The 72,089-nt window shown below is 44.6% G+C and overlaps 1 protein-coding gene across 1 annotated transcript; it reads left to right on the forward strand.

Annotated features, from left to right (window-relative positions):
- Positions 1-1,018: 1,018 nt before the first annotated feature.
- LOC147880585 (uncharacterized) lies at positions 1,019-60,656 on the forward strand. The gene is made up of 5 exons (XM_087370637.1): positions 1,019-1,252; positions 18,056-18,279; positions 58,382-58,492; positions 58,694-58,747; positions 60,303-60,656. The coding sequence occupies exons 1-5, from the start codon at positions 1,036-1,038 to the stop codon at positions 60,654-60,656; spliced, it is 960 nt and encodes a 319-aa protein (XP_087226763.1). The 5' UTR covers positions 1,019-1,035.
- The last annotated feature ends 11,433 nt before the right edge of the window (positions 60,657-72,089 follow it).

Here is a 72,089-nt window from a genome sequence, read left to right on the forward strand (position 1 = left end):
AAAGTCAAACGTGGACCGATACTTGTGGGACAACAATTACAATGAAAAGAATTTTGGAGAAAACAAGATGAATTTCATTCAAGTGGCCTTCCAAGAGAAAGAGAGAAGAAGAAGAAGAGAGAGAGAGAGAGAGAGAGAGAGAGAGAGAGAGAGAGAGAGAGAGGGGAGGAGGAGGAGGAGGAGGGGAGAGAGAGAGAGAGAGAGAGAGAGAGAGAGAGAGAGAGAGAGAGAGAGAGGGGGAGGGGGGGGGCGGGGGGAGAAAAAGGTGAATAGTATTCAATGGGCTTGTGCAAAGTGAGAGAGAGAGAGAGAGAGAGAGAGAGAGAGAGAGAGAGAGAGAGAGGAATATTTCAAGACAATTGGAATGAATGCACGTCGAGAAAAACACGCCCAAATTTGAAAGAGATGCTGTTAAGTCAACACACCAAGCAATTGTGGAATTTGCAAAAAAAACACATGGGGGAAAATGCTCGAAATTATTTTTGGCATAGAACCTTCACTAAGGCCTCCCTAGTTTGTTTGTTTTTTGTGGGGGAAATTCAAAATTGTATTAAAAGAAAAAAGAACTGTACATGAAAGGAAAAGCTGACTGCCTTGAAGAAAGGCAAGATCAACACAGGACATTTACATCCAAACAGTTCACTTACAGTTCTGAAGGTCTCGATCTTATGACCAAAATGTTGAAGAGTCCTCCTGACATCCTGAACTACTTGTAATTGCAGGCGCTATTTGTCGTGAGGTTTGCTTAGGGTGTTTACAGACTAGAGCCGCCCATGCCCGCACATCGTGCATTGAATGCATCTGGGCCGTGGGCTGGACGTGGGCAAGCAATCTTGTCCGTCCATGATCCGGGGCAGTGCCCATGGTGCCCGAGTATGTGAACACCCTTAGTGTTTGGAGGGTGACGTCCCAAAGATAAAAGCTCAAGAGTGCAAAGTTCACCTGGATGACGTGGACGCGTATTTCTCCACACGTGAAAACACGTACCATGAACGAAAGGAAATGGCAGGAGAGCTAGCCAGTGTGTAATCTATCATGGCCACCATGCAGGCTGCGCTACCCAGCCTCTCCTCATCGCATTGCCTCCATCGTTCAATCTGTCCCATTATACCACCTTCCACGCCTACCCACCACCTTCATCGACACCCGCTTCCTGTATTTGCACTGCAATTGGAGCCTGGCCTTCTGCAGAAGGATAGCCAGCCCCTTACTGCCCAGCAGGACGGGAACTTACTACGTACTCGATTTCGAGGTTCCCACTTTCTTTCTTCCCCGCTCTTTCACAGTTGCTAGTAATGCATTCATGACTTCCTTAGTGCTTTTATGGCAGCTGTGGGGGTTATCACGGCCTGTGGTATTGTCCTTCGAAATTTCACGCTTCGGAATCTTTGACGATTATTTTAAATTAGATACATTCGTCGTAACATATAAGGCAATATATACAAATCCCATACCCTGCATTCCCGAAATTTACACAGTAGATCGTTTCTGAATAATCTCATCAAGCTTCGTCCCAGTCTTTCCGACATGGCTGGTGTTTATTTTGCGTCTCAGTATTTGTCATGTAATGGATTGCGAACGTTTTCCCTTTTAGTTGGCCAAATAGTTGATTGATTGATACTTGTCCAGGCCCACAAGCCCATAAGGCCTTCATACATAATATTACACATTTACATGCACACTAATATTTTTGTTGCTACATTGATCCAACTTCTATGTTACCATTGTGTCTATGGTGTCACATCATGTCTTTCGGGAGTCTTGGAATTCCACCAAGTAATCACGCAACCTTCATGCTGGAAGTTGAAACAATACATGCAGGCTTAAGTCAGCGATTCCAGTTCTTTTGGGATTTCTTGGAATGTGATGCATTGGAGCTAGGCGTGGTCATCATCTTCCATTTCATCAGCCCGCACATTTGGCTTGACCTTTGGTTTTTTGCGATCCCATCATGGCATATAGTATTTGTGCTTTGATTCCAAGCTCAAATAACACAAATTGCCACATAACAGAAATTGCTTTTGTAGTCTCTCGACCATTTCCCACAACTTTTTGGAGAGCTCAGGTCCCCATACTGGACATGTATATAACTGTTTGCACCATTGTCTTATACACATAATAGTACAATTGTGTATGGGCACCTCGAACTAGATGAATGGTGCTATTTGCTTCTTGTTGCTCTAAATCAAGACGTGACATTTCACAAAAATATTCTCGTATGCAACTCCAAACTAGTAAGTGGAAGTCATGCAGCTCCAATCTAGAAAGTTTAAGTAACGAGGGAACACAATATTTCATCAGCTATTTCAGCGAGCATTTTTTTCTGCATGGAAATAGGTGGTGAACAATTGTAGATAATATTTTAGATTTTGTAAGGTGTTAATAAGATCTGTATAATTGGATTGCCCAGAGTGTATGTGAAGATCGGCCATTTTAAATGCTCAGTCTATTAGCAGCTCCCTGCTCTCAGCTTGTTATCTAGCGACTCAATGCTTTATTTATGGGGTTGAGCTTCCCTCATGCATCTGCCTTCATTACACAGTTTTGTTGTTCCTTAAGCTGCCACATGTGCAGGAAGGCATATCTTCACGTTCATTTTGTGCAATAATCAACGAGACCCTGATAACTAAAGCATCTAAGGGGCATTCTAGACTTGAACAAAGAGGAGGCTAGCGATGTGGAGACATTATTAGTTATCTTGGAGGGGGTGGGGCCAAGAGGGTCACGTAAGATTTTATGATGCCATTAAGAAGGACTGTGCCAAAACCCTAGTAAGTGTATGTGAAACCTTTTTAAAGGTAGAAAGACTCTTCTTTATTGTGTGAGTTGGGGTCTCGAAGAAAGCACGGCCTTAGGCTACTAGGGCTGGGAACCTTGGGCTTTCAGGTAATGGCTAGAGTTCCTTGACAAGACAAAACAAGGTCACACAAGGAGAGGCTAGAGCAAGGAACATAATATTGAGTGTCGAGTATTGTCTTTTGATGATATGTATGCAAAGAACATAATATTAAGTGTCAAGTATTGGCTTATGATAGGTGGGGCATGGCCAAAAAATTGGTATAGTGTCTTCTGTTTATATGATGAAATGAGAGAGGTCATTCAATCCCTTTTGGAAGAGGCACCCTCTAATCTTGTAGCAGTGGGGGCATTTGAAGATTCAATGGTCCGTAGTCTCCACCTCCTATATGTTAGAAATTAATGCTCAAGGTTAATTTAAAATCGGAGTCACTTAAGCTCAGCTACAGCAGCTTATGGACACAATGGATCAATAAATCGAGCCTACACTTCTGAAAAATGTGCCACTTGGCTAGAGCTTGCCCATGGTTTGTGAGCCGCCCTTCCCCTCAACCCTAGCAGAAGGGTGGGGGTGGGACCCACCCCCCTTGGGGAGTAGAGAGCCCTTGTCGGGCAGTCAATTGATATTCTCATGCTTCAAAACACATGTTTCAGCCTCAAATGTCTACAGATGGAGATGCCTTCTTCTAGGAAGGAGCACGGATATTTGGTCCCCAGTAGTGCGATAGAGGGGGGGCTATTTGCATTTCATTGGGGCAGAGACCTTGTCTCAAATGTGTTTGACCAAGGTGAGCTCATAAGAGGATGACCAGTGTGGATAGATTTAAGCCGACGGAGAGGTGTGGCATCATTGTGGTCGTCGTGTATATGGTGGGGGAGGAGTCAAGTCCACAAGAGGCTCTAGTGATGTACGGGGATGCAGCGGCATAAAGCCCATGATAGAGCGTTGGCTATGGGTAGTATGCATGGTCCATTGTGGTCTCCTAGTTGTGGCCATGCGTAAGACAATTGCCACTATCACATACATTGGCCGTGCCTTTGGTCTGGTAAACATTGATGGAAGATTTCCGAGCCCGATCTATGCATCAAGACATTGATGGTCTATCGCATCTCTTGCTTCGGGCCTTGGCTACACCATCTCCCTAGGGCCAGCTAATCCATGCTATTTTGACTAGAAAAGCTTAGTAGAATCTGGATGAGCACCTTGATCTCATCTATGTTGTCGTGAGAAGTTGGTCTCTATGTCGTACGGCCTCATGAATGAAAGTCACTCAATGTCCTTGGTCCGATTGAGACAAGAGGTTGGGGAGGGGTCCAATCCCATCTTAAAGAGCCACCAATGATCTCATAGTACACAGGGGATCTGAAAGCAAAATCCTCCTTCAGCTCAATCTCTTGTAAGTGCAAATGCGGCCTCTATACATATGCCCTTTGCCTATCTAGACTCGGTTGTGCGAGGAAACACGGGATTGCCCGATTGAAATTCTCAAAGAGTGGGAGAGGTAGATCTGTGTGTAGCCTGGTGGACCGGTAAAGCCCTTTTCGGATATCCGTAAGCAATGATCTCTGTAGAGGGTGAGTTTCATAGGAAGCTTGCTAGGGGCTAACTAGGTCTTGAATGTATGTATTTATAATCCTCTCGGATAACCAAGTCAGCCTCGTGGTAAGTGAGCAGAACTTGAGGGGCTCAAGGCTATACTAAAAGGGGGACAATTTGTCCATATGGAGTTCCAGACTCTCAAACCATTTGTGTGCACTGGTGTACCAGCAACTCTACTCACCCTCAATTGCTAAAGTCACAATCACTTGTAATGCTACCCCAACCTTAGCTAGAATGATCTGATGTGGGACTAACAGCTTACTGTAAATCATCTGTGACAATAAGAGAACTTTGACCCTCTCCACTCGGGCCTCGTCTACCACTGATCGATCAGGCCCCAGCAAGGACTGCCATACATGCTCATTGAGTGGACCAAGGAGTCAAAGAGAAGAGACTTGGTTTGGTGATCTTGGAAATGAGAGTGAAAGAATTGCCACTCAAGTCCAGCAAGTGGTGGTATCCCCAGCTCAATCAGGCCTACATTCTTGGTTGCAACAAGAAAATCAAACCAAGGAAAGAACCCCAAATACGTGTAGGATGCAATGACCTCCACTGGTAACCATCTAGTGTGAACTACTGTGTATGTATGGCTGCCCGGAATGTGTTGAAGGTCACGGCCTTGGTTTTATCAAGGTTGACCTTTAGATCATGTGTCTCGCAGAAGGTATGGAGTGCATCCAAGTGTCAGTAGAGGCCCTCAGCTAAAGAGGAGAGTAAGAACACATCGTCTGCATAGAGGAGAATCTGGATCAAGGATCCAGCAAGTGAGCAGCCTGCACCCCCCCTAATGCCCCAAGGAAGGTCTTAAGCTCATCGATCTATAGGCCAATCAAAGGTGATGATAGTAGGAAACTTGTTCGACCTTAGAGAGAGAGAGAGAGAGAGAGAGAGAGAGAGAGAGAGAGAGAGAGAGAGAGAGAGAGGGCACTCAGGGTGGTCCTAGCCTCTATCAAGAGGCTCAGGAGTAGTAGCCGGCCTCTTAGTGACTGATAGAGAGTGCTAGATTTGACTTGTAGGCAATAGAGATCTAGTGTGTAGAGTATCCCTATCACATCTAAAGCGGGTGAATACAGCAGCAAGATAGGATGCCATGGTAGCTCTTCTAGACCACAGGTCCCAAGTTAACAAGGTCTAAGCTATAGTGGTTGAGAGATGAGAGACTCAAATCCACATGACATCTTGGAGATGACTACCTCCTATCAGTAGCTCTTTCAAGTAGAGGAGAAGACCCTATATGTGGTGGCAGCCCCGAGAGGTGGTTTGGGCCCACATCCCCTCTGTGGTCACCTTGGGTATTATAGCAAAGATAGTGGCCCATTCGCAGATGAAGAAATTTCAGAAGCCCTCAAGGTGCTTCTAGTGTATCTGATGTTCTTTCGATGCTTTTGAGGCTGCTCCCCTAACTCCACCAACCTCCTCGCTATCACTTAGCTCCCCATGTTACCTCTCTTCCTCTACGACCTCAAGCTTACCGGGCATCTCCACCAAATATGAAAGCTGCAAATTTATATTACGTGTTGCACATGCATTATGCTCAGGATGCAAGCAAGGGTGGAGGAGGAAGGAGACCACACAAAACATACAAGAACACCACGTAGTATATATCAGCAAAACTGTACAATCCTTCTCCTTTTACAAAGCTGTGTATCTCTCCCTTTTGGTATCTTCCCTCTCTCCATACAGAGAAATTCGTTAACCTCCAACTCTTTGGAATCCTCCCCCTACTCTCTTCACACCAAGTCCCAAAAACTTTAAATCAAATCACTCTAGCCCCCCATGGGAATGTGACCCTGCACAATCACATTTAACTACATATCTTGGGCCCTTGTTACCCGATCAGCATGAAATGGGTCCCATTTGAAAGCTCACTCAACGCCCCACTCTCTGGACTCCAAAGCGGAGGTGGATATATATATATATATATAGAGAGAGAGAGAGAGAGACATACATACACACACACACACATTTTTTTTTTTTGGTGAAATCATTGATTGATTATATTATATCAGTAGCAACCTCAAAGAAAGGTGCTACAATTACATCAACTGAAAATTTCAGTATATGCCAAAAAGACCTCATGATCTATGCAGCGGGTCTGCAAGCAATCAAAGAAAGATTGCTGCAGTGAACGCCTAAAAAAGCCAAACAAAGAGAAAGTAGGATCACCAAAGACTTTACAATTCCTATATGTCCATAAAGTCCATAGTGCCCAGTAGCGAACCCAAATGAAGAAAAGATGAAACTCCGGTCTGGATGGATGAAACCCAAATAGCCAGAAGAACTTCCCAAACGGAACAGATGGGAATCTCGCTTGCAGGTGATGTCGAAGCAGATCAAAAAACTCACGAGAGCACGGACAATGCCAAAACAAGTGAGGCACAGTCTCCGAAGAAGCAAAACATCTATGGCAAAGTGCAGGAGCAATGTGTCGATAAGCACATACACACACACTTTTTTTTTTAGTAATATCCAGTGCAGTATATTTATATGCTCATAAATTTACATGATGGGAGGTCCCCGAAATGGAGAGTATCCCAAAGATCAGAAACATAAAAAGAAAAGCTCTATGGATGCTTCATGGCAGGCATCATATAAGGATTGCCGCAATGAGGCTCGGAAAGATTCATATGACTTGTGAATCTACCGACCCAAGTATGCCAAATTATGCTCACTCCAGATTGTCCAAAGAGCCCAATATCTCACCCAAGAGAGAAATAGTGAGTATTGAGACAAAGACCTCATAAATCTGCCAAAGAGCTAGAAATGTTTCCCAAATTTGTGACGCGGGAAACGGAGCCGAAGATGATCTAAAATTCTCCCGAGGAGGTTCCTAGAACACGGGCAGTGCCAAAGCAAATGAGGAATAGTCTCTGAAGGAGCCTGACATCTTAAACATGTGGATGGTGCAATGCGACGTTTGGCAAGTGTGACTCCCACTGACAATATGCCTGTCATACATCTCCAAAGAAAAAGTCTTTGTTTCAATGGCATTTTACACTTCCATAATATCCGGAGATTCTTCCGCCACCATGAGAAGGGCTTCCTTATATGCCACAGAGAATTAGCATATTGCTGAATCCATGGAGCAGGCTGAAGAAGCCTGTAGGCTTTGATGGAGGTTAAGGCAGGAAGAGGAACAGGACGAGTGCATGTAGCAGAGGGCTGCAATTGCCAATCCATAAGCCTGTCTGTGCCAGCCACAGGAGGAACAGGTAGAAAAGGATGTAACAAATCAGCAATTTTCTTTCATATAGACCTATGGTGCATTCCCAATGCATAGGAAGCAGTGGCCCGAGGAAAAGATAAGACATATCCCTGATCATCTACCACATCTTGTATGTATCTAATTCCCAATTTCATGAGATTGTATTCCTGTAAAGTGAGTGGAATGTCAAAGATGGCACTCCAATGAATACTTTCTTTCCTCATTGAGTTTGTCCCCGAGCAATTATCAGGAGCCCATTTGACCTTAGAAAGTACTTGTTTCCAGTCAAGTATCAGAGCAGTAGAGAAAGGACAGTCAGGTATCTTCCCTATAAATCTTCCAATGAGCACATACACACACACACACACTTTTTTTTTTTTTTGGTAAAATCCATTGTATTTATATGCTCATAAATTTACAATATGGGAGGTCTCCCACACACACACACACACACACACGCACACACACACACACACACACACACACACACACACACACACACGTAGCGCACCCAAACAAAAAATAAATCAAAACAGTGTAGCCGGATGAAAACCAAATAACCAGAAGAACCTGCTAAAAGTAACAGTAGGAAATCTCGCTCGAAGCCCCTGACGAATGAGAGTGAGGAAATCACAAGTATGTGGACAGTGCCAGAAAATGTGAGGCACAGATTCAACAGGATGTAGACATCTGTGGCAAGCAGCCGAGGCAATATGTCTATGCGCGAGTAACGACCCAGATGGAAAAATTCCAAGTAGGACTCGCCAGAGGAAAAGCTGTTGCCGAAGAGGGATTTTATAATGCCGAAGGAGACGCAGCCGCTTTCTCCACCACTTTGATGGGCTATCCATATGCCAAACATAATTTGCTCTGTCAGAAACCCAAGACGGAGGTAACAACACTTTATACAGAGGTGATATGTGACAGCTTCAAAGGACGGGTTGAAGAAGAGGAAGAATGGAGAGTCCAATCCTCAAGCCTATCTTGAAGTTCCAAACGAGGTACCGGCAAGAAAGGTTGAAGCATTTCTAAAATTTTGTGCCATAAAGGACGATAATGAGCTCCCAAACCATACTTGCTAGTAGCCGCAGAAAAAGATAAAAGAGTGCCATCATCCTGAAGTACATCTGCCACAGAAGCAATACCTTTGAAAGATATAAAACAAGAACGCATGGGTTCTTGTATAGCCAAAGGAGGGTGGAATACTTTGGACTAATAAATATTCTCAGCCCTCAAGGAATTTCCCAACAAAGAATCCCTACATTCCATTCCAAGTGGGATAAAATATGCTTCCAATCAAGAAGCAAAAGGACAGCCTCTGATCTTGCCTTGAATAGAGCCAAATAGAAAATCCCATTGTGTAGGCTGCCAATGCCCAAAAGTAGAAGTACCAATATGCAACAAAAGAGAGCGGATCATGAAAGCCCAGGGCTGATCCCCTTGCATAAACTGCAACATCATTTTTCCCCTGTGAGCAATTATATGCATTTGAATATTGAGTATGTTCAAACCCCCGTGCATCTTTGGAGAACAGAGACGATGCATAGAGAGTAATCTGAGACTTTTCTTGCCATTTTTTGTACGCTAGAAAATCTCCATGATAGCAGACATAAAGGAAACCAGATCTGCCTTAGTAAACATGATGAGGGGCAGATAGAATTGTATGTATGCTATCAAAATGGATTGCGTTATTCGCAAACGAACATGTAATGGCCAAGTTGCAAGCTTCCAATATTCAAGTTTTTTCCTTAGCTTTGTGAGCACCCAATCAGTTTGTTGAGAACGAGTGAGCCCCCAACCTAGAGGATAACCAAGACGACGAATCAATTGAGAAGGTGGAACAGTTTCCCCAGGCCAAAAAAGACTATGCCAGTCTTTAGCATGCAATAGCAATAGCTTGGATTTCTGAAAATTCACATGAAAACCAGCAGCTAAGTCATATGTGGAAAGGGCTTGCATAATCAATGAGAGATCGCTCTGAGTATTTTTCGGGGTAAAGAAAGAATCATCAGCATATGCTTGAGCGATCATGCTACGGCTGCCAGGAATTTCCAATCCATGCAACATGCCAGTGTCCAAAAGGTGGTCCATATATTGAAGCATTGGATGAGTGGCTATGGCAAAAAATAGTAAAGCACTGAGGGGACAGCCTTGCCGAACAGAACAACCTAGAGTCCAGGTTGTAGAAATATCCCCTGAAAGTATGCAGGCAGCTTTACTATCTTGATATAGCCAATTGATAACTTGCTGCATTTTTGTGCCAAATCCCAAGGCCTGCATTGTTTGTGAAATAAAGTCCTATTGAACAGTATCAAAAGCTTTGGCAATATCAACTTGCAATTCTATTCCAACATAGGCATTAGCAATGTTGTCTATGATATGCCTACGAGGAACAAAACCATATTGCGTAGGATGCAACCCATCATGCAAATAGCCTTTTATCCAATCAACAATCATTTTGGTAGTAAATTTGTAAATGACTGGCATAAGCATGATAGGTCTCCAATCAGCCAAAGATTCACAGATTTGCTTTTTTGGAAGGAGTTTAACAAGACCTCTCTTCCACGTGTCTGGCATTTTCTGATTTTGCCAAGCAGAATTCACCATATGCAACAAAGTATACTTCAAAAGAGGCCAATATTCTTTAAAAAAACTCAACTGTAAGACCATCCCATCCTGGAGATTTCCATCTACCACAGGATTTGATTGCATCTGACAATTCCCTTTCAGTTAAAGGTTCCTCAATTCCAAAGCTTGAGTAGTGGAGATAATAGGAGAAACATGCTGTAAAAGTAAATTTCTTGCAGACAAAACCTACTGTGAGGGAGGATTTGCATAACCAAACTACTGAGAGAAATGATGTACACAGACAGAAGCAAGCTGTGACCGCGATGTAGTCCATGAACCATTAGATATAAGCACCCTGCAAATGTTTGTTTTTAATCTCTTCTTATGCAAGCTTTTAAAAAATTGTTTGGAAGAACAGCCTTTATCTGAGAAAGCTCTTTGTCTTGCTCTGGTCTCCCATTTAGCAAGTTTCCTGTGATCATTGATTTGGAGACAATGTTTAGCTTGGCATAGTGTTGTTTGCTCATGCAAAGACAAAGGACGAAGGTGACTGAGTTCAGTGAGGTCTTGGCAAGTCAATTTAGCCTGAACAACAGTTTCCCTTAGAGTCTTTATGTAAGACTTGCCATAACCTCTAATTACAACTTGCATTTTGGAAACAAAAGAATCCCATGCATTATCAATATCAAAGTGGCTCTGAGAAGACAAAGATTGATAGACTTCAGTAACCATTGCCTTGAAAGCAACATGCTGCAGATAGCTATTGTTCACAATCAGATATCGCCTTTGAGGCAGTCTATCATCTGGCATATCATGAAAAGATAGCCTCAACCATTACGATGCATGATCTGAATGCACAAGGGCATAGTCAACCCACATTTTGCATGTAAAATCATCATTTTGTTGCGGAGCTACACTATACTAGCAGCGATCCAGACGTGCCTGATAAGAAGAAAGGGCATTATGTTGAAAAGTGTATCCAGGTGACCAAGGCTGCAATTCCTTCCAAAGATCAACCAAATCAAGATGAATCAGTAATTGAGACCATGCATGCCTTTCAGAGGTTAACATATGGGTATTTCTTGATGTATTGTCACCCTGTTGCGGAGCATTATTGAAATCCCCACATATAAAGGCATGATATCTCCATGGATATCATTGCATGGCATCCCAAATTGCACTTCTATCGCGTGAAGATTGAGGTGCATATACAGAAGCAAATTCAAACACCTCACCTTGAATGATGCATTGAAGAATAATCCATCTGCCTTGATTGTCATTTAAAGCAATAATTGGTTGAAGCTCATGCTTAATCAGAATGACTACACCTGAGAAAGAGTGCTCCCCAACATAAAAGATATCATAGCCGCAGTAATGACCTGTCTTTCCTGGATAGACACCTTCAGAATGTCAACCATGCATTTCTACCTCAGAGTCAGGGCCTCTTCCCTGAGAAGAAACATCCGCCTGAGGATTGGACAGCAATGCAGCAATCTCTTCTTCATGGAAGAGGGTTTTGCTAGCTGTCACTGCAGCCCATGTGATTCCAATTTCTGAGTGAACCTCTGGAGAGTTTCCACTAGAAGATGCACCATTCCAAGTGCGAGGGGGTGGAGGTCGTCGAACAAAAATAACTTTTCTTGGACTTTGCCATCCATCAATTGGAGTTTTTGGTCCTTTTGCTAAGGGTTAAATAGCAGGAAGCGAAGGGGAAGAAGCACTCCCATTTGAAACAACAGGGGCTTTGCCTTTATCCTGATTCACCAAAAACTGTCTATTACCTTTATTTTTATTCCCAATAGAGGCAGGAGCATCCTTATTGGGCATCTGAGCAGGCAAAGTAGCAGGAGGCATTTTATGCTGACTCATTGGACATTGCGAAGCCATGTGCCCAAATTTTTAACATTCAAAGCAAGCCCCTGCAAATAATCCCCATTTCAATTTATAAAATGCACTTCCCATGTCAACATTGTTAACCGTGACTGAATAAGACTCCGGTGTGGGATTATCAGTATCCCAGAGAATGCAGAATCGATTAGAGTTGCCATTAGGCCATGGTGGGCAAACCACTTTGCCTAAAGTTGCTGCAATTTTAGGCAAGAGTGAAGCCATGCATTGCGGGAAGTCTACAACTTCAACCCAGACTGGACATCAATGTCGAATCAGAGCCTGATAATCCCTTGTGGGGGACCATGGCAAAACGTGCACCATTTGCTGCCCAAAAAGAGTGGCGAATGTTCCAAAAGCATTTACCTGTGAATCTCATCTACCATAATGACCTCAAAAAAGCCTCTGGCTGCATAGTGTACCTTACGAACAAACGAGCCAGCCAGTGTGCGGGTCAACCAGTTGCCTACCTCTGTAGTAGGTGGCATCCGACCTGGGAAAAATGATGACTGCATTTTTGGCATATTCTCTAACTGGATCCACAATTTCATCCACTTCAACCATGAGACCAACCGATGGAACATAGTCTTTCCACTCTTTCCTTGTGTCTGCAAATCCTTCGTGCATGACATCATAAACTAGTTGTGCTTCAACAGAATCATGCCGGGGTCATGCTGACCCTCAGCCTGCTTTTGCTTTTTGCATTGAACCGATCGATCCTTTTGAAAAGTTTTTTCATAAGAGTACTCAGCCATGTCTTCTAAAGAAGATGGAACCAAAAAAGGGGGTGCCTTCGTTATCTGCAGTCCTTTTTGCTCTTGGTTTGCCAATTGCGAGCCGGTCAGCAGTTACCGTTCGCCTACCTCAAAACTAGTGTCCCAAATTTCGCATACCCACAATGCAACGTAGAGAGTACACACACACACACACTTCTTCTTTTTTTTTTGGGTGAAAATATTGTTGCTTTTATATTACAAGATGAGCATCCCAAAGCAGGATATGCTCAAAATACATCAAGCAAAGATGTCAATATATGACAAATATACATCCTGATCTAGAGACCCTGTTTGCAATTAATCATAAAACGATTGTTGCAAAGAGTGCCTGAAGAAAGAGTAAGCTGAGAAAGTCGGGTCACCAAAAACTCTGTGATTTCTATCCTTCCACAGAGTCCAAAGTGCCCAATATCGAACCCAAATAAAGAAAAAAATAAATTGATGTCGAGGGGGATGTATCCCAAACAGCTAGAAGTACTTGCCAAAAGTAAAGCCTGGAAATCTAGCACATAAAGTTTGACCCAATAATGTCAAGAAATCACTTGTATGAGAACAGTGCCAAAAGAGATGAGACACTGTTTCCCTGGGAGCCAAACATTGGCGACAAAGTGGTGGAGCAACACACACACACTTTTTTTTTTTTTTTTTTTTGGGTAAATCCATGATCATATTATCAGCAAAATTTACATGAGGGTCTCAAAAAAGCAGAGAGCCTCAACAGGAAATCAAAAGCAAAGAAAAACTATTTCCAGGCATGACTGAGGAAGATCTCCTTGATAGCAAGCATCATAGATAGATTGCCGTAGGGAGAGTCTGAAATATTCATAAGATTGCAAGAACGGATTCCCAAAATATCGCATGTTGTGATCCTGCCAGATGGTCCAAAAAGCCCAATATCTGACCCAGTTCAAAAATAAGGAGTAATGGACCAGGGTTGCAGGAAGTCTGCCAAAAAGCCAAAAATGTTTCCCAAAAGGTGAGTTAGGGAAACGAAGGCGAAGCGACATGGAAATTTTGCATAAGAAGGTCTTAGTGCTGGAACACATCCAAAACAAATGAGACACCGTTTCAGAAGGGGCCATGCATCGAAGACAGGAAGCAGATGCAATCCTTCGTTGAGCCAGAGTGACCCCCACGGATAAGGTTCCTGTAAGACAACGCCATAGGAAAAGCTTTTGCTTGAGAGGCAATTTGCTTCTCCATAAATTGCGGAGATTCTTTCGCCACCAAGCAAGCGATTTTGCCATATGCCAAAGAGAATTAGCATGTAAGTGAATCCATGGTGACGGCTGGAGGAGAGAGTATGTCGTGCTGACCGTTAGGTTAGGAAGAGGAACAGGACGAGAATTTGAGCCCACCGGGTGTAACTGCCAATCATGTAATCGGTCCCTGTTAGATAAAGGAGGGATGGGAAGAAAAGGCTGCAGTAATTCAGCAATTTTTCCCCCAAATAAACCTGTGATGCATGGCTAGTGGATAAGAAGCCATGGCTTGAGGGAAGGAAAGCATGTGCCCAGTAGCATCAACAACGTCATTTATACACCTGATCCCCAATTTGCTGAGATTATATGCCCGAATCGGCTCTTGGAGGGCCAATGGAGGATCAAAAACAGCACTCCAATAAATACTTTCTTGCCGAAGGGAATTGGCATGAGATAAAACGGAAGGGGCCCAATGAGCATGCGAAAGGACCTGTTGCCAATCGCTAATAAGTGAAGTAGCAAAGGGGCAACCCGGGATAGAGCCTACAAATCTGCCCAAAATAACCTCCCAAAAATCAGTGAGCCAGGCACCATGTGCAGTAGTACGTAAGGACGTGCACATGGTTGCAAGCATATGAGTCCATGGCTGCTTCTGACGAAAAAAGGTGAGTAGAAGAGGAATTTTCCTGGCCAAGACATGGTGCGCAATATTCAGCACATTCAATCCACCGTGCATCCTTGGGGAACAGACTTTTGTCATCCTCATAAGTCTTAGAGCTTTAGCAGAAGACTTTGTTTTCCATAACAGTTCCATGGCATGAGACATAAAGGCAGAAATGTCTTGAGAAGTCCAGTGCATCAAAGGCAAATAATACTGAACATAAGCCATAATAATCGACTGGACAATCCGGAGCCTAACATGGAGTGGCCAAGTGGAGAGCTTCCAATAATGGAGTTTGGCATGAAGCTTATCAAAAATCCATTTTAACTGTTGTTTCCTAGTGATGTGCCAGCCAATAGGGTAACCTGGCTGCTGGCATGAATGTTAATTTCGATAAATCTAGCCTCATACCGTTGCATTCATATGATTGGCATACTCTTCTATGGCCTGGGCACATTATGCAGCCCTGTGATGTGGTCTGCAACACACACACACACACACAAAATGACCCAACACAGCCTCCACATAGTGTCACTAAAACCTGCTAACCACCCTTAGTAGCAACAAAATAAAATTTCACATAACACTAGCTAGCACCTTGTTATGCAGATACATTGCTGCCAGCATCAAAATCATTTGAGTAGCTATTCGGTTGTGTGTTTGTTAGTCAACAGCTTAGTTGATCTCATGAAGTAACGAGATCACCCCATGATGGTCTTATTGGAACTTGGTGTTTTGCACCCATGTTTATGTGTCAATCAGTCCGAAGTGGCATCCTCCATGGAAACCAAATCCTTGGTCTTTTTGTTGCTTGTCATTCTTTTTGTGTAGATCAGAATTTTTGGGTTGTATGGTTCCACGACCAATTCTTCAAGCATCCACTCCTTGCCTTTCAAAGAGACGACCTGGATGTTGTCGCACCTGATCAATGTCATAGTCTGAATCACACAGTACTGTTCGACAAGGGTTCCTCCCTGTCTGACTTTGCCTCTTGTTGCAGCTTCGTTGTTGCCATGCATGATGATTTGCTTGACTGTCTTCTGGGTCTTCTCTGCACTCATTAACAGCCCCCTTTCCAAGCTCAGAATGTCGTACTTGTGAAGCCGCTTGCCGTCCACCTCTCTAACATGCTGCTATATTTTGAGTTGTTCGCAAAGCCACTGCCTGGCCTTGTGCCCTCTCCACCTCCGTGGTGCAGATCACGTGCTGAGTATTACTACTCCCCGGTCTGCCTGTGCTAATGCCCTCCTACCTATGTCAATTATACATTCCGCCCTGGCAAGAGCCGCTAGATAGTCTTAAGGCTCTTGCATTTCTACCTCCCTAAAACCCATGCCAAGAGCCCGAGAAGAGAGACCCGTGCAGCTTATTGTATTCATGCATCTCCAGGAACTCTAACATGAGGATGCTATATCAATGTATGTAGTTAGAGAGCTTGCTCTGCGTGGCATAGCTAGAGCCATTCCGTCTCTGAGCTAGTATCCACCCCCCACCCTTCTTATCCCCTTTGGGCAATGCTCTTGTCATAGGCCTTTGTCCCCTCAAGATCAGGGGCCATTTACCTTCATTTCACCCTCCTTCCAAAGTAGCATTGATACAAAAAAAAATTATGCTTCCACTACATCCTTCCCTGGTGGGTGCACCCCCTTAAATCTCCTTTATCTTTATACCAGGCATGTTACCTACCCTCAATAGCTCCCTCTTCTCGATTCCACTTCCAACTGGTTGTCAGGAGAATCAGTTGCAATAATGAGCTATAGAAGGTCGCCTCCTGGACATAGTTCAAGCGAAGCTTCAATTGTCTTTCAAGTCATTTCAAATAGACAGGTAGTTCCACTATGATGGAGATGCGAAATGTTTCATAGCTACTTAAAACATCCAGAGAAACAAGTGGTTTCTGTTTGTCCTCTCCAGCCTTCTCAGCTATGGTAGACTCTATAGTGTTATATCTCTGCCATAGGCTTCCTCACTCTGGGATGTTAAGCAAGCCAGTCTTCTACTTGCAATATGTGACCACTCTTCTTCTGCAACATGTTTGGACTTTGCAAAGTCAAAGGTGAGCTAAGCATGTTGCACATATTTAATGCTACAAGGTGCCTTCACATCCTCAACACAGTTGTGTGGCAATTTGCTTGACCTCAACCAAGACGGTGAATGGTTTGATGTTGAGGGAATAGGTATAGGGGTTTAAATATTTGGACTTTTGTGGAGGATGGTAGAGGTGAGTGACACAAGTAGTTCCTTATGATGGGCCTTGGAGGGTGCCGTGACATCTCTCAGGTTTGAATAGAGGGTTGTACTTGAGCTCCTTATTCTTTGTATTCTCTTGTGTGTTAGAATGTCGTTTAGCATATGCTTATACAATTTCTATGCAGCATATAAGTGATTTTCAGTAAGATGTCCTTCCATTGAAGTAGCTATTCTTCCATTATTAAAAAGAAATCCTTTTCTTTTTAATTTTAGAAAAATGAAAGAACCTCTGGTGTTTGAAAGGATATAGGAGGTTTAATAGTGATCTATAAGTAAAGCTATCAGCTCATGTTCTGTACAGGCTCAGGATTGATAAACAACAACCTGCAGGTGCTCCACATGTCCCATCTATCAAAATGAGAAATAAAATTGTGTGGCTGTCAATTCTGATAAGGTTTTGTTGGAAATTGAGTCTACATATGATCTGCGATACTGGGGGTTAGCAGTGTTTGTGTAGTGTTGTAGGGGGTAGTAGCAGTGTGTGGGTGTTGAGGGGGGGGGGATGATGGGATGGGGCACTGAGCCTGGTGTGCTCTGCACGTGAAGATATCAACCAATTCGCATAGTACACCAAATGAAAGGGGTTGGGAATTATTGTCTAAGCCATGCACAATCAAATGACTTCATTGGATCTTTAGATAGGGCTTTGTTTCATCATAGAACATGGTTATTGAGTTAATGCTATCATGTCTTACATTATTGAGTCAATGCTATCATGTCTTACATGGAAATTTTCCTCTCTTTAGTGCTTGTTTGTGTTTTGTGGTCTCTTACTATATTTTCTTGTGTTTGTGCCAGTAAATGTTAGTGTGTGCTCTGGGCGAGAACAAGTGGGAGGGGGAGAGAGAGATAGATATAGTGAAAAAATGCATCGTCGTACTTCCAAGGCTAGCTGAAGTGAAGAAAACTGGTGTGGAATTTGGAACTGGTTGGACAAACTTACTTGCACAAGCATATATGAAGATAGAGAGACTATACTATAGAATATCACATTACCTCTAAATTATGTGGGAGATAAAAACCAAATCTGGTCTCTAAAAGTGTGAGATTTATGTCTGCAATAAAAATTTAAGTCAAGCTTTTGAAAGACTGATAAGCAGAGACATGCAGGAAAGCCTGAGGCAGATGTCATTGTGATTGGGAGTGGGGTTGGAGGATTAAGCTGTGGCAGTCTGCTTGCCAGATATGGTCAAGATGTGCTCGTGTTGGAGAGCCATGATTTACCAGGGGGGGCTGCCCATTCCTTTGAAATCAAGGGCTACCAATTTGATTCAGGGCCATCTCTTTTCTCGGGTCTTTCTTCACGCGGTCTGCAGGCTAACCCATTGGCACAGGTCGTAGAAATGGTGTTCATTTGCCATAAATCCAGACTTTTGTTTCTGTTTTTACACTTTGTTCAGAAAAGACTGCCTAAAATATTTCAAGATTTGTATTTTTAGAGAGAAAGAAAGAAAGATGTATTAACTTTTGCAGGAAGTCTCATGGGCCTATGAGACAAAGTACAAACCAAAAAAGTATAAACACCAACATCAGTTATAGACAGAGAGCCTCTTGGGAGTGCATATAGTATCCCCAAAGTTATTATAGGTAAGCTATGATCTACTATGAGAGATAATCAGCGTGCATTACATTAGTTTAAGACTATAGCCTTTGGGTTTGGATTTGAAGTCTCTAATAAGTGCTTTTCCATCTCTATAAACAGCCCATTTTCCTGCCTTGGGAGCATCCTTCACTTTGGTCAATTCTGTGGCTTTCATCTTGAGCTGAGTTGGGGTGAGCTCCTCCGAGATCCATATCTTGGTGCCTCCTAGCTGATTGGTTTTCTTGAGAACCTTGCTTCTTGCCATCTTACCATTGAGAACCAATTTGGCTTGCATCCCCAATTTGCGTCCAAAACAACCCCTAGCTTGCTGCCTGTTGAGACCTTGGAGCCGCGACTTGGTCTTGACGCGCCCTAGGCACTTGGAGCCTACTGTGCGACCTCCTGGGCATGCTGGTGATGCTGCAACCAGACCTGCCTGTGTGAGGACGGCACTGCTGTGAATGATGCTGTTGTTGTGAGCGACACTGTTGCGTGCTGACTAGCTGCTATTGCTAATGAAGATGCTGTTGCATGGAGTTGCTACTGCTACTAAAGCTAGGCGGAGGGGATAGGCTAGCTGAGAGGCCAGGCGCAGGGGATAGGTTAGGCAGGGGAGCGTTGGGGGGGGAGAAAGAAAGAAAGAAAGAAAGAAAGTTTATTACGGAAGACCGATGGGTCTATGAGAGTGTGAAAATCCTGGTACAAACAAGCTATGAGGGTGGGGCTACTAAACGAACCGTGATAACATGAGAACGTGTAGCCACTCCACCTTGGCCCACTCTGTATCCGACAAGTCTAGCCCCCAGCATGGATTGCCATGCATCCCTACCGAGTGGACCAAGGAGTCAAAAAGCAACCCCTTGGTCCGTGGATCCTGAAAGTGAGAGTGGAAGCACTGTCTCTCTAGTCTAGCAAATGAAGCATATCCTCTGCTCAGACGCGCCTGCATCGCAGGTCTCATGGTGGAGATGGGTCCGGAAAAGACGACCCCCAGATAAGTGTAGGATGAAACTATCTCAACAGGGGACCCATCAAATGCGAAATGCTCATTGCGCATGACGACTCGAGATGTATTGAAGATCATAACCTTGGTTTTACCCAGGCTGGCCTTCAAATCATGAGACTCACAAAAGGACTGTAGTGCATCAAGGTGTCTCTGGAGCCCCTCTGCTAAGAAAGACGAGAGAGCCACGTCATCTATGTAAAGTAATATCCGGATCAACATGCCCGCGAGAGAGCAGCCTACCCCACCCTGTGCGTGCATCACTGTCTCGAGCTCGTCAATGTAGAGGCCAAACAAGGTAGGTGATAATGGGCACCCTTGTTTGACCCTGAAAGTGCTCATGATCTCGTCTGTCCATTCAGATCCTGTCTGGACTTTGCCTGAAACTTGCTCATAAAGTGCCATGACAGCCCAAATGATCTTCTGGTCGTAACCCAGATCCTGTAGGCGTCGTACGAGGCGGGCTCTCGAAATGGTGTCAAATGCCTTGCGGAAGTCCACAAAGCAACAGTATACCCTCTGCTTCCATGTCCTCGCCTCCTCGATGATACATGTGAATGTGGTCCATGGTCCCATGATCCCGCCTGAAACCCGGCCTGTCCCACTGCTCTGAGTCCTGGACACTTTGCAAATCTGCTGACCTCAGAATCAAGTACTGATGCATAAATCTTGGACATGACATGTCCAGCCATAATGGTCCTGTAGTTCTCTGGGTTCATGGGATCCCCTGCCTTGTGGATGGGTGAGATAGTATTGATGGTCCAGGTGTGTGAAAACCCCAAGCAAACGGCTTCATTAAATAGCTTTGCTAAGATCGGGGCTAGGAGGTTAATCACATATACAATGAACTCAGTGCATAGTCCCTCATGATCCTTCGCTCGGCCATTATGAAGTTTCATTACGGCATCCTTTACCCCCCCCCTAGTGAAGAGGGTGCAAGATGTGGGGCATGGCATATGTGATAGGTTAGGGGCTGGCTGATTTGGGATAGCATAGAGCATGCGTGCATAATCAGACCACACTTGAGTGTGAGTGAGTGGTGGGGGGGACCATCCCACTAGAAATCTCTGCCAGAAGTCCTTAGAGTTGTTACTGAACAGAATGTTCAGTAGCTCCTCCTCGTTCCGACGCACCAAGTCAAGTTTCTTCCTACGTACTAGTCAACAGTACTCGCGTAGCATCTCTGGTTTGCTCAGAAGGCTGTTTTTTGTCTTGAATCTGAGCTGATGGCGTAAAGCCTTATACTCGTCATCGTACCAACTATTACAAGGTATGGTCCCAGGAGGTGGTGGGCAGGTGGAGCGGGTGGTGTGGGGGAAGGCGTGAAGAGCAGCCTCGTGAAGTGAGTGAGTGACTAGGGCAGCACCGTCCTCTAATAAGGATATAAAGTCAATGTATGCGATAAGTATGTACAGACGGCCAGAGTAAGTAGGTGAGTGATCATGATCAAAGCGTATATCATGGTAGGTGGAGTAAGGACTCAACGGGGTAGAAAGTATTATGCGGCCGGGGGTAGAAATGCTAAAGAAAAGATAGGTATGATCAAGCCCCTGGAAGGAGAGGTACTACGGTAAAGTCAGTGATGCAAGATGTGAAGGCAGGGGATCCCATGATGTAGTCCACAACACTGAAGCCTCCCCCATGTGGAAAGCAAGTGAAGCCATCTGATGCAGGCCATCTATCCAAATTATTATAGATAATGAGATCATGCATCCTGCTGAGGTCTAATAGAGCCTACCCATAGGATGTGAGCGGTCCTCATCTGTCAGCTGAAACTCGTAGCATACCTACCTCCTCAAGGTCAATGTCTGGCAATAGAGTGGAATCATCCCTTAAGTTGAGGAGTGGTGCTTGACGAACGCCTGTTCTCGCGTTGAAGTCCCCAACTAAGAGGACTTTCCCACGATTAGAGAAGTCAACAATGGACTGATAAAGAGCAGCAAATGGGGATGTCTCATCTTCCCCTCGAATATCTCTAGCAAAGCGGGAGGTCTCGGGGGGGAAGTAGCAAACTGCAATAAACAAATTGTGGTCAATGTCTGGCAGGAGAGTGGAATCATCCCTGAAGGTCAATGTCTGGCAGTAGAGTGAAATCATCCCTGAAGTTGAGGAGTGGTGCCTGATGAGCGCCTGTTCTCACGTTGAAGTCCCCAACTAAGAGGACTTCCCCGCGGCTAGAGAAGTCAACAATGGACTGATAAAGAGCATCAAATGGGGATGTCTCATCCTCCCCTCGAATATCTCTGGTAAAGCGGGAGGTCTTTGGGGGGAAGTAGCAAATTGCAATAAACAAATCCCGGCTATCCATGTGTCGATCCGGACCCAGAGAAACCTGGAGTGTGGATCTCTCTGCTCCATTGAGATGGCCCCCAAAAGTGTGGATTTGTAAAGGACTGCGACTCCTCCTGATCCTCAAACGCCTCCTGTATCCCTCGTCTCATCTCTATAGGTAGACTCCCATGTATACCCGCTGACTACTGGTAGTGGGCGCTCTAGATTTTGATGTGTCTCTGTGTAAAAGACTATGTCGTGACGTGTATAGGATTCCGAGAAGTTCCCTAGTTCTGACCATAAGGTACCATTACAGTTCCAGATGGTACAGGATAGGGTCTTGGATGTCTCGGTCTCATAGACCCCGCCTCCCTATGTAGGAGGAGAGGTGGGTGCCCGACGGGGGCCTGTAAGGAGTCGTCCATCTCATACTATTGCCGACTTCCCCTCTTTGCGGACCTGATCCCGCTGCAGCAACAGAAAATGCCTCTCCTCAACCTGTAGTGGAGTGAGGTCCTCGTCCATGGAGATCACTGGCTGGTCTCGTAAGGCTGACCTACGACATAAAGCCGAAAGTCGTGCCTGGGCATCATGGAACCATATGATAAGGGGCTTCTCTTGGTTGGGGTCCCTCCCAACCTGCCATGCTCTCTCAATCCTGTGCTCAGTCGCCCCTAGGGTAGTGGTCACGAAGGCCTGCGCATCTGCCATCGTGGTAGCCTCAGTGCGGGGAATCCCACGTACTCTGATGTTGAAAGCCTTGCTAGCTCTCTGCTACTGCTCCAGGAGGGTAGCCAAAACGGGTACCCTTGCAGGTTCCCGTTTGGCTACATCGACCCATCTGGACGTCTCCTTGATGGCAGATTGCATGCTCACAATCTATGCCTCCACAATTGGGGTGCTCCCTAGGACTGTACGTACAGCAGTGACACTGTTAGATCTCCTGTCTGAGCCCCTGAATAAGATCAACCTGGACTCAGATAGCCTGAGAGTGCTCCTGTATGAGTCGTACCTGCTCTTGGGTGAAGTGTGTCTACTCCTGTGTGAAGTGTGACAGTCCCTCTCGTGCTCTCGGATGCTGTGGACCTCCATCAACAAGTACTCCCAAGCCTCTGATGGGTCAGCTCGTCGGTGCTCTAATGGAAACTGAAAGGATTGTGGCGTGAAAGTATGAGGAAGAGACTGGAGGCTGGGTGATGACTGGGTAAGATGGGTGCGGTATGGGGATGATGAGGTGATCCCAGCAGGGTGAGGGAGCGTGGGCTGACTGAGAGGCAGAGGGGAGAGAAAGGTCGAGTAGTGCAGAACAGTGTATGACCCCTCCAAAGTAGGTGTCATAATCGGAGAGAGAACTGTAGCGGGAGAAGAAGGGAGAGATGGAAGAGATGGCGTCAGTGACAACCCCTCTATCCTAGGGGAGGGTGGGGCAATCGATGTCATGGGTAGGGGTATATCAGAGCAAGTAGCTGTAACTGCAGAGGTTGTGGGCGGAAGTGGAGCTGGAACTGGAACTAGAGCTGATGCTGAGGCTGAAGCTGAGGCTGAGTATGAGGATGTAGCTGAGACCGAAGCTGAGACTGAAGCTGAGACTGAAGCTGAGACTGAAGCTGAAGCTGAAGCTGGAGCTGGAGCTGAAACTGAAGCTGAAGATGTGGCTGAAAGCTGAGGCAGAAGTGGGTCCTGCCTTTGCTGCTGTCCACTCCGAGTCCACTGCGGTTGTAGCGTGTGTTCACATCTTCGAGTTTCAGCTGTGTCTGTTTTTTGGCTTTGTTGTCATCTTTCTTGGCGGCTTTATCCGTATCCTTGCCACCTTCTCCCATTTCGTTTGATTGACTCGTGTTCGGTGCAAGTCTTAGTGCAGGAGTGGGAGTGGGAGTGGGAACGGGGGCATGAGCTCCCTTCCCATGATGGGAGGTACCCCCATCATTGAGCAGGAGAGCTCAATGGATGACTACCCCTTGTATCTCTTGCCTGTTCTTCTTGATTTTCTTGATTTTCTGCAGGTCAAGGACAGTTGTCGAGGTGCTGTGGGGGGGGCTGTTGGCCAATCAGCTGCTGTTGGTGTTGCCCTAGGAGAGAGCAGCCAATATTGGCTGCTGTGTGAGCGTGTCGGGGCTGTAGAGGGGCTGTAGAGGGTGTCGGGGGACTGTAGAGTGGTTAAGGTAAGCTAAGCTAGGCTTTGGGCTAGGCTAGGTGGGCTAGGGGGTGCTGTAGGTAGTTGCAACAATGTAGGGGGCTAGGAGACGTGTCGACAGGGGGGGAGTGGCTGAGGGGGTAGCGGGAGTAGTAGAGGGGTGACGGGGGGGCTAGGAGGGGTAGAGGGAGTAGTTGAGGGGTCGCGAGGGGGTGGCGGGGGGCTGAGGGGTGGCGGGTGGCTGGAATGGAGGAGGCGGAGCAGAAGGGGAGGTGGCGGCGCAGCAGAGGGAGCTCCAGCAGGCAGGAGGGAGCTGCAGCAGGTGGGAAGGAGGCAGAGCAGGAGGGGAAGAGATGGAGCAGAAGGGGAGGAGACGGAGCAGCAGAGGGAGCTGCAGTGGGCGGGGAGGAGCTGCAGCGAGTGGGGAGGAGGCGGAGCAAGAGGGGAGGAGGCAAAGCAGGAGGGGCAGTGGAGCAGGAGGGGAGGAGGCAGAGCAGCAGGCGGGGATGAGAGAGAGAGAGAGAGAGAGAGATGATTTTTCTTGTGATGTGCATGGATGTATGAGAGAGAGAGAGAGATGCATTAACATCTTTTGAGGGTCTCGAGGGCCTATGAGGTAGAGTGCAATCATGAAAGTAACCCCTACAAGCCAGTGTGGGATAAAGCAAAGGGATCCCTAAGGCCCTTTGCAGAGTACTAAGCTAAAGCAAAGACAACAAACCTACAAAACTAGTGCTCAAACTCAAGGTCTAAATACATAGCCCAGTGCTAGGGTGGTATTCCTGTGAGCTGCAAAAATCTCTCTTATCTATGTTTATCGGATTGTCTGTCTTGACGGTGGGGGGAGTGGTGTCTCTGTGATATCTGTATCCGGTGGGCCATGTGGACAATGACCCCTCTGGTCGGGCGATCCCCTCCGGATATGGCTGTGATGGGCTGGACCTCCATCGTGCATGCCGTGGTCCATCTTTGCATCTCTGGTTACATCTCTCCACATTGCCATCTCATCCCACTAACCCACTCAACCCTCATGTCATCTACCTCCTCCTTCTTAACTCTGCGAAGTCCAGGGGTAGAATCAAAAATGTAAAAATTTGTAACATGCCATTGGGCTCGATCTAGCTCGGTCGCATGTGTCACTGTCTCCTCCTACTCTCTCATGCGGTGCAACAAGGTCTCTCTATGTCATTCCATCTCCATCAAATAGAGACCAACACAGACCTGGTTTTGAAAGTGAATCAGCCTTGAGGGACCCAAACCCGTGTCCCTCCTGAAATAAGCAATGGTATGGCACTCGGATTTCGTGGTATACAGGGCAAGTACACAAGAAGTGCTCCTCTATCTCCACCTCCTCCAAGGTGCATAGTCTACAGATCCGTTGCTCTTTGACATGTGTCTCTCCATGCCTCAATCCTCAACTGATGAGACGAGACCCTTATTTGTCCGATGCCGATCCTCAAGGCATGTGAGACTTGTCTGTCCTTAAAATACTGGGGTCTGATTACCACTCCATCCATAGTTGCTCTCAAACGCGTTTCAAAGCCATATGAATCATACGAAACGTTTCGCTTCTTGAAAAGCATTTTTTTCAGCCTCAAAATTCATGGAACTACGTTGTCTTGGCAAACTATGCCACAACTGACCCCAAGATTGTAGGCCCTTGTTAAATAGAAAGCAAGCTCTGAGGAAGTCTTCATTGCTGAGTAAAGCATTTCCGTGTATTACGGAGGTCTAGATGGAATCCAAGTGCATAAAAGAACCTTTCCCGGAGAACAAGAGCTGAGTTTTGATTGACTCGAGAGTGGTCTAAAGAGATTTCCATCAGGTGCTTTTGTAGAGCCAGGTTTTGGGCAGAAAACAACAGAAAGAATTGGGTATCTTTTCCACTCCTTGGCTCTAACTGGTCTGACGTGTTTGAAATGAAGAGGAGTGAGGGGTAGAAGAGATGCATGATGGCACAAAGAGTGAGAGCACAAGTGAGGTAAAGTCCATTGTATTAGAATGAAGGAATGACCTCCATTTTATAGAAAGAGAGGATGGTGTAGGCACCTCGCCTATATGAGTGGCAATGAGTACATTAGTGGGACTGGCCTAAATCAAAGGAACCTCCCATGTGGGGGCCTTTGGCTTAAATCATCACTTAGGTCACACACTAGACACATCATAGCACTAGATGTGCCTCTACAACACACACACACACATGTGAATCCCCTAGATGCACACATGCACCATAGAGCAAGCTCTTTATCACACTTATCCCAACACACCCCCCCTCAAGGGTTTGCCTCTTGCAATGTGAAGGATACGTCTAGTCTCATAGTTTCTCATGCCATCTCATGGTGGTCAAGGATAAATCTACGTCTAAGATCTCATGCTAGCAAAGGTGCCCAAGGATCAAGCTTCACAAAAATGGGATGGACAAAAACATGCATATCACATGGCCTACATCATATGGTGACCACAGGTGATTTACAAAAGACAAAACACATAGCATCTTTTTGGAGTACTACTCCAGGCAGAGAACCTCAAAATTTGACCAAGTGATGATAAACAAAAATTCAAAGACAAGTTGCTCAAAAGGCAAAGTCCTTGTCTTCTACTACAAAGTTGGATGCTTCTTTTGCTGATGGAGTTCTCTCTTCAACCATATTTGACATAGTCCTCTTTTTCTCATTGCAAAACTTTTCAGAGTGATTATTCTTTCCACAATATGAGCAAGGATTGATTCTATAACAATCCTTCTCAAGGTGATTGTTTTTCCCACAGTGTTTACAAGCCTTGTACTTGCTCTTTGAAAACCTCATTGCAAGTGCTTTTGTATGTATTTTGCCCCCTCTTGAATTGTTCTTCCTTTCCTCTTCTTGTAAGGCACTAATGATGGCTTCTAATGAGGGTTGAGGTAGATTCTTCAAAGTAGTAACCACATAGTCAAAATCCTGAGGCATGCTCTTTAAAAGCATTGCCATAGCATCATCCTCAGTGACAGGGGAATTAATTGAAGCTAGTTGTGTCATAATTCCTCTCATAGTGTTGACATGGGCAGCAACATTATCTCCCTCCATTCTAAGTTCAAAGAACTTAATTTTTAGATTTAATTTGGAAGTATGAGAGCTAGCACCAAACAATATATCTAACTTGTGCCATGCTTCAAATGGGGATTCCAAATCTGAGATGTGGTGTACATAGTCATCACCCAAACCTAATGCAATGATGGCATAGGCTTTCTCAATTCTCTTTGCATCTGCAGGTGCAGAAGTAGAGTCAGTGGCTTTTCCTTTACCTTTTGTTGTAGTTGATTCACCATCCTGAGAGGTTTGAGTTCCTTCTTTGACTAAGTCCCATAGATTCTCCTTCATAAGCATAAACTTTATCTTCATCTGGCAAGTATGGAATCCTTGGCCATTGAACTTGTCAATTTTATAAGTAGCCATGAGAGGGTCTTGCCTTTGTCAGGTAGTGTCTACTCTCTTACAAAATGACTAATCTTGTGGAACAAAGAAATCTCCCTCACCATACAAATGTAGATTGCTAGAGATAAATTCAGAGAATCCTAATTGTTTAGCATACTCATACCCTGTTGGCTTCTCCCAAAGTTTCTTGGCTGGGGTCTTCTTCACTTTGAATTTTGTTCTTCTTGTAGTCTTCTTCAAGTGTTTATCATTTGAAGATCCCTCAGAGCTTGGCATTTTGACAAAAGATCAGTCCTAACTGAATTTCAAACTGAAAATACATTCTCTGAACTGAACTTTGGCATTACTTCAATCCTCAAGCATCAACATAGCATTTACTCTAGCATCAAATTTTCAAAAACTATCAAAAATGCTTGTAAGGAAACATAGTAACTTGGAGGCTTGAATTCACACTCCACATATCTCCAGATTTGGGGCTTTGTAAGCTGGAATGAAAGCCTTATATCAGAGAGGAAGCACAGCAGAGGAGAAGCAAAATAGTGCGCCACATTGCCTGTGAGAGTCTCTCTAAGGTTGACTGTTCTTTTGCTGATTTCTCTGCAACCAGTGGATCATATAGGCTCAGATTTCACCAGCAGGAAGCTCTAGGCATTGCCTAACTTGTGCTTTGAAGGGCAGGTCGTCATTTGCTCTGTAGGCACAGAATTTCGCTAACAGTCGGTGCGCTCTCTTTGGATCAGTACGGGCAGCAAAGACCAAATCTAGAGCAATGCTTTGAGCTAGAGGTGCACCCCAGGGGGAAGAATATTTAGTTAAGAGGGTTTGGCAAAAGACGCAAAGAATGAAGAGAATGGAGCTTAGCCATTTCTGAAGAAAAGGGAGAGAGAGCTTCAAAATGGAGGTGATGGGGAAGATGATGAGGTGGCACTACCAAAGTGAATTTTCTAGAGCCTACCAGCTCTGATACCAAATGAAGAGGAGTGAGGGGTAGAAGAGATGCATCATGGCACAAAGAGTGAGAGCACAAATGAGGTAAAGTCCATTGTATTAGAATGAAGGAATGACCTCCATTTTATAGAAAGAGAGGATGGTGTAGGCACCTCCCCTATATCAGTGGCTATATCAGTGGCAATCAGCCCCTACATCAATGGGACTAGCCTAAATCAAAGGAACCTCCCATGTGGGGGCCTTTGGCTTACATCATCACTTAGGTCACACACTAGACACATCATAGCACTAGATGTGCCTCTACACAACACACACTTTTTTTTGTGAAACCAGTAACTATATTATTAACATGAAATCAATGTACATGACATTAGACTCCAAAAGAGAGCCTAATGGAAGAACTCAAAAACAGTCAGAAAACACTTCAAGGCTAGTAGCATCCAAGTCCCTCACAGCATAACTATCATATAAAGATTGCTTGAGGGACATTCTGAAGAAAGCATATGCCTGAGGAAACTGTTGTCCCATCTTAGAATGCAATCTCTGTGTCCAAATAGTCCATAGTACCCAAAAACGAGCCCAGTGAAAGAAAAGGAGGAATGGAGACATCTGAGATGAGAAGCATCCAAACATCCAGAAGAGTTTCCCGAATCTGATAGAGGGAAACCGAAGCCGCAGCAAATGAGAGACGAGTGATCAATATCTGAGAGTGCGGGCAAGACCATAACAAATGGGGAACTGTCTCACGGTGATGAGAGCAACGGGGGCAGGAAGGGGAAGCAATGCGACGTGCTGCCAATTTTACCCCAATGGAAAAAGCTCCCACTATACATCTCCAAAAGAAAAGCCTCTGTTTCAATGGCAATTTAGCTTTCCAAATTTTCTTGAGTTGTGATTGCCACCAAGATAAAGGCCTATCCAAATTCCAAAGAGTGTTGGCATGCTTATTAATCCATGGCGGTGGAAGAAGAAATCTGTAGACCATCGAGGAGGCCAGATTATGCATTGAAAGTGAACAGGTAGCGGGAGATAAGGAAGTCAGATTCCAATCCAGTAATCTGTCCTGTACAAACAGTGGAGGAACAGGAACAAATGGCTACAACATAGTTGTAAGTATTCTCCAAATGGGCCTATGATGCAGACCCAAGGGGAATGTCCTGCAAGCTTGTGGAAATGAAAGCACATAATCATGTTGATCCACAACATCTCCAACAAATCTTATGCCCAATTTCATAAGATTATATGCTTTAATAGGAGCATGTAAAGCAAGAGGCGATTCAAACACCTTGCTCCAATGGATGCTTTCCAAGCGAAGAGAATTACCATGATGGGAAGAAACACCTGACCATTTAGCATAGGAGAGAATTCTCTTCCAATCATGAATAAAAGCAGTAGAAACAGGACAACTAGGAATTATTCCCTGAAATGTGGTCATGACTGCTTCCCAGTGATCTGTAATCCAATGCCCATATGCATGGGACGTCATGTTTCCACACATAGCTGCTAGCATAATAGCCCATGGCTGTTTTTGCTGAAAAAAATCAGCAATCATAGTGCTCTTTCTTGCCAACATATGAAAGTGAAGATTGAGAATATTCAGTCCCCCATGAGTCTTACGAGAACAAACAGACTGCATGGGAAGTAGTCGCAAAGCCTTTTTGTGAGATTTGCTTTTCCAAAATATCTCCATAGCTTGGGACATATAGGAAGCCAAATGCTTAAAAGACCAGGGAAGAAGAGGCAGATAAAATTGCACATATGCCATAATGATAGACTGTACTATCCGAAGTCGAACATGTAGAGGCCAAGTGGACAAATGCCAGTATTCCAGCTTCTTGTTTATCTTTTGAAGCACCCATTTGAGCTGTTGTTGAGGGTGATATTCCAGCCAATGGGATACCCTAAATGCCTCACAATAGTATGGGAAGAGATAATGCGGCCTGGCTAGAGAAGTGCATGCCAATCAGCTTCTTTCAATGCTAGAAGATTTGATTTCTGAAAGTTAATATGCAGTCCAGCAGCTATGCCAAAATCGTTCAGAGTATGCATCAAATGAGAGAGATCATTTTGAGAATTCCTGGGCATGAAGTATGAATCATCAGCATATGCCTGTGCAAGAAACGGCTGTGCCCCTGGAATTTGCAAGCCATGAAGCTGCCCTGTATCTGCAAGATGGTCCGTACACCCTTGCCCTTTCCGTACAGTGTAGTCCCCTCGTGCCCCGTCAGCATTTCTGTTCAGTTCTTCTTCCTCCGTACAGTCTCTGCGTGCCCTGTCAGCATCCCGTACAGTCCGTACAGTCCCGTATATCCGTACAGTCCGTACAGTCCCGTCCTATCTGTACTGTCTGCCTTGTACTTTTCCCGCGCTGTTTGCCCTGTACAAACCCTGCCGTACAGTTCTGTTTTTTTTGCCATTTCATCAATTCTGCCCTGCTTACCTCCATGGAGGACCATATCAAAAGTTATTCCCGGAAGGACTTGTCTGGGGACTCCAAAAGACAGCAAGTCGACTTCTCTACCTCAGCATCTGTAGATGCTCACTATGTCTTCGACATGCTCAAGGATGAATTTCATCACAGCCGGAAGGAGTGGGCCAAACCTCCCCCGGCCCTTAAGTATAAGCTGAAGCTGCCCTCATTGGTCGCTCCTCTCCGAAAGTTTTCTCAGCAAGCAGTTATCATTTTCTTCCTAGGGAAGCTACCTTCAGCAAATGATGTAGCTCAGTGGGTTCAGGCTTTGTTGGGAGGTTGCTTTGTTGAAGGAGTATACTTTGCTTCTCGAGGTTTTTATGAAGTGCACTTTTTGGATGCCTCATTTCGTCAGCAGATATTGGAGATGTCCCCTCTATTCTATGGCAGACAAATGGTGCATGTCATGCCATGGTCGCCAAATAAGGATTATCACGGTCTCATTTGACATCACTGCCCTGTATGGGTCACACACATACTTTTTTTTTGGTAAATCCATGAGAGGTATATTATCAAGGAGATGCTTGCCATCAAGGAGATCTTCCTCAGTCATGCCTGGAAATAGTTTCTCTTTGCTTTTGATTTCCTGTTGAGGCTCTCTGTTTTTTGAGACCCTCATGTAACTCTTGCTGGGTCACACACACACACACACACACACACACACACACACTTTTTTTTTTTGGGTAAATCCATGATTATATTATCAGCAAAATTTACATGAGGGTCTCAAAAAAGCAGAGAGCCTCAACAGGAAATCAAAAGCAAAGAAAAACTATTTCCAGGCATGACTGAGGAAGATCTCCTTGATGGCAAGCATCATAGATAGATTGCCGTAGGGAGAGTCTGAAATATTCATAAGATTGCAAGAACGGATTCCCAAAATATCGCATGTTGTGATCCTGCCATATGGTCCAAAAAGCCCAATATCTGACCCAGTTCAAAAGTAAAGAGTAATGGACCAGGGTTGCAGGAAGTCTGCCAAAAAGCCAAAAATGTTTCCCAAAAGGAGAGTTAGGGAAACGAAGGCGAAGCGACATGGAAATTTTGCATAGGAAGGTCTTAGTGCTGGAACACATCCAAAACAAATGAGGCACCGTTTCAGAAGGGGCCATGCATCGAAGACAAGAAGCAGATGCAATCCTTCGTTGAGCCAGAGTAACCCCCACGGATAAGGTTCCTGTAAGACAATGCCATAGGAAAAGCTTTTGCTTGAGAGACACACACACACACACACACACATGTGACTCCCCTAGATGCACACATGTACTATAAAGCAAGCCCTTGATCACACTTATCCCAACATGAAATTCCTTGCTAGAAGCGTCGCCCGCTTAGGAGTACTTTGATAATCCATGTTACAGCCAGTTTCGCCGCTGCTTGTTTGATGTCCACTACTCCCAGTCCTCCTTCACTCTTGGGTATGGTATAGAAGCTCCATCTGACTTTGGCGATCCTGTTTGTTCCACCCCAAAAGAAAGATCTGCATTTGGAGATTAGTTTATCTAACCCTTCCTGACTTGGGTGCCAACAAGACAAGTAAAAGATAGTAATAGGGTATAGGCAATGATTAAGAATCATTCGCCTTCCCGCCAGGTTGGCTTGGAATCCTCTCCACTTCTCCAGCTTGGCGCTGAATCTGTTTAGCACCCAGTCCCACCATTCCTTCATGGATACTTCGAAACCCATGGGTATGCCGAGCAATTTGAACACCGTACCTTTCGGAATCACCTGATATCCCAGGCGCTCTAGGTCATCTTGTGGCCTTCCACTGAGAGTGTAGTATCCCGTTTTGTTGTGGTTGATGAGAGAACTCGAAGCTGTACAGTAAGTTTCCAGACACTCCATTACCTCTCGCACGTCTCAAGAGGTGTTCCTAGCCATGAGATTAGTATCGTCTACAAATTGTTGCATCACAACTGCTTTCGAGAAGGTAGTCCATTCCTTTGACCATGCCATCAGAAGTATTGTCGATAGCAACCAGCCCAAAGCATCAGCAGCAATGGCATAGAGGAGAGGGGCAATGGGGCAGCCTTGTCTAATGGATCTTCTCTACAAGAAAGGTGAAGACATCTCACCATTGATGCACACTTTGGCTGAGGCATTTGAGAGCAAAAGTTTGACCGAAGAGATGAAATTTGGACCAAGTCCAATATCTCCCAATCAAACCTGTCATTGGCTTTGTCAAAATCTACTTTGATAAAGCATATATCTTGACCCGACTCCCTAGCATGTTCACAGCCTTCCCAGATGTTTACAATAGCCTCTAGGAGGTGTCTCTCTTTTATAAAACCCTTCTATTCCGGCAAGATCCATCTGTCCATCTTGTGTTGAATCCTTAGGGCCAAAGCTTTGGTGAAGATTTTGTAGTTGCAGTTAAGCATGGTTAGAGGTCTCCAATTTTTAATCACATCCTTCCTGCCTTCTTTGGGAATCAGCTTGATTATACCACTGTTCAAGTGTTCAGGAAGAGACGAGGTAGAAACACTTTCCTGCCAAACCACAAGGAGTCTGGGGCCTACACAATCCCAAAAAGATTTGTAAAACTTAACAAGAAGACTGTCCTCTCCAGGGGTTTTTCCGTCCTTCATGACCAGCACCGCTTCCTTGAGTTTCTTCAGAGAAAGAGGGGCCTCCAAACTCTGAAGATCTAGACCCGTGACTACTCCTTGTCTTGCAACCTGGCATCTATTCCTTGCTTGTAGTACTTCTTCATCTGATTGCATAGTACTTGACAGCAGGTTCTTAAAATGGTCACAAATAAAGTCATTGTTTTTAGTATCTCACTATGCCCATCTGTTTTCACCGACTTCAAGAAGAGGGATTTCCTCAGCAGCTCTTTTCCTGTGAATGATCTTCAACGTTTCCTTGGTGGGTCTATCCAGTTTGCCTGCCCACCATCTTCTGGTGTACAGTCTAGCTGAAGAATATTTTATGAGCTCTAGCTTGGCAAGCTCACTCTTGACAAGGCGAAGGTCAATCTGTGCTTGAATGTCCCCGCTGCGCACATGAGACCCATGACTACTCCTTGTCTTGCAACCTGGCATCTATTCCTTGCTTGTAGTACTTCTTCATCTGACTGCATATCTGACTGCATAGTACTTGACAGCAGGTTCTTAAAATGGTCACAAATAAAGTCATTGTTTTTAGTATCTCACTGTGCCCATCTGTTTTCACCAACTTCAAGAAGAGGGATGTCCTCAGCAGCTCTTTTCCTGTGAATGATCTTGAACGTTTCCTTGGTGGGTCTATCCAGTTTGCTTGCCCACCATCTTCTGCTGTACAATCTAGCTGAAGAATATCTGGTAGTACGGTGCCTTGTACCTGCAGCTTTTTCAGATGATGGTATCGGCCAGTTCTTTTTTTGAATAGCTTGTGGCCTTGGGAGTCGTGCTGGCCATTGAGCAGTGGGCTGTGGGTTCGTAGTGTTTGAGGCTGACTGCTTTCTGAGTTTTTTTTTTTTGGAAAAGTGCAGTTCTAAGTTCAGTTTATTTTGGGCTGTGTAGTCTCTCCCCTCTTTCAAAGAGTCTGGGTGTGTTCTAGTCAGATTATGTGGGAGGTCGACTTGTTACTTGTGTGCTCTGGATACCCGCTCTGAAAGTCGGTGCATCAGCTCTACCTTAAGAGCTACCATATTACAGTACTGATCCCGAAGAAGTCCTAAAAATACGACTTTGCCTCTAGAGTTGGATTCTGAAGAAGTGGATATGATTGTATGGGGGTCAGCGATGAAGTATTGAGTCATTTTGTGTTTGTCTGAGGATAGTCTTGTGTTTCTTTTTCTTTCACATCATCGTGTCAAGCGCCAGTAGATCAGCTAGGGAAGAGACAACTACATGGAAATCAAAGCGTGGAAAATTGTATGCAATATTTTGATATGCATCGCGCAACTTTTCAAAGTCAGGGCAACTCTAGCGGTGACTATGTAGGGGCAGAAATGTTGGGTCAATTTGCCATTCGAGCCCTGCTTTGTGAAAATCCACACTTTTCGAAAATGCAAATGTGTGCAATGCATGCAGAATTTGAATGCCGATTGGCCCTCCAATGGGGAAGAGCGCCCTCGTGAGAGTACTTGTTTCTTTTTCAACCTACATGCAAGGTGGGAGAGAGATAACGGATGAATGCAACGTGGTAGAAAGAATGCTACGTGAGATTCACAATGAAAGGGTGATACCCTTTCATTAATGTCCCTTGAGATCACTCAAGTTCCATCTTCCCATTTACACCTACCCTTAGCCTATGACCCATGCACCTACCATTCAATGCACTCTAATGCACCCTTTCCCTTTCCTATTGCCCCTAGGACCTAGACACGTGTGTGCACATCTTTATTACTAATCATTGGCCAATGTTACATAGTTTTGGCGGTACTATTTACACCGCTTGATCGATCATAAATACAAACATATAACCGCACCATCAAATTGGCGCCTAACAATAATAAAGTTCTAATGACTATTAATTAACTAAATAATCATTTCTCTTGTCATGACACTCCCTCCTGCTTGAATGAGCGGAAGTCCTCTTCTGGATTATTGCTTGTCTCTTCCTCTTATGTGCACTTTCTCTTGTTACTTCTGCCATTGCATCGCCTCTTTGTAATCTGCGAGTATCTATGGAAAATCTGTAAAGAACTCTTCTTCCATCCATTGTACATCACTAGCTGGCTGGTTTTTAAACTTCAGTAAATACATATATCTCTTCTTTCCACGAGTACTCTTCTCTTTATGGTATACGATCTGTTCCGGAGTAAGAACTTCAGTCCCATCTTCAAGTTCAGGTTCTTCTTGCTGCTGAGTATCCAAAAACGCAGAAGTATCGCCATGGTATCTCTTCAAATTTCTCACATGAAAGATGTTCTTCATACGCCAGTGGGCTGGTAACTTCAGCTCATACGCTCTGGATCCTTCTTCTGGATATAAAGCTGCTGAAATCTGAAATGGACCATAAAACTTCGGTGCTAGCTTGACATGTTTGGTACTTCCTCTCACTGACTTGATTCTTCTTTTATCAATCTTCAATAAAACCCAATCATCCTCCTTGTAATAAACTTCTTTTCTTTTTTTATTGGCTGCCTTGGATTGTTGAACCTGGGCCTTCTTAATATGTTCTTTTACCTGCTCAATAACCTGTGACATATCCTCAGCAACAAAAATTCGCTCCCCCAAGTGTGTTATTGGAGTGGGTAAACATTGCCCATAGATGATTTCAAATGGGGCTTTCTTGGTGGAAGTATGTACAGTGTTATTATAAGCAAACTCTAACATGGGTAAGAACTCTGGCCACCTTCTAGGTTGGTCATGGACATAAGCTCGAAGTAAAGTAATTATGGTTTGATTGGCATTCTCACTTTGTCCATCTCCTTGAGGATGGAAGGCTGTAGTAAATTTCACTTTGGTTCCGAGATTCTCTAATAGAGCTGTCCAAAAGTTGCTAATGAAACGGCCATCATTATCGGATACAATGGATTTTGGTAACCCATGTAACCTGAAGATTTCCCTAATGAATAACCTTGCTGTTTCAGGAGCAGACAACTCTTTTTTACAGGGAATAAAATGAGCTTGTTTACTCAGCCTATCTATAACAGTGAAAATTTTCTCAAACTGACCAACCTTGGGGAAACCAGACACAAAATCCATTGTAATGTGTTCCCACCTTTCCGAAGGAATAGGCAAAGGCTGCAAAAGACTAGCAGTCTTACTTGTGTCAGATTTAATGCACTGACATACGTCACATTGTTGAACAAAGGTCGAAACTTCTTTGCGAAGTTTAGGCCAATGGAAGTATCTCTCAATATTGTCAATGGTTCCTCTAATACCTCTATGTCCAGAATATGGACTCGCATGTAACTCACTCATGACTAGATACCGAAATGTTTTGGGTACTCATATGGCACGTCCCAAAAATAAGTATCCATCCACGATGGAATAAGCCTCTAAATCCCCAACCTCATTACGTTGAATCTTCCCATAAATGTCAGCGAAGTCCTCATCTAAAGGATAAGCTTCAACCATTGCTCCTAATGATTTCTCCTTAATCACAGAAACGTGATTAACTTGGGGCCGTCTGCTCAAAGCATCAGCTACTAAATCCTCCTTTCCCGGCTGATATTCGATATTTGGTTGCCCAAAGGATTGAATATATTCAGCCCATTTGATTTGTCTTGAAGAGACAATGGGTTGAGAGAACAAGTGCTTGATACTTTGATGGTCAGTCTTAATCTTGAAAGCAGAACCATATAAATAATGCTTCCATAACTTTAGAGCATGAATGACTGCCAATAACTCCTTCTCATACGTGATATATTTCAATTTAGCCCCTTGAAGTTTTCTACTCTCATAAGCAATGGGATGCCCTCCTTGCATCAACACTGCCCCAATCGAGGTACCACTAGCATCCGTACATACAACAAAGAACTCTTTGTCCATGTCCGGAAGTGTTAACACTGGTGCAGTCACTAATGTTCTCTTAAGCTCCTCAAAAGCTACTTGGTGAACCTCTCCCCACTCATACAAGGAATGCTTCTTCAACAAATCTGTTAGTGGGGAAGCAAGACGTGCAAAATTCTTAATGAATCTGCGATAATAACTACACATCCCTAGGAAGGATCTCAGCTCATGTAAGTTTTTGGGTATTGGCCATTTAATTATGGCCTTGACCTTTTTAGGGTCAACCCGAATTCCCTCGGCAGACACAATGTGTCCCAAATACTCTATTTCTGTCTTGAAGAACTCACTCTTCTTGATATTTAGGAACAATCGATCCTTCCTTAGGAGCTCCATCACCTTAGCAAGGTGATCCTTATGCTCTTCCTCATTCTGGCTGAACACTAAAATGTCATAAAAAAAGACTATGACAAATTTTCCCAAGTAGGGTCGCAAAACCCTTCTCATCAGCCTACTGTGGCTAGAGCATTAGTTAGGCCAAAAGGCATGACCAAAAACTCATAATGTCCAGTGAGAGTGTGAAAAGCAGTCTTATGTTCATGCCCAGCTTTCATACGAAGTTGATGATAACTAGATTTCAAATCCAATTTGCTAAAAACTTTAGCACCTTTAAGCATATCCAATAAATCATCCACTCTTGGAATCGGATACCGGTTCTTAATCGTAAGTTTATTCAAAGCACGGTAATCTATACACATACGATATGATTCATCCTTCTTCTTAACCAATAATACAGGTGCTCCAAATGGAGAACTGCTTGGTCGAATCAGGCCTTTTTGCAACAGATCTTCAATTTGTTTTTCTACCTCCTCCATTTCTATCCTGTTCATCCTATATGGGGCTCTACATGGAGGGGAAGCTCCTGGCTCTAAGTCTATGGCATGATCATCTTCTCTCTCCATGGGCAATTCGAATGAGTCATCTCTTGAAAATCGATCCTCATAAGTTCTAAGGAACTCATTTCTCTTCCGATCTTCTTTTGAGATATGAAGATCTCGTGAATCCCGTATATACACAAGATTACAATCTACCCCTCTTTTTACCAATCTTTTGGCTTGGGTAGGAGTAATCAATGGAATTGTATACACGTCCCGATCCCCTACGATCCTTATGTTTTCATCCTTATGTACAAAGCAACAATGATGAGTATGAGGATGAATAGCAGGGTTAAAATCATACCGCCATGGTTTACCTAGTATCATGTCAACGTCTTGTAAAGGGGCTACTAGAAAATCCCTTCGATCTCTATATTTTTGTATACGAAAAGGAATATTTCGTACTATGGATGTGTCTTCTTCATTGTGTCCCCTAAAAGCTCTTGAAAGCGACATGTTTTTTATAGGTTCTGGTTTAAGATGGAGTAATTTTGCCAATCTATCACTTACTAAGTCATAATTACATCCATCATCTAGGAGAACCACTATTCTCTGTCCATTCACGAATCCATACACCTTAAAAAGATCATGAGGCCCAAAGGTATTGGCTGAATGGACAGCATTCACTATTGGCTCAATAGTCACAGTAGATTTCGAGGGTGACAAGGTAGAAGCCTCACCCTCCTGCTTGGATGCCTTGGCTTTCCCTTTTACTGAATTCGTCTTGGCAATCTTAGCCAAGAGAACGGGACACTTATGCCATACGTGCCCTGGCTTATGTTTCTTACAACCGAAACATTTTCCTTCCTTAATCAACTTCCTCTTCTCTTCATCAGTCATAGAAGGAAATGGCACCCATCCAGGACGTGATTGGCTATTCACATTCCTTATAAGAGCTTTACCCTTCCCTTTATTATTCTTAAACCGGTTTGGTTTCCTAAAAGTGGGTATATTATTGGTCTTAGATGATGAACCATACTCCTTATTGAAGGGTTTACGAGGATTCAATTTTCTCTCGGCTATTTCAGCCAGCTTAGTGAGGTCCTTAAGCGTGGTCGGGTTAAACATTTCAACCTCATACCTTACTTTTGGGCTTAAAGCTGCTAAATACTTCTTTCTCCTATCTTCCTCACTCTTTTCGGGTAACTCTAGAGAGAGTTTCCAAAATCTGGCTGTAAAATCTGCATTACTCTCATTATCGAACTGCCTAAACCTCTCCCAACGAAAGGTTAGGTTCTCTTCATGCCTCGGTGGCATGAAAGTGGTTTTTAGTTGCTCCACAAATTTAGCCCATTCATGAATGGCTCTTTTCCTGTTTGTGACAAGGACCACCACATTAGAGCATCCTTCTGCAGATGCAATGTGGCAAGAGCAAGCTTCTCTTGCTCGGTCTTGTCTTGATGGGCAAAGTATAACTCAAAATGACGAATCCAATTGAGGATTTTGTCAGCCTCCCTTGCCCCATCATATTTGGGGAACTCAATTCTCTCTCGCGGTTGGAATTTGGACCTCTTAGAAGGGTTACTCAACTCTTCATCCCCGAAGTTTAAAGTCCTCTTAGTCCCTAATCTTGTCATAATGGACTGCTCAATCATATTGCTAAGCTGGAAAACCAGCTTATCAACAGGAGTCTCCTCTCTTCCTCTTGCACTTGGATTAGAATCCATGTGTATTGGGTTTTGAGTTAAAGGCGTGAACTCATCACCTTGTTCTTGGCTGGTCTCATTTCTTCTTTCATTACGAAAGGAGAACTCCCTATCAGTAGGTTCTTGAAGGAGAGACTGCTGTAAATCTATTTGTGGGTTATCATACTCAAGATGTGTATAACTCTCACCTAATCCATCCTCTTCAAGAGGGGGTGAAGGTGTTCTTTCTCTCTCTCCTTGGGGTAATGGAGGAAAAGGAATAAGTTCATTGTTATATGTCCCTTCCCCTTCCATTCTTTCCTTTTATTAATACAAGAGAGAAAATGTCTTGCTGTAATTTCAAAAAAGAAGGTTTATTTTACAGCAAACTTCAAGTGTTGTAGAGGTGGTGGTACTTATCCGACTCCCGCTTCATTTGTGTTGAGAAGACACTTAAAATGACCTCCTTTCCCTTCTCTTGTATTTCTGCTGTAAACTGGTACGCTCCGTTTGGGCTACTTGTTTTGAGCAGATTGGAGCTCTAGATACCGTTATAGGGGTTACTTGATGGGTGGATCACTCCCTTAAAATCTTATTCCGATCCGACTTCCGGTTGGGTAGAACGGGAATTCCTTTTTCTCACGGTTTAAGGGTACATTCACATGGGGGGGGGGGGCAAAAAGAGAACACCCCGTTCGCCGTTGAAGGCCAAAATTTTTCAGGAAAAACCCCTTGTCTCAGAACCTCGAGATCACCCCGTTCGCCGTTGAAGGCCAAAATTTTTCAGGAAAAACCCCTTGTCTCAGAACCTCGAGATCGGTCGATCGTGATCCTTTTCTGCCAACCTCTCTTGCGACTTCCGTCGTTCACAACTGTCGCCCTCTTCTCGTCCCGCTCGTGGATTGTTGTCGCCGCTTTGATACCAAATGTGAAAATCCACACTTTTCGAAAATGCAAATGTGTGCAATGCATGCAAAATTTGAATGCCGATTGGCCCTCCAATGGGGAAGAGCGCCCTCGTGAGAGTACTTGTTTCTTTTTCGACCTACATGCAAGGTGGGAGAGAGATAACGGATGAATGCAACGTGGTAGAAAGAATGCTACGTGAGATTCACAATGAAAGGGTGATACCCTTTCATTAATGTCCCTTGAGATCACTCAAGTTCCATCTTCCCATTTACACCTACCCTTAGCCTATGACCCATGCACCTACCATTCAATGCACTCTAATGCACCCTTTCCCTTTCCTATTGCCCCTAGGACCTAGACACGTGTGTGCACATCTTTATTACTAATCATTGGCCAATGTTACATAGTTTTGGCGGTACTATTTACACCGCTTGATCGATCATAAATACAAACATATAACCGCACCATCAAATTGGCGCCTAACAATAATAAAGCTCTAAGGACTATTAATTAACTAAATAATCATTTCTCTTGTCATGACACGCTTAGCAATATGTTGTCCAAAAAGCTGCATGCTTTAAAAATTGTATTCGCCATTGAGGTTGGAGTCCGGCATCAGTATCTTGGAAAGCAAGTGAGTCCTCCAGATGACGGCCATCTGAGAACGCTGTTACATATGCTCAGGTCATGCACTGCTCCCATCTCTAGTAGGTGCCGGCCATATCATGTGACCTATGCATCCTCTAAATGTCTCACTATACTGAGCTCTATTGGGTCAATCTCCGGCACTCTAAGAGGGTCGTCTCTGAAGTCAAGCAAGTTAACTTGTCTACTCCCTGCTCGTGCATTGAAGTCACCTTATAGGAGGATCTCGACTTGCCTCTGCCTTGAGAACTCTGTAATGTCATCTCATATGGGCAGTGCCCCTCTGTGGTGACCTCATGGGCATATGATGAGGTATCTGGAGGAAACTGGCATATTGCAATAAAAATAGCCCTTGCATTTTGTGATTGCAATCAGACCCACATGTGGCGTGCGTGTTCCTCTCTACGCATTATAGATATGAGAGAGAGAGAGAAAGAAAGAAAGAAAGAAAGAAAGTCTATTAAGGTCCACTGGAGACCAAAAGGTCTATGGGACAGCAAGAAACCCTCTAGAACATCTGCTTTAGGGAGGGCACATGGCAGCTCCCAAGGAGTGCAAAAAGCAACCCCAATTATTTAGAGTACCTACATGATATTATGGAAGAGTAAACAGCCATACATCAGTTTACGACTGAGAGTCTTTTGGTTTTGATTTAAACTCTCTGATTAGTGCTACCCCTTCATAGTAAACTGCCCATTTTCCATCCTTTCTGGCAGCCCTGACTTTAGCTAATTCAGTTGCCTTAATCTTGAGTCGAGTTTGTGTAAGCTCCTCTGCTATCCATACTTTGGTGCCCTTCAACTTGTAAGATTGTCGAAGAAGCTTGATCCGCATATCTTTTGACTTCAGTGTAAGGATTGCATGACCTCTATAGTGCAAAATAGAAGCTCGTCATCATCCTGATCATCATCATTCACCCATTCGATGTTGGGCAAACTTGATTTGATCTTTGTCAATATTTCACCATATGTATCCTCCTCTTTGTACCAATCTTTTGGGAGCCCCCCTATTCTAATCTTCAGCACATTATCACATCTAGCTTCGTGTGTTTTAATCTCTGCTTGGATATTAAACTTACTTGCTTTGTTGTCCACTTCCACAAACACTTCCTTCCTCGCAGTTTGTACTTCAGTGTGAACAAGATCTTTGACTGTAGAGACTAGCTGCGGGGTAGGGGGGGAATCCTTACAAGATTTTACAGCCTCATCAATTACTGCCTGCTTACCAGGCCCTTCCAAGATGTGAAGACGGGCCTTTACTTCTGCCAGCTCCAATCGTAGCTCTCTCACTGCCTGCTGCAGATAAAAAATCTGATCCTGTTGCCCGCGAGGATGTGCCGTTTTGAGCCTTCTTATTGGTAATTCCGTGCGTATGGAGAGGGTGTCATGGCTGCAACTGTAGAGTACCGAGTCCTAATGGATGTTGAAGGAGTTGAGGGGGTTGAGGGGGACTTGGAGGAGAGGGTAGGCCAATCCATAGTTGACGGTACAATGAACCCCCTGGCTTAACCTAACGCCCGGGTTGGGTTGGGTGTTTAGCCCAACTTGGGGTTAGGGAGGACTAGAACTAGACTAGGATTAGACTAGGTATGGACGGGAGATATTGAGGATGGAGAGGTGTTGACGGGTAAAGGTACGGCTGTAGAGCTGTACGGGAGGTACGGTTGTACGAAAGGTAGGAGAGAGGCTGTACGGGTGGTACGGTACAAAAGGTACGGAGGCTGTACAAGAGAGAGGGTGTATGGGAGAGGTACGGAAAATACGGGGAGGCTGTACGGAAGGGATGGTATTGGAGAGGCTGTACGGGAAGATACGATGGGAGAGCTACAGGAGGCTACATACGGAAGGTACAGGAGGCTACGTATGAGAGAGAGAGAGAGACTTGCATACACACAAGGGTAGGTTTTAGAGAGAAAGAAGTGATGGGGGTCTCGAAGAGCATTAAAAAACCAAAAAAAAGAAAAGAGTATCTGAAGAGAGGGGATGGAAGGAGAAAATATCGGAATGAGGAAGAGGGGGTTATAGAAGAGGAGGAAGGTGAGCACCCTAAATGAAAATCAACAAAGGGATTAGTTCCTTCTCTAAAATAAGATTAAGAAAGAGTGGTCTTCTTTTTCCGGTTTCAATTCAGGCATGGAAGGGAAAAAGAAGGGGTGGAAAAACTCCATTGAAATGAATAGAAAGCCGAGAAGCGGGAAATATAATTGCTCAAATCTATTGTTGGTACCTTGGAGGTTCACATCCCAACAGCCACACCAAAGTTGTGAGTGATTCTCGAGCCACTCCATATCTCCACTTGCAATTCGTAGACGCTCATCGACAAGTTATAAACCAAGGTGTCGAAGAAAGAGAGAAACAATTGGGGGACCACAAAATATACACATAGGGATAGAGGGATGAAACTCATGAAGGTAGACGTAGGGGAAGGAGAGGGATTGAGGGGAAGAAGAGACTCCATGAAATGACGAAGAGGGTCTTCGTGTCTAAATTCAAGTGAATAGCGGCATTAGAAGTAATTAACTATAGAAATTGAATGCAATGGAAGCTCAGACATCTTGAATTCAGTTTAGACATGAAGAGGGCCTTCATGTCTAAATTGAAGTGTATAGGAGCTTTAGAAAGAATTAACTATAGAAATTGAATGCAATGAATGCTCCCACATCTTGCTTGCATACCCTCATTTTATAGCCACCAATAACTTTCCAAACAATTTAGCCGTTAGACTGCTACCATAATTGTCTTGTAGTTCTTTGCCTCCTCCTTGTTTCCACCTTTGGAAATTGAACTAAGGTATGTACTGGCCAACTTTGTGGGAAACCCTTAGTCATATCCTTATTCAAGATACCTCGGATCTTTTGGGGGAGATGCGCCCCTCCTTATTTCTCGGCTATTAGTCTTTTGCTTTTCCATTGATGGAATTTGTATGCCTTTGATACTTCTTTCGATGGAAAGGGTTCTTGTAAGGGTTTCCGAGGGCTTCCAACTACAAGATTATCCATCATTGCTCTCGTGAGGATTACTTTGACGTGTGCAATCAAGCTCTCCCAATGCATTTCAATTTCAGTTGGCCTTTTTCCTGTGAAAGAAGTCCCAAGAGCAAAGCTCAAGGCAAAAAATACATCATGCAATGAATGAGAAACAAAACACCCAAGTGGGCAAAAAGTATGCTCCTCAAAGAGAGCTAGAAAAGTACCAAGGTTGAGGCTAAAAGTGCCACCTCAATCTTGTGATGGGCTCCGAGGAAAAAGGGGAGCCACTGTACTCCTTGAGGAAAATAGCTTCCTAGTAGAATCTGCTTGGGAAAACCCATGTATGCTCACCCAAATGGCCATCAAAGTGTGTACATTATCTGTCCAAGTACTACCCAATGCGTGCGGAGGGTGAATCTGGGAGCCATCCAAAGCCTCTATGCATCTGGATCTCTAAATATTCCACGCTGAAATGCTTGCTAAAATCTCCCTAAAAGTATCCATTGCAGCATGTGTAGGTCTGTAAGGAAATCTAGAAACATCATATAGACTCAACTAAATATCGTCGAAAGAAAGAGCCCAAGAAGAGTCATACCTCTAATAAAAGACATGATGCTCGAAAAAGACAACCAAGCCATAAAAGACCTAAGGCCTCTCCTAAAAGGCTTGATGCCCTGAAAGAGGCAACCACAGGTCATCAAGAAGGCAGAAGGAACAGAAGTGAGAGAGAGAGAGAGAGAGAAAAGTAGAAGTAGAATTTATTAACGTCCACAGGGGGCCAAAAATGACCCATGGGACCATCTCAATACAATGTAAAGAAAGTCTCCTCAAAAAGAGGGGTCAGGAATCTTTGAGTTCTTGACGACATGTAAAAACACGGGTGACAAAAGATCCCAATGCTGCCGGAGAGGTGGTAGAGAGAACTGATGTCCACTGAACGGAGTCCTCCAGTATCTGGTGGTAGTCCTCCCTGATATGTGCATATCGAGGGCATTGTAAAGCTTCATGTGCCTCTGTCTCAATTGACTGCAAGTCGCAGAGAGTACAAACTTTGGCGTGTCTAGGCTGATGCATCCAAGCTCCCTTCTCCATAGCAAGCATATGAGGTTGTATATCTGTGTGAGACCCTTCAGGATCAATGGGATTGGCAATCACTATCAACTATCTGTGATCCCTTACAACCACTGAGAAAAAATGTTACAAACCTGTTATGTACTGAGTACTTGTTGGGCTAGCTTGTGTGCTAGCCCTAGTACCTTGTTGCAATGTTAACCTCTTTTAAGTAGCCTTCTAGTTTTTTGGCTGGTTGCTCCAGCAGATTTGTTAAGTTATGTATGCTGTGCTCATATCTTTCTTTGAGTGTGTGTAAGCTGTGCATCTTAGGAGTACATGCTGCTCATCTTCTATCTTCCCTGTGGGGCAGATTTTACAGATCCTTTCTTCTCTAGGGGTCCTGGGTCTTGCCCACCTACCCCTCTCCACCTTGAGATCATGTGAACTTGTTTCTGATTTTGCAGATCAAATGTCTTTTAAATATTGATATGTCTTCCCCGAGGTATTTCTGCCGAGGTATTTCTGCATTACATGGCTGTCCATTAAATTAATTTTCTGTTTATAGAGTTGCTTCCCCCCCCGGGTTTCACCATAGTTTCTGCAACATTTTCTGCATCACTAGTTTTCTGATTTCACATGCATCTTCTGGTAGATCGGCAACTTTTATACCCCATGATTCCATCCACTTCATCCCTTCTCTATGCCAGCCCATGATTTGCATAGCTTCCGTCGCCTTGTGTGGTATCCTATTGGCATCCATCTTCTCAACTTTGTTGAGGTAGGCCATGACTTGACATAATGCTTCCCCTTCTAGAGGTAGCATACCTGTTTCAGCCATAGGATGGGGGGGGGGGGGGGGGGAGAGAGAGAAAGAGATTTATTAACATCTACAGAAGCCCTCATGGTGCCATGAGACAAAGGTAGACATCAAGAAAAGAAAGCTACTACATCTCCGAGGAGAGAGGAAGTGCACAAGGTATCTCCTAGAGAGCGCAGAAAGCAGATCTCATAATTATTATAGAACCAAACCTATGTTCTAGTACTATCATAATGTGACCTTCATTCCATTAGTTTAAGACTGAGAGTCTTTGGGCTTCGATTTGAAGTCTTGAATCAATGCTTGTCCTTCACGGTAGACTGCTCATTTTCCTACTTTCTTGGCTTCTTTCATCTTATTGAGTTCAATAGATCTTTGCTTGAGCTGAGTCGGAGTGAGGTCTTTGTTTGAGCTGATTTAGATTGACTTTGAGTGGAATACATGAGTACTTGCCACTTTCTCCATAAAGTCGATCCAACTCATTCCAAGTTGACTTTGATGACATGACTTCCGCCACCTAAGAAATGAGCTTGGGATGAAGTTTTTTTTTTTTCAAGAAAATTAGGCAGAACTCCAAAAGATGAGTTTCCTCTTGATACTCTCCAACACGGGAGCAAACTGCTGTGCTGGAGAGATGCCCACCCCAATCTGGCATCCCAGATATTTGACAGAAACACCCCTCTGAATCCAAGTGAACCCCATGTCAATCCCCCATTCTGGAGTGTCCTCATCACTGATCCAAAAGCCATTGAATTTGTTCCAATTAATGTGTGCACGTGCCGCAATGCAAAACAAATCCAACGCCGTCTTGAATGAGGTCAGTGTTTGTGGAGTAGCATCCAAAAAAACAGCTGTATCATCTACCAACTCATTGTCTAAGAGCTCATCCTCTTGCCTCAATGGAAGCATGAGCCCTACAATATCAGCTTGAGCTCTAATGTTATAGCTCATAGCTTCAGCCACAAATAAGAACAGAAAGGGGGCTAGAGGGCATCCCTGGTAGACTAATTTAGTTATCTCAAACCTGTCCCCCCTGACTCTAATAATTAGAACCTGGTTGTGGGCTGATCTATAGAGGGCTGACACCCCTTTGATCCATGCATCTGAGAAACCAAAGCGAGTAAGTGTGCCTGCCAGAAAGCCCCAGTCTACCCTGTCATAACCTTTCGCAAAGTCTAGGAGTAGAACGGTCAGCCTGTGGCCATTCTACATGGCCCAGTCAGAAGTCTCCCAAAATGAGAAGATGTTGTTAGAGATGCTCTTGCCATGCACAAAGCCCTTTTGCGTATCATGGATAAGATCTAGCAGAAAGGGCTACAGACGAAGACTAATAGCTTTTGCTAAGATTTTATACAAAGTATCCAGCAAAGTAATCGGTCTCCACTGAGACACTAAATTCCTGCAACCCCCTTTCGGAATCAAATGAATGAGGCCCTCCGTAAGTGAGTCTGGCATCTTACCCAAGTCCCAAACACCCTGCAAGGCTGAAGTAATGTGATCCCTAATTTGATCCCAAAAAACAATAAAAAATAAGGGGGTAAGTCCATCTGAACCAAGACACTTGCCCTTGCAAAGGGCAGAGAGAGCAGTCCCGAACTCTATGTTGGTGAAGGGTGCATCAAGTGAGACAATGATATCCCCAGTCACCAACACAGGTAAGTGCTGCCAAATAACCACTCTAGCATCATTTGTGGCCTAAGTGTCAGGATCTGTGGTAAGAAGGGAGGTATAGAAATCGGTGGCAACCTGCAAGACAGCATCCGGATGTGTCTGAAGAACTCCGCATGAGTCAACAATTTGCGAGACGCTCTCCTTTCTATGTCTGGGGCCAAGAGTAGAGAAGAACTGCTTGTTGACCCTAGCTCCCGTCTGAGTCCAAATTGACTCTCTGGCATGAAAGACATACTCTGCTCTCTGATCTAAAAGTGACTGCTGATGGGGCAAGGCGCTCCTGAATCCAAGCATCTATAGGCCTCTTCTGCTCCTCCCTTTGGAGGGCAGCCACGGATACCTATCTCGCGCCTGAGGATCTCACCCCTCTTGATACAAGCAACTGAAAGATACAGTCGCTAATACCAGAGAGGGCTGCAGCTAAGTCTGATGGAGAAAGCTGCCCATCATGCATATGAGAAACCCAAATCCTCAACACTGTCTCTATAAGGCCCGGCTCAGTATAAAAGGCATCTAGAATCCTAACACCGGCAGAACGGCCCCTCACATGAGGATTTGCAACCATCAGAATCACTGGAAAATGATCCGAAGTGGACACCCCAGCTGCAATGCTAACTATACCACCTCTGTCAAGAGCCCAGTCATCCACATAAAATTTGTTAGTACATACATGGATAGGCATCTGCAATCTCCTATTCGTCGACCAAGAAAATAGGAAGAATCCTTGCCCAAGCAGATGAACATCTGTGAGGTGCCCTAAGAGGTCTCTAGATGCTCTCCAGGTGTAGAGCGGAGAGCATCCAATCCCTGGCCTATAATCTGGAAGGGTGGGGCCCATGGATGTGAGCAAAGAGTGATGTCGAACTCTCTTGCTCTGCGTCTTTTTTAAGCTGCTACAACTCGCCTTTTGAAAAAATCATTGTTTTTGCAGCCGGTGGGAGTGGACGGAGATTGTTGGCTGAAGGAAGAGTCATCACCAACAATCGAGGTGGATGAGGTTGACTCAAACACGAAAAGGTTCCTTCCGCACTAAGCTGCCCGGGAAAGCAGAAAGAGGAGGGTGGGCTGAGGCGGAGGAGGAGGGGGAGCTGAGGAGAGGGAGGAGGGGGCCGACGAAAGGAGGAGGAGGAGGAAGAGGGGAGGAGGAGGAGGGAGGGGGCGGAGAGGAAGGCCAAAGCAGGGGGAGGGGCTGAGGCGGGGGGGGGGAGGGTAGAGGAGGCGGGGGGAGGGAGGGAAGAGGAGGGAGGGAAGAGGCAGGGGTAGAGGAGCCGGGAGGGAAGGGCTGAGGTGGGGGTAGAGGAGGCGGGGTAGGGAGCGGGGCTGAGAGGGAGGAGAGGTAGGGAGGGAGACACGGGGGGGGGGGGAGGGTAGAGGAGGCGGAGGGAGGGAGGGAAGAGGCAGGGGCAGAGGAGGCGGGAGGGAAGGGCTGAGGCGGGGGTAGAGGAGGCGGGGTGAGAGGGAGGCAGCCGGGATAGAGGGAGGAGAGGTAGGAAGGGAGACGGGGCTGAGAGGGAGGAGAGGGAGGGGCTGAGAGGGAGGGGGGGAAGGGGGGCTGAGAGAGAGGCTAGGCTGAGAGGACAGAGGGGCAGTTCATGCGGGGAGGAGCAGCTGCTGATGGAAATTATGGACTCAAAATTTTGTAAACGACCCTTGGGATGAAGGTTGAGAGCAATGACTTGCTCTTTGATATCATCATCAGTAGTGATGTCGATATGCTTTGTGCCCTTGACATAGGGCCACAAACCTTTGTACATCAAGAGGTATTTTACTTGGGTTTGCCAAGTATGAAAACCCTTCCCCATTAAATAGTTTAATGTGCCCAAAAGAGATTTCTTTTGTCGACATTTTGACTTCAAAAACAGCAATGTGAATATTTCCAAGGGAGAAAGATTTAAAAGAGTAGACAAGTGAACTGCAAATAAATTGCTCAAAAGACACCTCCTAAAAAACAACTCACAAGATGGAGATAAAGCCAGTCATCTTTGCAATTGACTTGTAATAAGAACCTTAGGAATGAGTGCTGAGAGACTAAATAAGTGTGCCATGTGTTAGCACCACATTAACTTTGGAACCTTAGCATTTGAACTTTGCAAAAGAAAAAACACACCAGAGAACAAGCGTGAATGTTGACATCTCAGCGGATTTCATCTCAACAAGCACACGAAAAAAATGAGTCGCAGGCAGAGGAGAATGAGTCGAGGCACATAGTAATTGAAGGTCTCCAGCAATGAAAGGGCCAATGAAACTTGTGATGAAGCTCTTGCTGCTACAAGTAGCGACAATCAACAGGGCCGAAACACAACTACTATGTCACAGTGATCCTAGAGAAGGACCACCACACATAAGAAAGTGTTGGCTCTTTCCTACTGTTTTCGTAGGAAGGGCTGGGTATTCTATGTTGCAGGGTTCCGAGGCTTTTTGTCACCTACAGATATATTGGAATTGTCGTTGTAGTATATGTGTAGCTTAGGACCTCGAGTCGTGTTCCGGTGAGAGACGTAGGCTTAAGTGTGGTAAGCAAACAAAGTGTAAGCATGTGTAAAAGGCACGTAAACCATTGTTATTGGGGTAATGAAGGCTTTCGTCTTCATTGGGGGTTGTAGGGTTTAGGAGGAGTTTAAGGGTTCAGAAGGAGGATCCAGGGTTTAGAAAGAGTTCAGGGTTAGAAAGAGTTCCAGGGTTTAGAAGGGGGTTCCAAGGTTTAGAAGGAGTCCAGGGTTAGAAGGAGGGTCCAAGGTTCAGAGTAGAGTACATGGTGGAGAACTCGTCTCCCTTGTAGATCATGGAGTTTAAGGGTTTAGGAAAGTATAGGAGTGGGAGAGGAAGAAGGTGTAAGAGCATGGGTGAAGGAAGAGAGAGAGGAGGAAGGAGGAGGAGGGAAGAGGAGGAGGGAGAGGGAGGAGAGAGGAGGAGGAGGGAGGAGGAGGAGGAGGAGGAGGAGGGAGGAGGAGGAGGAGGAGGGAGAAGGAGGGAGGAGGAGAGGGAGAGGGTGGGTTGCAGGGTTGGAGGAGAGGGGAGAAGGGTTGCAAGGTTAGGACATGCTTTTGGACGTGCAGTGCAAGGAAGCATGGACACTTGAGACAAATGCTTGGAATACCAATGTAGACTCAACACAATGCCCCAAGAGTGTGGGCTCATTCCATTATGAGGTATTTATACAAGTTGGAGAGCTTCTCTCTCTGCATGTAACACAAAGTCGTATCACAAAGTTGTAACACAAAGTTGTATCACAAAGTTGTTACACAAAGTTGTTACACATTCTCTCTCTTCATGTAGAAGTTGTAACACAAAGTTGTTACACAAAGTTGTAACACAAAGTTGTGTCACAAAGTCGTAACACATTCTCTCTCTTCATGTAGACAAACTCGCAACACAAAGTTGTTACACAAAGTCGTAACATAAAGTTGTCTAGAAGTTGTAACACAAAGTTGTAACACAAAGTTGTATCACAAAGTTGTATCACCTTCTCTTTCTTCATAAGTTCATGTTGGCACAGAGTCAACATACTCCCGGATCCATTTGATTACCCGTCCTCGGGTTATGGCTTATTTTGATTTCAGAGTTGGTATGCCATGTGTGTAATTCAGTGGCTATTTAGCTTGTGGTATGTGAGTCGTTCCTGCTGTAATTCTTTTGCATCACACAATTTGTAGTCAATAGTCAAGAAACTTATCTCTTCTTAAGGAGGGGTAGATGACTATGAATGTCAGAGGGGATCTCGTTGCTGAGGTTGCGGATGCTGCCATCGAATCTTCTTGGGAAGAGGTTTGGCGGGGGTCTCGTTGTGGAGGATTGGTATAAAAGGATGTTGGTCAAGAAGCTTATCTCCACTTAAGGAGGGGTAGATGACTATGAATGTCAGAGGGGATCTCGTTGCTGAGGTTGCGGACGCTGCCATCGAATCTTCTTGGGAAGAGGTTTGGCGGGGGTCTCATTGTTGAGGCTGTCATTTCTTTCTATCTTGCATACATGTTGGATGCGATTGCACCTGTAGCAATGAGCTTGTAGATAATTAGTATGCAAGTTTGATATTTTTGCATATAGGAGACGGCTGTGATGTTTGGCGGGGGTCTCGTTGCGGAGGCTGCAGACTTTGTTGCCAATTCATCTTGAGTTTTGGCATAGCTTTGTGTACTGCGTGTGAATTCATTGCATGCTTTGAGAGTATGGAATGAAAGTGTGTGATACTATTTTTTATGCAATCTATTATGTGCCTATGTAAAATCATGTGAGTGCATGTGATGTGTCTAACTATATGCTTATTTGTGGGATTTGATAGGGAAACTAAGACTCAAACATCCCTAATGTGCAAAAAACGTGCGTATGCAGTGAGTGTGCGTGTAACAATCTAGTGCAAACTATATGTGCAAAAACGTGCATATGCGAGTGAGTGCTTGCGATACAATCTAATCCTAACTAAGGAAGACTTGGTTTCCCAAATCTTCGTTTTTGTCGGGGATGGCTCGCGTGTTGACGTAGTAACGCTTCAGTCGGCTCCCGTTTATTGTTGTGTTGAATTGGACTCCATCTAGTGTTTCAAGTAGCACAGCTCCGATGGGATTCATCTTTCGTACTCGGTAGGGTCCTTGACCTAGATACTTTAGTTTTCCCTTGTGTACTTTAGCATTGTATAACAGGACTAAGGCGCCTTCCTTGATGTCTTTAGCTTTCAGATTCCTGTCAAACCATGCCTTTCTTCGACGTTTTTCTGTTGTCATGGCATGATAAGCGACTAGTCTTGTCTCTGTATGCTTTTCCAACTGACAGAGCCTTTCTTTCAAGGACTCATGATCACCCATGCGTTCCTGTATTGCGATGCGTAGACTTGGTATTACAAATTCGAGTGGGACCACGGCTTCAAGGCTGTACACCAATTGAAAAGGTGTGTTCCCTGTACTGACCTTGAATGTGGTTTTGTATGCCCATAAGGCTGCATTCAGTTTCTCTGCCCAATCAGAACGCTGTGGTTCTACTACCTTGGTGAGGATATTGCATATGATTTTATTTGTGGATTCTGCTAGTCCATTCCCTTGGGGGTAGTAGGGTGTGCTTTTTCTATGAATAACCATGAAGCCAGACAAGAGTTCTTGGATTACCTCATTGACAAAATGTGTGCCTCTATCCGACACAATTTCAAGGGGGCATCCGAATCGGGTGATCACATGTTCGTACAAGAATCTTGCTGTGCTTTTGGCATCTGCCTTTCTGACTGCTTTAGCTTCAGCCCATTTTGTAAAGTAATCAGTGGCCAGAATGATGTAGCGTGCCTGTGTTCCTTTTGCTACTGGATGTATGGGGAGAGGTGGTGGTGGGGGAGGGGGAGATGAAGGGGGAGGGGGGGAGGTGGTGGTGGAGGGGGGGGGGAAGAGGGGGAGGGGGGAGGAGATGAAGGGGGAGGGGGGAGATGAAGGGGGAGGGGGGAGGTGGTGGTGGAGGGGGGGGGAAGAGGGGAAGGGGGGAGGAGGTGGAGGGGGAGGGGGAAATGAAGGGGGAGGGGGAAGGTGGTGGTGGAGGGGGGGGAAATGAAGAGGGAGGGGGAGGTGGAGATGGAGGGGGAGGGGGCGGGGGGGGGTGGTAGTGGAGGGGGAGGGGGAGAGGGGGAGGGGGAGAGGGGAGGTGGTAGTGGAGGGGGAGGGGGAGAGGGGGAGGTGGAGATGAAGGGGGAGGGGGAGGGGGAGAGGGGGAGATGGTGGTGGAGGGGGAGGGGTAAAAGAGCAACAAAAAAAACTGAAAGACGGAAATTGAAAAGCAAGGAGAAGTGGTTACCTGACGCTCTCCAAGTCTTTCTCGATGTAACGGGATTGTCGCGGAACAATGGACGGTGGGTGGAAGGCTAGGTCATCGCTGCGAGAAGGGCTCGATGTCACTTACATGGCGAGGATAGGAGTAAGGGGGCGGTCGATGGAGAGGGAGGAGTGTCTTGCGTGGGGCTCGGAAGGAGGAAGAGAATGGAGGCAAAAAGTGAAAGATGAAGAATGAGGGGGGGTGGAGTAGGTATTTATAGGTTTGGATTTTAGGTTTAGGGTTTAACCCTAAACTCTTCCCGAGCCATAACTCTTTATGGAGAGCTCGGTTTGCCTTTCTGTAAAAAGGTAAAATGATCGTAATTGAAAACTCTACGCAACCGTGTCCACTACCTAGCCTAATTATACATCATGTGGCTTTTACACCTACCTACGCATGTTTACTCGCTACTTGAGACGCTAGTCTCCCCAGCAGCGGCGCCAAATGTTGGCTCTTTCCTACTGTTTTCGTAGGAAGAGCTGGGTATTCTATGTTGCAGGGTTCCGAGGCTTTTTGTCACCTACAGATATATTGGAATTGTCGTTGTAGTATATGTGTAGCTTAGGACCTCGAGTCGTGTTCCGGTGAGAGACGTAGGCTTAAGTGTGGTAAGCAAACAAAGTGTAAGCATGTGTAAAAGGCACGTAAACCATTGTTATTGGGGTAATGAAGGCTTTCGTCTTCATTGGGGGTTGTAGGGTTTAGGAGGAGTTTAAGGGTTCAGAAGGAGGATCCAGGGTTTAGAAAGAGTTCAGGGTTAGAAAGAGTTTTAGGGTTTAGAAGGGGGTTCCAAGGTTTAGAAGGAGTCCAGGGTTAGGAGGGTCCAAGGTTCAGAGTAGAGTACATGGTGGAGAACTCGTCTCCCTCGTAGATCATGGAGTTTAAGGGTTTAGGAAAGTATAGGAGTGGGAGAGGAGGAAGGTGTAAGAGCATGGGTGAAGGAAGAGAGAGAGGAGGAAGGAGGAGGAGGGAAGAGGAGGAGGGAGAGGGAGGAGAGAGGAGGAGGAGGAGGAGGGAGGAGGAGGAGGAGGAGGAGAAGGGAGGAGGAGGAGGAGGAGGAGGGAGAAGGAGAGAGGAGGAGAGGGAGAGGGTGGATTGCAGGGTTGGAGGAGAGGGGAGAAGGGTTGCAAGGTTAGGACATGCTTTTGGACGTGCAGTGCAAGGAAGCATGGACACTTGAGACAAATGCTTGGAATACCAATGTAGACTCAACACAATGCCCCAAGAGTGTGGGCTTCATTCCATTATGAGGTATTTATACAAGTTGGAGAGCTTCTCTCTCTGCATGTAACACAAAGTCGTATCACAAAGTTGTAACACAAAGTTATATCACAAAGTTGTAACACAAAGTTGTTACACAAAGTTGTTACACATTCTCTCTCTTCATGTAGAAGTTGTAACACAAAGTTATTACACAAAGTTGTAACACAAAGTTGTAACACAAAGTTGTGTCACAAAGTTGTGTCACAAAGTCGTAACACATTCTCTCTCTTCATGTAGACAAACTCGTAACACAAAGTTGTTACACAAAGTCGTAACATAAAGTTGTATCTAGAAGTTGTAACACAAAGTTGTAACACAAAGTTGTATCACAAAGTTGTATCACCTTCTCTTTCTTCATAAGTTCATGTTGGCACAGAGTCGTTCTCTCTCTTCATGTAGACAAACTCGTAACACAAAGTTGTTACACAAAGTCGTAACATAAAGTTGTGTCTAGAAGTTGTAACACAAAGTTGTAACACAAAGTTGTATCACAAAGTTGTATCACCTTCTCTTTCTTCATAAGTTCATGTTGGCACAGAGTCAACAGAAAGGCTTTTCAAAGTATACTGGTTTGCTGTCTTTGGAACAAAAAAGCTACGTGAGCCTTCAAGCCGCCTCGGTGAAAAAAGCGCATCAAAATACAACAAGAAACATCAAGCCCTTCAAGCTTTCAACAGAGCATACTATGCATAGTTTGAAAAGATAATTTTGCAAACCTAACACGATGAAGCAGTCGTGGAAAGAGTCGATTTTTGGAAACTATTGAAAATTGAGCTACTTGTTGAAGAAATGTCATATGATCCCAACTGTCTCTAGTGATAAATGTTTTGCAACTTTCAAAAAAGCTCGACAGTTCCTTTAATTAAAACGTAGCGGCTGAGTCTCCACAAATGCATACTCTCAACTTTTTATACCAAAGCGTTCCAAGACACCTTCACAAGTCGACTAAAGGATAAGGAGCTATAATTGGCAAGAGATAGGAAGAGGGAAGAGCCTGGGATCTATACTTTTGACCCTGTGGAGGAGGCTAAGCAGGTGTTCTCTTTGTTCGTTTGATTTCTCGTTCTCCCACAGGTTTACCATTGATTACGATTGGGGAGCACTTTGGTACTGTCATTGAGATTCCCCCCCTCCCTGGTTTGCCCACGACAACTGCAGAGGCAATTAGTTCTAATGGGGTTCCTAGAGTTCGGGTCCTTTCGCCATACCCTAGTTTATCAGATGACCATGTCATGCTTCAGCGTCCGGATGGTTCTTTCTCTCGACAAAGAGTGGAGATCGCGGGCAGACAAGACCAGTGCAAGATCTGTAGGACTGTTGGGCACTTTGCCAAGCAATGCCCAAAAAAGAAGAGGAGGCCCAAAAGCCTTCTGGTATAGTAGGTCCCCCTAGACCTTGACAGGGGGGTGGTATGGTTTCAGCACCCCCTCTACGGCCTCCACAGGGTGTTGGTATAGCTCCACCACCACCTCCTCAACCTCAACAGGGTGTTGGTACAGCTCCCTCATGTCAGATTGCTCTTCCTCGGCAGATTGCTCCCTTGGTACCTCCTCCTACTGTCCCGAGATGGGTTCCGGTTCGCGTGCGGCCTTCACACCCTCCTATTTAGGAGGCCGCTGTCCAGAACACCATCCCCTATGGAGCTTTAGATATTCCCGTTTTGGTTTCTTCCACCGATGTTGCACATCACTTGCTTCAGGACACTAGTGCTCCGGTTGCAGCCTTGGCCCTCCCCTTGGCCAGGTAGGTTCTTCTCCGGTTGGAGAGGCCCCCGTAGCCCGTCTGGACCTTGACAGTTCAGAGCAGCCCCTTCCCTCAGCTCCCCTCTTGGATAAAGGGAAAGGGGTTGTGTACATTGTTGATCCGCTTCCCTCTGAAGGGATTCTTTGCACCCCTATGACAGGTTTGGTTCACAAGAACTCTTTTGCAGCCCTAGTAGATCTCATAGACTTCCCAGAGAAGGACTTTGTGCCCTCCACTTTTGGTGAGACAGTGGTTGGGCTTCTTGCTGACTGGGTGTCTTCTTCCTTGGGTGGACGAGTTTTTGCCCTTGTGGATTTTCCTCCACTTGGCTCCCTCCCTCGCTTATGGAGCATGATGTCTTCCCCCATTGAGGGGTTTGTTGTTTTTGCCACTAGGTCTGTTGGGAATTGTGTGATCAAGGGCTTGCTCTATGATCATGTGTGCTAGACTATGACATAAGTGATGATGTAATGCAAAGGCTCCCACATGGGGAGGTGCCTTTGATTTAGGAGTCCTTATGATATAGGGCTGATTGCCTATGATGTAGGAGAGATGCCCATGATCTAGCCCACACTCTCCTCCATGATGTCCATCTTCTCTCCCACTCCCCAACATGTGGTAGCAGAGCCTCCTTGAGCCCCTAGCCCAATTCTAGCTCCAAAATGCCACATCATCATCTTCTTCTCCACCTTCCACCTTCTTCTTCATTTTTGCCCTCTTTCTGTCCAGATTTTTCTTAGCTTTGTTCTCCTTGTCTGCTGTGCCATTTTCCAAGCCCTTTGATGTGGAGATACCTTGTCTTGGAGCGAAACTATGACCCAGAGGAATTAAGTGTTGGTTGTCTCTGCTGCACATGCCGACACGAATACAATGCGCCGATTTGTCACGTAATTCCAATGAAGTGCTCAACTATATTGCTCAACTATACTCTAATTCCTCTTGGCCATGGGTAGGCGACACTACAAGCTAGCTTGTATCCAAGTTTGAGGACCAATGGTTGCTGCAACGAGGAGAAATCACACAAAGACCAGTCGAAGAAGGAGCTATTCTCATGAGCAACTCCGCACGTTTTTTTGGCAGTCCTCCTAGGTAAACATTCTTGGTATAAGTGTGTTAATTGCGCATAAAAGGCCCTTTCAGATATGCTGGGCTGGGGGGAGAGGAGGGAAGGTGATAGAGAAGTAGAGAGGGTAGGTGGTGGAAGCGGAAGGGCATGAAGCGAAGGAGGAAAGGGGGTGAGGAGAGGGACACATAGTGGGGACAGAGGGGCAAGGAGCGGGGGAGGAGAGAGGATTGGGTGGGGGGGGGGAGGCAGATAGTGGAGGTAGAAGGGTAGGTAGTAGGACAAGGCAGCAGGTGAGGAGACAAGAGCCGAGGGGGCGGGGGCAGGTTGCAAGGGATAGAGGGGCGAGGAGAGGCAGCAAGGAGGGTGGGGGAAGGCAACCAGGGGGGGGGGGGTAGTAGGCATGGGGAATGACAGGGAGAGGTGCATCTCCTCACGATGTCTTTGAGACCATTGATTTTTCATCTCTGCCATTTTTCAATCTTATATTTTAGTTAAATTCATGAAAATTTGGATTTGTAATCGAATCTTCATTTTTTAATTGAAACAACAGTTTTGTCTTCATCACCCTCTCTTCACCTCTTTTCATAAGTGAGGTGAAAACAAGAAGCGAACAAGGACACTAAACAATTTTTGTTCATCTGGTTCAATACTGCATCTCATGAAATCTTTTGGGTTGTTATTGCAGCACCTTACAATTTTGTTTGGTATGCATTTTTGCAAGAAGAGATATTAATATTATGAGCTGAAGTCATGCAGGTACTAGATGCCCTAGGTGAGACGGTTCAATGTGCACACTATGACTCTTGGATGGTCTACTTGCCTGAAGGGGATTTCCTTTCTCGTATTGGGCCCACCGATTTTTTCAAGGCATGATGTAGTGCTTGGATTCGGATGGTGATTCAATTCGCCAATCTATGAAACTAGATAAACTATTTTCGCTTCCAAAAATAAAAACATAGTCTAATAGTCTTATGGATACTATTATAGAATTTCATAGTCCCTATTGAGTGATTGATGTATTTCTTGTCAAAATCATTTAATTTTTCAAACTCGCATTTGGATTTGTAGGATCTTAAGAACTATGGAGGTCCGGATGCTGTCCATGAATGGCAAAAGCTATTGGTGAGAATTTCTCTTTTGTAATCTTTTTTAAACTATTTGGAAGCTCTAGGATAATTTACAATTAAAGTATAAAGTGGAAGAATTTTATAGGTTTATTTACCACATATGTAGATACATACATACATACATGCATGTGTGTGTGTGTGATACAGTTTACTGTCAGGCTTCTACAGGTTCTAACGGCTAATGTGAAAATTTATTTGCATAAGAGGAAGAAGCAGGTTGAGAGTTTGAGAAAATTTTGCCGTGTTGCCAAATGTTGCTAGCTTCTTTCAAATCAGTAGGAAGATTTGGCCACATGGCCAAATCGAAGAGGTGAAAGAATCTACTGCCAAGCAAATGTAGCAGGGTGAAGGAAGGTGAGAATCCCACTATAAAAGAAGCCCCTCCCCTCTCTCCTAAGCATCTCATTTTCTCCTTGTAGCCTTGCCGTTGCCTTGTATCTAGCTCCTTCCATGCCTCTCCTTTCCCTTGAGCCTTAGTCCCTCTCTTCTTTGTAGTTCTCTCCCATTGGGAAGCTTTCCTGGCTTCTAAAACCAAGATATTTTCTTCTTTTTCCATTTTCTCATACTTTTTCCCTCTTCGCTCGGGAGCTCCGTTGGTACTCATGTATGGCTTGTTTTGGGATCTGTTCTGAGGGGATTCTCTACCCTTTAGGGCGACCTCTGTCCAATATGTACTGTGGAAGCAACCCCTTCAGTAAGAGAAATCGTTGCCTTTTTCTATTGCTCAAGTCGCTCCTGAACTGTTTTGGTACCCTGCCGTAAAGCGGCCATAACTTTTTGCTCCCTAATCCGTTTTGGTTGAAACCTATATCAAAATCTTCGTCTCTTTGAGCTCTATCCATTTATGTCTTTACTTCCATGTTCTGATTTAGTGAGAAAATGTTATAGTGTGCAGAACAGGGTAGACTTGGATTTGGGACAGTTTTGGAGTATGTTACTAAAATGGTCCTAACTTCTCATCTCTTGTTCTATTTTTCGTGAAATATATGTCAACATTCTTGTCTTTTGAAACCCTACGAGCATGTGTTCTTTGTTTTGGGTTTTGAGGGTCAAAGGAAGAGCTATTCCCATGCTATCGTAGCTGTATTTTTATTTCCAATAATTGTGGGTTCTCTTGTGTTGAGCTTTATCAAAATGATGCGACCCAACAACCCCATACGTCAGAATGAGCTCTACCAATTCAGCCCCTTCACTTCCATCCATGTAGTTCTTAGTATGAAAATTTTCTTCCTGCAGAGGCTTGCTCTTACATTCGGCACTGAACGCTTGGTAGAAATCAATGCTTCCCCTCAACCTTTCCTCTTTCCCATGTTGAACTATGATCTCGCCTTTGATGTTTATATCTTTATTTTACTTTGATTCATCAATTTTCATTTCCCTCTTGTTCTTTTGACTCTAAGAAGTGACTAGAATTAAGCCCCCAAATTCTGTGTCACATCTTTTGGTGGAGACGCCGGTAGGTTTTGCCTAGGATTTTCCTATCATAACCTTGCGATCTCAGCTTGTTTACAAGCAAAGACTTTCTTCTTTGTGCTGATTTTTTGTGCAAGGTGTACAACATTCCAGTGTTCCGTGGATCAGAAGGAGAAGACCCGAGGAGTTACCTTCGGGAATTCAATCGAGCATGCCGCTTGACTGGTTGGTCTGTGAAGGAACGTGCTGAGATACTTCCAGATTTCTTGGAGGGTGTGGCCTTAACTTGGTATGAGGCCTTGCCAAAAGATACCAAGGATGATTGGGAAAGCTTGGTCGAGGCAATGAAGGAGAGATTTGGGACATTGGAGTCACCAAATTCCTTGTTATTGCAATTGGAGAAGATTTCCCTAAAGGAAGGAGAGTCAGTTTCGACCTTCGCTATGAGGTATGAGGATTTATTCATCAAGTACCAACACGCATGTGGTTGAGTCTTCATCTTCTACGGGAGATTCTAAAGGTTCATTGGCAATGAAACATCTCAAGATGAGCAAATTTGTTTATGGTTTGGATTCTACCTTGCGCGGAAAGGTTCTAAGTAAAAATCCCAGTAATTTCAAAGAGGCTCTTCGCATTGCTTTGAAGAAGGAGGCGACCCATCAAATTGAGTCCACATTTCAGCCATCTATGTCATGACTCCGGCACATCAGATAGAGGTAGCCTCAACATCCCAGGTATCTACTCCCTCACTAGATCATAATATTGCACAATTGATGGCAGAATTTGCCGATTTGAAGTTGCACTTAGTGAATGCCAAGCCACCTAGGGCTCCACGAACTGAAGCCTAGGGATAAAGGCAATGTTACCTATTATGAATGTCAAGAGAAGGGACACTATCATCTCGAATGTCCAAAATTGAAAAAAAAAAAGAGGAGAGTGTAGTACTCTTAGAAAGAACATGTTCAGAGGAGGAAGATGAGATAGAAACTTTAATGCCATTGATGATAAGAAGTCGTAAAACTAGGAGTGATGAGGAACTCCTAGGAAGATAAAGAACGGAAACATAAGAAGAAAAAGTCATCCCAACGAAGAAAGATTAGACAATCTGATTTTCCTCTTGGACAAGGGACTCTTAGTTATGATCTATTGACAGACCTTAGAGAGAAGACTGCATAAATCACATTCGGGCAGCTTTTGGCACTCTCTCCAAAACTTAGGAAGAAATGGAGTAAATTGGCCAGCACTAGGGAGTCTAAGAAAAAGAAGAAAAAGGATAATGGGACACCTATGGCACAAAAGGTAGACATAGATGTGAGAGATGATGTACCTGTTGTTGATGTTATCATAGATGGCCAGACTATTTCTAATGCATACATTGATGGGGGTGCATCGATAAATGTCATGAGTGAAAAGACAATGAAAGATGCTGATTTGAAGTTATCTTCTCTTAACTCTCCTTATCGTATTAAGTTAGCTGACAATACTAGAGTGAAAACTCTAGGAGTTGTGAAGAATTTGGCAGTGGATGTGTGTGGAATTTTTGTACCTACAACATTTCAGGTTATTCCTACAAAACCAAATGCTAGGGCTTACCCATTGATCTTGGAAAGGCCTTGGCTCCGTCAAGTGAAGGCAGTACAAAAGTGGGAGACAGGTGATCTTTGAAACAAACTCTAACTAATCCGTTTCTTTCTTTTCGTCAATCACAGGTAAAACCATAGTCACAGGCGTAGGCATCCGGATTTCCTCCCAGCCTATTTCATGGATGGCATGCTCACCAAAGATACGTAACTTTATTTCCTTCATGCTTATCCACAAGCCCTCAATTCCCTAGATGGTTCCCTCCTGGCACATGTCATCATTTTAGACCTTTAGCTTGGTACATCATTTACCCCTCTCTTGGGGCATAATTAAAACATTTGCCCCTTGGCATTTTTACACATTTAGGTGCACCTAGGCCTTAGTACTCAGAACCACCTAGTCGATGCCAATACACCCTCACCTAGGACCTTGGCAGTTACTTCCCTTGACCATTTTATTTACGCACATAAAATATTACAAAAGTCGGTCATCTAAGAGAAAATGCCCACCGATCTTTCCGAGGTCATGCTATCTCCATCAGCGTCCTCGATGATGAAATCTGGGAACACTCTCCGTAACTGGTATACGGATTCCCAGGTAGCTTCCGATAGAGGTAGACCATGCCATGCAACCAACACCGTGGGTATCTTCCGATTGCGCACTTGCATTGTTCCCACCTGTATGCAAAAATTTCTTTAAACGAGAAACATGAAACACTGGGTGCACCTTACACCCCGGTGGTAATTATAATTTATAGGCTACCTTGCCTATTCTTTTTAGAATTAACCATGGCCCACAATATCGAGGTGATAACTTAGCACACTCTCCTGCAGTCAAAGACTTAGTGCAAAGGAACTCTGAGAAAAACTTTTTCTTCTTCCTTGAATTCTCTAGTTGATCAGTTTTCATCCGCATATGCCTTAGCTCTATCCATAGCTTGGCGGATGTTAGCTCTCGCAAGTGCTAGCATCTCCCGCATTTGAACCACAAAGTTCGCGGCACTAGGCACTTTCTGAGGTATTCCAACTATAGTTGGATTCGCTGGTCTATAACCATAGTTCAGTTCAGACGGACTGAATCCTGTAGAGGAATGTTTTCTATCATTGTAGGCAAACTCCAACAATGGCAACCACTTGTCCCATGTATGTTGCCTCAATGACACATATGCTCTAAGCATATCCTCTAAAATCTGGTTGATTCTTTCTGTCTGACCATCCGTTTCTGGATGATCCCCACTACTCATTCCCAACTCAGTCCTTAGTGTCTCAAATACCGCAGACCGGTAAATTTGACATCTCTGTCGGACACTATGGATCTGGGTAATTCATGCAGACGAAATATATGTCTAATAAACAAATCCGCTACTTGCGGGGCACTAACAGACTCCCTAGTTGGAATGAAGTGAGCCATCTTGGTAAGACGATCAACCACCACAAGGATAGAATCATATCCACCTTGTGTCGTAGGCAGCCCTACAATAAAGTCCATGGAAATGCTCTCCCACTTACTTAGTGGTATCTCCAAGGGCTGTAAAAGTTCGGGTGGCTTCACCCGCTCGGCCTTACTTACCTGACACGAAAAACGTGTCACATATTCATGAATATGCTTTTTCATCTTTGGCCAAAAGAAATCTCGCTTCACGAGATTATATGTTTTCTCGACTCCTGGATGTCCCGCACATGGGCTATCATGGCACTGTCGAATGACTCTCTGCCTGAGATCATTCTGATTAGGTGTGAAGATAGTGGGAGAGAGGGAAGGAGTCTCACTTGCGGCTTTCTCACATGCAGAATGGGGGAATACACACAAAGGTGGAGGCTGAATACAGTTTTCCTCTTCTTAGTTGTGAAAGCCAAAAGAACTCTAGTACAAAGAAATAGAAGAACCCTATATGTGGGTCTCAAACCAAACTCAACTAACTAAGGTGGCATACTAACTGAGCCACAAACTAGAGTAGATAAGGATAGCTGTCATCCAACTATTATTCGTGGGCGGTGTACCAACCGCATCTGCAGCTAACAAGTCGGTGACATAAATGCACAACGGTCACCCTGGCATATCGCGAGTGGAGCTCGATATCTCAACACTCCCCCTCGAGCTCAATCCCAATTCTTGCACACACCAAGCAAGTCTCTGAACTTGCGCAGCTTCTCTGCGCCCAATGCCTTCGTGAATATGTCAGCTACCTGATCCTCTATGCTGACATAAACTAGATCAATAAGACCTAGTAAAACCTTCTCCCGCACATAGTGATAATGCACCTCAATGTGCTTTGTTCTAGCATGATAGACTGGGTTATTTGCCAATTGTATACTGCGCATGTTGTCACAATAAATGACAAGTGGCCCATCTGTAGACTGATGCATATCATAGAGTAGCATATGCAACCAAGCTACCTCGCATGCAGCCATTGCTGCACCCCTGTACTTAGCCTTTGTGCTCGACAAGGCAACTGTAGGCTGTTTCTTGCTGCTCCAAGTGACTGCAGCACTCCCAAAAGAGAACACATATCCACTGGTAGATCGTCTATCAGAAATACTACCAGCCCAATCAGCATCAGTGTATCCATGCAACTGTATCTGAACCCCAGCCTCATAAAATAGTTCATACTGCAATGTGGACTTCACATACCTGAGTATGCGTCTAGCCGCATCCAAATGCGGTTTCCTTGGAGCCTGCATAAACTGACTTACCAATCCAACATCATAACTTAGATCTGGCCTGGTAATAGTCATATAAATCAAACTTCCTACTATGCGTCTGTACATAGTAGGGTCTTCCAGAAGCTCTCCTGCATCTGTGCTTAGCTTCATATTCTACTCCAAAGGAACTGAAATAGGCTTACAGCCTGTCATCCCATATTTGGACAGCATGTCCAATCCATACTGCCTCTGCAAGAGCTGTATCCTACTTGGTGATATAATCACCTCAATGCCCAAGAAATAACGCAGCTCTCCCAAATCATCTCAAACTTCTGCTTCAATAGCATTTTCACATGAAGGATATCTTCATCACTATCACCTGTGATGATGAAATTATCAACATAAATGACAAGCAGCAAATCCCTTTCTCTGTTTTTCTCACATAGAGTGAGAAATCTGCCTTGGAAATCTGAAAGCCAATAGTGACAAGATATTGTCCTATCTTGTCAGACCATGCTCTAGGTGCTTGCTTCAAGCCATACAAGGCTTTCTTCAACCTACAAACAAACTCAGGATGAATAGCATGAACATAACTTGGTGGCTGCTCCATAAAGACCTCTTCTTGCAAATCACCATGCAAGAAGGCATTCTTTACATCCATTTGATGTAAAGACCATCCCTTTGATGCAGCCATAGCAATGACTGCTCTTACAGTTGCCATCCTTGCAACCGGACTGAATGTTTCTTCATAATCAATGCCATATGTCTGTGCATACCCCTTGAAAACTAATCTTGCCTTGTATCTATTCACAGAACCATCTGCATTGTGCTTGATCTTATAAACCCACTTACAGCCAATTGCATTCTTGTTTTTAGGCAAAGGCACCAATTCCCATGTAGCATTTGCTTCCAAGGCATCCATTTCTTCATCCATGGCTTTCTCCCATTTTTCATTTCCCATGGCTTGTTCAAAAGAAGTGGGTTCTGGTTCCTGTATCACTTTGACCATATAGGCATAGTGAATGGCTGTAAATCCATCATATTTCAGCCTATCCACAGGATACCTAGCTCTGGTAGACCTGCACAAAATAGGCTCACTTCCAGGTGCTCTCAAAACATCCCTGGTCTTCCTTACTCCAGGTGTAACAACAGAAGGAATACCCAACTCAGCATCAATGCTCTGTTCTGAGCCACTGGATTCACCATCCACATAAGAGTGACCTGCATTCACATCAAACATGGGCTGATCTACCTTCTCTTTTCCTTTTCGTGATACCTGCGTACCACTATCTGCATTGCTTTGAGGAGATTCTCCTGATCTCAATCTGCCTGTCCATGGCGAAGTATGTGAACCACTGCTAGAGGACACTGCAGGTCCACTGATATTTTGTGATTGCTGCTGTGAATTCTGTGCAATGCCTGCATTTCGTGTTGATTGGGAACATTAGGAAGAACTGGTTCTTCTTCATTTCCTGTAATGAACTCCCAATAGCCTTTTCTCATAAGGAAATTCGTCATTCTAAACTTCCATGCCTGGAAGTTGTTCTTGTCAAGCTTTTCTGTGACAATCTGTGAAAGAGAATCAGACGCCATTACAGAACACTGCAAAATATTCTGTCACTGCGAAAAACACAGCTTTTGCCTCACACGGGCAGATCTGCAAAACTGACGAAAGTGGTATTTGACCACACAGTCACTTCCTAGTGACGATTTTGCGTCAACAGGCAACATGCATGATTCTGCAACTCCCAATATCTCTGCACACAGGCATACGATGCAATTTCTGCGGCAAGTTTTCACCAACCAGTCGCGAGCAGTGGTCGCACAGCAAAAACAGGGCCTTTTTCTGAGTGCCTGCGAAGAACTTCCGCCTTCAAAACGGGCCCGAAATGGCCTCGAATAAGAAAAATATATTGTGCTCTGGCCACACCGCGAAGGGCGTCTCAATCTGAGACAGTGCACTCTTGCACTTCTGGCTGTGCTACCTGCAGAGATTTGCTCCCAAACTCGAAATAGGAAAGCAACACTGGTCCTCTTACCAGGACACCACGAACTTGGTTTGCTTTCTTGAGCTCCTTACCACGAACAAGGCTCTGATACCATGTGAAGATAGTGGGAGAGAGGGAAGGAGTCTCACTTGCGGCTTTCTCACATGCACAATGGGGGAATACACACAAAGGTGGAGGCTGAAAACAGTTTTCCTCTTCTTAGTTGTGAAAGCCAAAAGAACTCTAGTACAAAGAAATAGAAGAACCCTATATGTGGGTCTCAAACCAAACTCAACTAACTAAGGTGGCATACTAACTGAGCCACAAACTAGAGTAGATAAGGATAGCTGTCATCCAGCTATTATTCGTGGACAGTGTACCAACTGCATCTGCAGCTAACAAGTCGGTGACATAAATGCACAACGGTCACCCTGGCATATCGCGAGTGGAGCTCGACATCTCAACATTAGGTACTACTACTTTGCCATTTCTTTTCAGCATACCATCCCTTATGGCATATCTTGCATACGTTTGGCCTTTTCTGGATGCCAGGTCATTTCTTTTCGTTTTCCCCGGGTTTTAACACATGAGCCTTAGGCCATAGACACTAGACAAACTCGTCCACCTTTTGAGTTTCTCTAATCTCGGCCATTAGAGCACTCTCTAATACCATGAAACTCATGTTATGCATAATGCGTGACAATGCATCAGCAACTTTGTTATCTTTTCCTCTTCGGTACCGAATCGTCAAATTAAACTCTTGCATGAGTTCTGCCCACCTAGCTTGGCGGCCTCTCAAGTCAGGTTGTTTACAAAAATGTTTCAGAGTATCATGATCAACATCCACATAAAACTCTGATCCATACAAATAATGTCGCCATGTTTTCAAAGCATGGACAACAGCATACAACTCTAATTCATGAGTTGGCCAATTCCTTTGAGAGGGAGAAAGCTTCTTGCTTTCAAAGGCTACTGGCCTTCCCTCTTGGAGGAGAACTGCTCCTACCGCAATGCCACTGGCATCGGTTTCCATGAACAACGGTTTCTGGGGATCAACTATTTTTAACACCGGTCCTGTGACCACAGCTTATTTTATGGTGTTAAAACTTTCTTGTTGATTCTGTCTCTATATAAAGGGTACTTTATCTGAGGTCAGATCAGTCAATGGCGATACTATTTCGGAATATCCTTTGATATGCCTTCGATAAAATTGGACAAATCCCAAGAATGATCGCAAAGCGGTCAAACTCTGAGGGATTGGCCAAGTCAGTATCACAGTCACTTTCTTTGGATCCATTTCTACCCCCTCAAGAGTAATTATGAATCCTAAGTATTCAAGTCTAACCATACACATTATAGTTTTCTTCCTATTTACATAAAGACTGGCTTTCCTCAAAGTACTGAACACTATTCTCAAGTATTCATGATGCTCAGTAACACTTTTACTGAATACTAGAATATCGTCAATAAAATGTACTACAAACTTTCCTATATACGGACGTAGTAAATCATTCATAAGCATGATGAATGTCACTGGAGCATTGGTAAGTCCAAAGGGCATTACCAAAAACTCATAATGTCCAAACCTGCTTCTAAAAGCGGTTTTATGCACATCCTCGGCTCTAATACGGATCTGATGGTAGCCACACTTAAGATCTATCTTACTGAAAATTACGGCCCCATGTAATGCATCTAGCAAATCATCGATCCGAGCCATCGGATACCTGTGCTTAATAGTGATATTATTCAATGCCATGTAATCTATACAGAGGCGAAAAGTATCATCTTTCTTCCTCTTTCATATCACTAGCGAAGAAAAAGGTGAAAAACTTGGTTGAATCTGCCCCAGCTTGAGGTATTCTTCCAGTTATCTTCGCACCTCAGCTTCTTCTGTAAAGCTTAATCTATAGGGAGGTCTATTTACAGGTTCTACCCTCGGGATAAGCTCAATTTTATGTTGAACATTCCGCTCTAGAGGTAACCCATAAGGTAACTCATCCCTAAAACAATCAGAGAACTTCTCCGATATCTCTTTAGCCAACTCGGCCATTTCCCCATCTTGGGTAGCCTCAGTGCTAGTCGACGCATCATCAATCGACTCTACCGATGCTATACACAGTCACAGAAACTCTTTCGGAGTCTTTCGAATTTCCATGGCTGAAATCAATGGTCCTCCAGGTAAATCCTTTTCACCTCCAAAACATATTCTACCCCGTTCATCTTGAACTGGTAAATATGCTTTTTCCAATCAATGGCTGGATTTTTTCAAAAATGCCAAGCCATGCCTAGGGCTATATCTGCGTGAGCAAGCCTGGTCAATTCAAAGTCCAACTTCTCAACATAGTTATGTATTCGAAGTTCCAACTGGGTAACCCTTTGGTCCCATACTTCAGTTGAACTTCCGTCCACCATCCTGACCGTATAAGAATAGTCAAACGGACTAGTTTTCAACTTGAGCCTCTTAATAAGCTTCGAGTTAATTACATTGTGTGTTGACGCTGAGTCAAACAACACAATCATCTTTTGATGCAGGGATCAGATTCAGAGTGGTTCTTAGACCCTGACCCCCAGCTACTCTCCACCGGGTCTTGGAGGCTCTGGCTCTATGGAGGAGTTCCCATCAGGTATTTACAGTGGGACCCCGGAGAGTGGGAGTGGATTGACGCGGGGCATCGAGAGAAGAGCATCCCCTTCTTTCGTTACACGGTCAGTAATGCCAGGAGATTTCAGCTTAGTAGTAGAGGTTGGAGACCCTCCAGAGTTCCTCATTGGGAGACTTTTGGTATTACTGCGGATCAGCAGAGGTACTTCTGGAGGAGGCTCTGGAAATCCCACAGGAATAGAAAGATCACTATCTTCTTTTGGCTTTCTATCCATGGAGGGATTGTAGTGAACCTTTGGAGGTCCAGATTCGGAGCCGACCCTACTTGCCCTCGTTGCCTTTCTGCTTCGGAGTCTATTCAGCATTGCTTATGGGATTGCAGGCAGGCGAGATTGATTTGGATGGGGATAGCCAGGATCTTCAGTCACTTTGCCCATTCCCCACTTTTTATGACTTGGGGCTCGGTGGCTTGGCTTTCTCTTACAGGACCTCAGGTTTTCTATGAGGGAGTTGACTCCTCTCGGGCCATTTCGGTTCGACGTCATCGGGTTGAGTTCTGTTCGTTGGATGTGTTACCACACCGTCCTTTTACAGCTATACATGCCTCTGTGGATACTTCTTGGGAGATTCTAGCGAGCATAGCAGCCTGGCATATCTGGAGAGCCAGATGCACAGAGGCTATGGAGGGTACTCAGGTTCATCCCTCGCACACATTGGCTAGTATCTGGACAGACATCGTACACACTCTGATGGCCGTATGGACGGGTATGCAGGGGGACTCCCGTGCAGCCTCAACTAGGAGGGCTTCTTTCTTCAGGGAATGGAAGGATTCTCCTTTCTTCTCTGAATCTACTACAGGGTTGAGATGGCACTTTCAGCCTCAGCCTTGGCTTCTTTCCACCTCACTCTGAGGGATTTTTTATTTATCCTCATGATTTCATGATGTATTCCGCCTTGAGCTTGCTCTCGCGGGTTTTTGTTCTTACTTAATAGAAGTCTTTTTCATGGAAAAAAAAAAAAAAACAACACAATCACATCATGATTGGCTACTTGCCCTTTCATTTTAATCAACTCGGGCTCATCGAAAACCGTATACCCCGTTGCTACGGGCTTTGAAAGGATGTTATCAGGTGCACCGCTTACTAACTTAGTAACAGACACACTTAATAACACAGGTACTAACCTCTGAGAAGGTCCCGCCAATTGCATTTGCATGTATTCCGTATTGGGACTCTCCTGCATTTCCGCGTCGCATTCAGATATTATCATGTTGGCCGTGCGACGGTCTTTGTTTAGTGGACAATCTTTCCACTGATGTCGTTAAAGGTAGTCGAAGCACAATCCCTCTTTTCTAGCTTTTTCTTTTTGCTCAGGGGTCAACGAGGACTTTGACCAAGCCTGGGCTGCCATTGGAGTTACTTTCCTTTTCACCCCAACGGTGGTACTTGTCTTTGCTGGTCCATCAACCGGCTTCACCTGCTTGGTTTGGCCACTTGGCTGTGAGACACTTGTCTTTGAAGTCTTTGCTGGTCCCTCAACCGGCTTCACCTGCTTCGTTTGGCCACTTGGCTGTGAGACACTTGTCTTTGAAGTCCATTTCCTCTGAAATCCCCCTTTTCTTCGGTACTCATGCTGAGTCCCTGCGTGCACAAACCCACTAGGCCTGCCTCTGGCATCCTCATAGTTCAGGGCTACTGCAATAGATTCATCTAATGTAGTCACATATTTAGCCCGAACTTGCATTTTAATCTTGTCGTTCAGTCCATACATATAGTCTTTCAACTGAACCGACATAGGGAGAGGGTCTGTTATCTTCATAACACATTCCCTGAACTTGTCAGTGTACTCTGCCACCGACAAATTCCTCTGGCGAAGGTTTCTATAAGCATCCCAAGCTCGGGACTCTTCGTCAGGTGGAAGGAAGTGTTTCTTAAATTCAGTCTTAAACCCTTCCCAGGTGGTAGGGGCAACTTGATCTTTCTGTTGCTTTATCCACCATCTCTCTGCTGCCTCAATAAACAGGTGAGTGGTCTTGCAGATTTTCTTTAGATCAGATCTGATTTCACAAATGGTGAAGGCTTCTTCCCACTTGTGTAACCAAACCTCGATCACATCAGAACTGCGCTCGGTCATCCGACCAACATACTTTTCCGGTCTATAATTAGCAATATTAGGTACCTTGACCTTTGCACGTTCTGATGAGTGCATACTAGGCTCTGGCTCTGCTGGAGCTTTGCCCTTTTCATTTCTAGATGGTCTAGCCAACAAGGCTTGCACCATCTCCCTAATTTCATTTTGACCAGCATTCACTTGAAGCTGCTGGTTCATGATTTGTTGTAAAGCATCTTCTAATACAGAAATCCTACCTACCAGAGTAGGTGTTGTGTGATGGGACATTTCTTGCGTAGATCGCGCTCTAGATTCACCAGGATTTACCCTGGAATCTTGTCCCTCTGTCTCCATTCTTTCAAAAGGAAAAATAGAAAATTTTCATTTATTTATTTATTTTTATTTTTTTTCAACTTCTTTCCATATGTCAAAACCCCAAAAATATATCACACTTCGAATTCCCCTTTTGCTGTACAGGAATAATAGACTGCAACTGAAAAGTTGTATAGAAGGGAAAAAAAGATGCTCCCTGGATGCTCCATGTAGCGCAAATCACCCGGACTTCCTTCTTCTGCCAAAGCCTTTTGCAAGTCTCTAGCTTTCTGCAAAACTCCGTCTTTCTGACAGGAAATTAACTGTCAGCAGATAAGTGGAAACTGGTGGCCAAAAAACTCTTCTTTTTTTTTTCCGCCCCACAGTAATCGGATGGATAACTGTCTAGTTACACTAACTGGACCAACTGGCTCTGGTTTGGTGAACAGATGAATTATCTGCAGTTAGCTAGACCAGACCAAACGACACGGTCTCATATTTTCACCCTGATTCTCCGTCGAATCCCCACGTAGCCATGAGCTGCCTATGTGTCGCCCATCGCCATCTCTTACAAAATCAGCCTGCTCTCTATTTCGTCAGACGTGCGACTGCGTGAAGGTAATCTGTGCGTTCGTCAATTGCGATCAATGCCTACAGCTTCCCACAGCACCTCATATCATCCATCAGGTG

The sequence above is a fragment of the Dipteris shenzhenensis genome, chromosome 32, assembly GCF_047967505.1.
Source record: "Dipteris shenzhenensis isolate YYH24624 ecotype China chromosome 32, Dip_SZ_1.0, whole genome shotgun sequence".
Taxonomy (NCBI): Eukaryota; Viridiplantae; Streptophyta; class Polypodiopsida; order Gleicheniales; family Dipteridaceae; genus Dipteris; species Dipteris shenzhenensis.

Excerpts from the sequence above, each read along its gene's own strand:
- LOC147880585 (XM_087370637.1), top strand. The coding sequence starts at position 1,036 with ATGGCCACCATGCAGGCTGCGCTACCCAGCCTCTCCTCATCGCATTGC. Across the intron at positions 1,253-18,055 it reads ACTACGTACTCGATTTCGAG|GAAAGCCTGAGGCAGATGTC; the intron begins GTTCCCACTTTC and ends AGAGACATGCAG. Across the intron at positions 58,748-60,302 it reads ATGAATGGCAAAAGCTATTG|GTGTACAACATTCCAGTGTT; the intron begins GTGAGAATTTCT and ends TTTTTGTGCAAG.